The sequence below is a fragment of the Nelumbo nucifera genome, chromosome 4, assembly GCF_055504915.1.
Source record: "Nelumbo nucifera cultivar China Antique chromosome 4, China Antique-T2T, whole genome shotgun sequence".
Taxonomy (NCBI): domain Eukaryota; kingdom Viridiplantae; phylum Streptophyta; class Magnoliopsida; order Proteales; family Nelumbonaceae; genus Nelumbo; species Nelumbo nucifera.
This window is the reverse complement of record NC_142652.1, coordinates 28,458,385-28,529,603: the sequence shown is the minus strand read 5'-3', so window position 1 is coordinate 28,529,603 and position 71,219 is coordinate 28,458,385. Positions and strand designations below refer to the sequence as shown.

Sequence of the window (71,219 nt, the reverse complement as noted above, 5' to 3'; positions counted from 1 at the left end):
TGGATCCAAATGGTAGTAAATACGTGCTACACGGAAACTGGTCCTCAGGCTGTGTCATCAATATGTCTTCGACAAACATTTAAGGCTTCTTTGTCATAACATTAATGAGTAGCAAAAAAAACAAGCAGAAAAAAGCATCTACATTGGCATCGAAACTCGAAAGGAAAGAAGAAAACAAAGAAAAACATCTATGTTTAGCGGTGAAGTCTCTCACAAGGCATGCTAGCTTTTTCAGGATGACAAAATGAAAGATAATCAATCAAATGCATTGAATAGTTATCTTTTTTTTTTTTTCATCAATTGAGATTTCAGTATTAGATTAATTTAATCTAAAGGCCCATTTGGTCCGCGGTAATAGGGGTCTGGAATGGGCTATTCCAATTTTAAATATTTGATTGGGCAGAATCAGAATCTCGTTTTCATTTCTGCTGGAATGGCAATTTCCAATTTGAATGAATGGGTATTTCCTTTCCTCCTTCCTCCCTTGAATGAAATCCTATTTCAACTGATTTCAATTCTCATTTGATTCCTGTATAAATTAAATAGACTATAAACTAAACAGACCCTAAATGTTAGATTCCTAAACGAATAGCTTTCTTTTAATTGATAATCATTGTATATGTCTGTAGGGGGGTATCAGTTGGTTTTTCATAGAAGATGAAAACTATATTTGGCTCACAATGATAATCAATCTGGACTTTCATACTTTACCTTTTTCAATAAAGAAAAATGAAAAATGAAATGAAAAGAAAAGAAAAGAAAAATCTGGATGGAGACGGTGAAAGGATCATTAATATAATAAACATGTATGTATGTGTGATAGTCATTGGGTAAGGTCTTCGTGTAAACCTCTAACATGCATGTATGTGTGATAGAACAGATGAATAGATAGATGATTTTCAATTTCCCTAATTGAAACTTTGTCGTTTCTCTGTTTTCCATTTTAGATATTGTTTAGCTTTGATAGTATTATAACATAGACATGTCCATGGCATCTTCTCCTAGAACCGGATTGTTTCTCTCTCCTCTCTCTACCACTTCAACGTCTTCCTCTTGTCCTTCTATCACTCTTCTTATTGTTACTGATCATTTTCTACCACTCAGACAATTACCGGCTGGCTTGGAAGGCGCAATTCATCCCAATTTTTGGCACACATAAAATTGAAGAGTTGATGGATCGGTCAAATGCCCAGCCAAAGAAGTTGCAGATCCAAACGATTCATCAAAAAACATACCGAACCCTTAGGATATGTTTGGTTTGAAGAAAAAGGTAGGGAAAGGAAGGGAAAGAGGGAAAACAATACAAGATTTCTAAGGCTCTGTTTGGTTTATGGGAAGATTTGGGTGAGTTTGGAAAAGATGGGATGGGAAAGTGTAAAAATTTAACTTTCCATTGCTTTGTTTTATTGGAATGGGATGGGATGGGAAAATGTAAAAGGGACCGAAATGGCACTATTCACCTTAATATATATAAATATATTAAGTTGAAATGTGTACATAAAAAGGCTTGAGGATGAGGGAAATAGAATCTAAGAGTATCTTTTGCCTTTTTTCATTGAAATTACAAGAATGCCACTCTCTACCAACTCTCTCTGTTTTGTTTTTTTTCTTTCAAATTACAAGAATGCCACTCTCTCCTACCAATGCTTTCAAATTACAAGAATGTCACTCTCTTACAAATTACAAGAATGTCATCTCTCTCTCTCCTTATAAATTACAAGAATGCCACTCTCTCTCCAATTGAGGGAGACCTCAACTCGGCATCTCGGCTACTAGGGGACCGACAATCAAAGGTAGTCGAGTTCAAGCTGAGCCAAGCTCAAACTTCTAAACTCAAGCTCAAGTCTCTAATTCGAATCGAGCCAAAGCTAGACAACACCTTGACCACTGAGGGAGAGCTCGGCTCGGCACCTCAGTCACTGAGGGAGATCTCAGCTCAACACCTCGACAAGTGAGGGAGACCTCAGCTTAACACCTTGTCAACTAAGGGAGACCTTAGCTCAACACCTCGCCTGCTAGAGAAACCTCATCTCGACACTTCGGCAACTAAGGGAGACCTCAGTTTGGCACCTCGGCAATTGAGGGAGACCTCGACTCAACACCTTGGTTGCTTGAGAGACCTGCAATCAAACATAGCCGAGCTTGAACTATCAAGCTTTTGACTCGAGCTCGAGCTCAAATCTCTAATTCAAATCGAGCTCAAGCGAGCCCCTGCAACGCAGGGCCCCCTTCGCTAGTAAATATATTAAGATGAAATGTGTACATAAGAAAGCCTAAGGATGAGGGAAATGAAATCTAACAATGTTTTTTGCCTTTATTTCTTAGAAACTACAAGAATGCCACTCTCTACCAACTCTTTCTCTTTTGCTTTTTTTTTTCTTTCAAATTACAAAAATGCTACTCTCTCTTACCAACCCTCTCTCTCTCTCTTGCTTTTTTTCTTTCAAATTACAAGAATGTTACACTCTCTCCTACCAACTCTCTCTCTCTTTTTCTAATAAATTACAAGAATAACATCTCTCTCTCCTTACAAATTACAAGAATGCCACTCTCTCTCCAATTGAGGGAGACCTCAGCTCAACATCTCGACAGCTAGGGGACTTGTAATCAAAGGTAATCGAGTTCAAGTTGAGCAAGTCTCTAATTCAAATTGAACTCGAGCTAGACGACACCTCAACCAGTGAGGGAGACCTCGGCTTGGCACCTAGGTCACTGAGGGAGATCTCGGCTCAGCACCTCGATAACTGAGGAAGACCTCAGCTCGGAACCTTGTCAACTAAGGGAGACCTTAGCTCGACACCTCACCTCATAGGGAAACTTCAACTTGACACTTCAGCAGCTGAGGGAGACCTCGGTTTGGCACCTCAGCAATTGAGGGAGACCTCAGCTCAGCACTTTGACTGCTTGAAAGACTTGCAATCAAAGCCAGCCGAGCTTGAACTTTCAAACTTTTGACTCGAATTGAGCTCAAGCTCGAGCTCAAGTCTCTAATTCAAATCGGGCTCGAGCTTAAAAGCTTATGAGCAAACCCTGCAACGCAAGGCCCCCTTCGCTAGTATTAATATTAAAGTGATGTGTACCTCCAAAATCAAGCCTTGTGGTGGATACGTTCCTCAATACAAGTTTGGTTGTTTAGGCCTCCATTAACATCTCTGAATTGGGAAAAGACAAGCCTACCTCTCAATCATTTAAGCAAAGTGTCAAACATGTACGGAAACATTTTTCTACTAGACTCGACACATGAAAGAGAGGTATATTGTGCTCTATGCTGTACTTATGCGTGTCTACAAGTTTCCAATAAATCCGAGCCAAATGCACCACACCATCTCAGTTTTTGTTTGTGAAGCTAGCCTTTCTCTTGGTTATTTGCCTTTGTTTTAGCCTTTCTGTTTTTCTTTCTGTGAGTGAAGAGCTGAAGAAGAAGGTCTCATATACTGTTGTGTGTGTGGTGCTGCTTCTGAGTGAAGCCCAGCTCTCAGTGTCTATTACCTGCAACTTTTCTCAGTTGAGTCCATGCTCAAATGCACTTGTTGAAAAATAGTAAAGAGAGAGAAAATGGAACTTACCGATAATCGCTTTCCTTTACTAAAGTTGTAGTGATTTGAAGTTGTTGCAAGAACTCGAAACTGGAAATTACAAGAAGATGGAGGGCTGAATCGTGCCACTTGGTCACTCTCCTTAAAACCGTATTTGACCCCTACGGTGCAGTTGGGTGATCGCGAACCGGTCGCAAAGATAAAACAGCCCATAGGCCACTAGTAAGCATGCACTCACTTACTAGACCTCTGCGAACCACTGAAGATTGATACTCAGATTTCTCAGAGAAAAGAAAATCGAAAATGGTGTGTCTTCTTGACTGGGTCGGCCAGCACTCCTTTTATAGAGTGCTCTCAGACCCGAATGGACACAGATGTGTCCTTTCAGACAGGAGCCTCTTCAGAACAGTGCACCTGTTCGAAGAGGCACAAGAAGGAAGAAGAGACACGAAAAAAAAGGAAAACAATTTATTTAAAAATTAAATTCGAATTTGAAGAGACATGTCTTAAAATTGAAAAGGTGTAATTCGGATAAAACAAATGATTCAGTGCATTGCGTGTACACGTATACGTACATGTGCACCCACGCCCACGCCCCAACCCGACTCGACTTGTGCGTCTAAAAAGCACCCCCAACCCCCCTTACATGCATGGAATATCTATAGTCTTCTCTTCCCACTCCTTTCCCAAGCAATGTGGGACAAGGAGTCATTTAAGGGAGGAAATGACAAAAATAAAAGAGGGAGGAGAGAGATTCTTGTAAATTTGAATCTCCCTCCAACAATCATCCACAAGATTCAAAATTACAAGAAGATCGAACAATCAGAGCATCGTAGTGAGAAAAGTATTCATGGTGATGTTTTTTGGACTTCAATCAACACTTAGGTATGATAGGTTATGGTACAAAGTACGGGCGAAGTCAGACTCCTTTAACCTTTCCTCCTTATTGTAACTGACTAACAGACCAACCAAATCAACTCACCAGTTCTTTAGTGGTTCTTTTGTTTTGGAACATTTTGGCCTTGTTCCCCTCTTGGAATCATAAGTGTTTTCGAGAGTTCTTTAGTGGTTATTTTGTTTTGGAACATTTCGGCCTTGTTCCCCTCTTGGAATCATGAGTGTTTTCGAGAGTCATCCCAAGATCTCTCTTAGAAGTGGCCATACTTCACAGTCACTTAGGAGAGTTATTAGTGTGCACTGCTCACACTATTCCTAACTGATTAAGAGTCTCATGCTCAACCTCCTCAATCTGTAGTGAGCACTATCTTACCTCGGCTTCTGAAATGGGACACAAATGATAGTGCTTTCCCAAGTCATCTAGCCACTCGTTTTTACCCATTCAACCTAATTCTAGGGATCGCCTTTTCACATAGGTTGGGTGTCCATCACTAATGACTTCATAACAGGCTTCAGCCCCATTCCTACTGATGCCTCATAAACCACCTTAGAAATTTGTGGTTTGGTTAACGAATCTGCAAGGTTCCTTTCAGACCTTACGAAATCCAGAGCGATCGTACCTTCCTTGAGGTATTGTCTTACCAGGTTATGCCTTAAGCAGATGTGCCTTCTTTTATCGTTGTACATCTTGTTATTGGCTCTGGCTATTGCTGCTTGGCTATCACAATGGAGAGATATGGACGGAACCGATCGCGGCCAAAGTGGTATATCTGCTAGCAAGTTCCTTAGCCACTCTACCTCGGACCCTGCCAATTCTAGTGCAATGAACTCGGCCTCCATTGTTGAACTTGTATTGCACGACTGCTCTACCAATTTTCACGATACTACTCCTTCACGTAGAGTAAATACATAGTCACTAGTGGAAGTACTACTTTTGAAACTGAAATCCAATTTGCATTAGTAAAGCCTTCTAAAATAGGAGGAAAACCTGAGTAATGTAATCCAAAGTTTATGGTTCCTTTTAAATATTTTAATAATCTTACTAAAGCCTTCCAATGTTCATTTTTGGGATTATGAGTATGCTAACTTAATTTTCCCACAACTATAGCTATGTCTAGTCTTGTACAGTTCATTAAGTAGGATACAGATCCAATTATACTTGCATACTCCTTTTGTGAAACAGGTTCTCCTACATGTTTCTTTAAGTAAATACTACAACCAAGAGGTGTTTTCACCGGTTTACAGTCATAGTGTCCAAATTTCCTAAGAATACTTTCTACATAATGTGATTGGGAGATAACAAAGTTTCCTTGTTCTTTATGGATTTTAATCCCCAATATTACATCAGCCTCACCCAAATCATTGGTATCAAATTTGGACATTAGAAAGTGTTTTACTTCTTTTACTACCTTTAGACTAGTTTCCATTATTAGCATATCATCAACATATAGACAGATCATGACTCCTTTATTATTTTCAAATTTGCTATAGACACATCTATCAGAATCATTTCTGCTATATCCATTAGTTACTAACACATTATCAAATTTTTCATGCCATTGTTTGGGAGCTTGTTTTAAGCCATACAGAGACTTAATTAATTTACATACTTTATTTTCTTGTCCTGGCATTATGAAGCCTTTAGGTTGCCTAATGTAAATCTCTTCCTCTAATTCCCCATTTAAGAAAGTTGTTTTCACATCCATTTGACGAACTATCAGTTTGTAAATGGATGCTATAGCAAACAAAACCCTAATTGTTGTTAATCTTGCAACCGGGGAGTAGGTGTCAAAGAAGTCTATACCTTTATTTTGTCTGAACCCCTTAGCAACTAACCTGGCCTTGAATTTATCTATCGTATCATCTGGTTTTAGTTTTTTCTTAAAAATCCACTTACAATCTACTGCCTTAGTTCTCGATGCGAGATTTACAAGTTCCTAAGTGCGATTAGTGACTAAAGAGTCTATTTCACTTTTTATGGATTCTTTCCAAAATACTGCATCAGGTGACGTTATAGCTTCCTGATAGGTTACTGGGTCCTATCAGGTTCTTCTTTGTCTTTTACTTCTCCTTAAGTTTGGATCTTGCCTAAGTGAAATACTAGTTTCTTGAGCATTCACTAGTTCTTGGTTTCTAACTTGGTTTTGGGAAGGTTCCCTATTTAATGTTTCTTTCTTCCAAGGGAAGATATGCTCAAAGAACTCTACATCTCAGGACTCTATTATTGTGTTACTTTCGACAACATTTCCAATTGTTTTAATTACAAGGAATCGATAAATCGCACTGTTTTGTGCATAACCTATGAACACACAGTCACAGGTTTTTTGTCATAATTTCTTTCTTTTAGGTTCAGGTATTCCAACCTTTGCTAAGCAGCTCCAAACCCTTAGATAGTTCAAACTAGGTTTTCTGTTATGCCAAAGTTCAAAGGGAATTTGTCATTTCTTCTTAGGTGGTATTCTATTATATAAGTGACAAGACATTAGAATTGCTTCCCCCCACAAATTCAGAGGTGCACCTAAACTAATTAGCATTGCATTCATCATTTATGTTAGTGTTCTGTTAAGTCTTTCTGCAACTCCATTAGATTTAGGTTGATAGGGAGTTGTGGTTTCATGTATAATTCCATTTTCTTCAAAGAATTTTCTAATGGTTTGTCCATCATACTCAGTTCCTCTATCTGTTCTAAGTCTTTTTATTTTCTTTCCTAATTGATTTTCTACTTCAGTTTTGTAGTTTATAAAAACTTGATCAGCCTCATCTTTTGATCTAAGTAGAACTATTTTTGCATATCTAGAGAAGTCATTTGTAAATGTTATATATTATCTTTTTTCTCCTCTAGCTTCATGACATTTAAGGTCTCCTAGATCACTATGTATAAGTTGTACCAATTTAGTTTCTCTTTGTACACTTTTATGAGGTTTTTTAGTAAATTTTGCTTCTACACATACTTGGCATTTTTCATTTGTAAAATTAATAGGAACATTCAAAACTCCTAATTTACATAAGCGTTTTAAATAAGGAGCACTACGATGTCCTAGTCTAGTATGCCAAATATCAAAAGATTCAACAATATAAGCAAAAGAATAAGCAATTTTATTCATAATAATATCAAAGATGTTCAGTACAAATAATCAACTAGCATTGTACCATTTTCCAATAAATACATTATTTTTAGTCAACACGGCCTTGTCTACTTCAAATGTGAGTTTTAGTCCTACTTTGTTAAGGAGTGCTCCCGATACCAAGTTCCGTCGGATCTCCGGCACATGCAGTACATCATTCAGCATTAGGATTTTTCCTGAAGTTAGTTTCAGGGGCACCATTCCTTTGCCGATGGCCTTCAAAGTTTGTGAGTTTCCCATGAAGATTTGCTCTCCTTCAGATAGAATTGTATATTCACAGAAAGAATTATGGTCTCCATAGATGTGCTTGATAGCACCAGTGTCCAGTACCCACTCTTTCGGCTTATCAACTAAGTTTACCTCAGTTACCACTGCTGCGATAACATCCTCAGTCAAATTAGCTTTCAGTTTCCCAAAGTCCTTCCGGTACTGGCAGTCCTTCTTGTAATGTCCAGGTTTGCCACATACATAGTAGTTCCCTTTCTTTTGTTGTTTCTTGAATTTCTGATCATTTTTCACATTCAAGTTCTTTTTGAATTTTGTAATCTTTTCCGCCACCAGATTGGTTTTGGAAAACTGATCCTCGTCTTTCTTTCTGTTATTTTTTTCAATCTTAATTTGGACCACTACTTGGTCCAAAGTAGTGTCCTTCCTCTTACGTTTCATACTAGTCTTGAAATCATTCCATGTATGTGGCAGTTTCTCTATCAGAGAACCGGTAATGAATTCATCTGGCAGCACCATGCCTTTTTTTGCTAATTCCCCCACAAGAACCTGGAACTCATCTATTTGAGCGAACACATCCATGTCTTCTTTCATAGTGAAGTACAAGAAGTTGACAATTACATATTTCTTGTTTCCAGCATTTTCTATAGCATACTTAGTGTCCAAAGCAATCCAGATTTCATAGGCATAATTGTAGGAAGAATAAACAATATATAATTCATCGGACAAGCAGTTTAAGATATGGTTGGTGCAGAGGTGGTCGGCTGTAGTCCAATGTTCTGCAACAACAGAATAGGCTGGTTCCTCCATGTTTAATGGGTTTGGTTCAGTCAAAACGAAAGCTATCCCTAACTGTTCTAAGGCAAACAACAGGTGTTGTCTCCAACGCTTGTAGTTGGTTCCATTGAAGGGTTCAATTTTAGAGAAATCAGGAACTGTTGATAGTATCCGGTTCCTCATGAAGGGGTTAGCAGAGATAGGTTCTATAAATACGGTTCTAAGAATGTTGAAAAATAGTAAAGAGAGAAAATGGAACTTATCGGTAATCACTTTTCTTTGTCAAAGTCGCAGTGATTTGAAGTTGTTGCAGGAACTCAAAACTGGAAATTGCAAGAAGATGGAGGGCTGAGTTGTGCCACTTGGTCATTCTCCTTAAAACCGTATTTGCCCCCTACGGTGTAGTCGGGTGATCACAAACTGATCGCCAAGATAAAACAGCCCACAGGCCACTAGTAGGTGTGCACTCGCTTACCAGACCTCTGCGAACCATTGAAGATTGATGCTCAGATTTCTTAGAGAAAAGAAAGTCAAAAATGGTGTGTCTTCTTGATTGGGTCGGCCAACACTCCTTTTATAGAGTGCTCTTAGACCCGAATGGACACAAATGTGTCCTTTCAGACAGGAGCCTCTTCAGAATAGTACACCTGTTCGAAGAGGCACAAGGAGGAAGAAGAGACATGAAAAAAAGGAAAACAATTTATTTAAAAATTAAATTTGAATTTGAAGAGACGTTTTAAAATTGAAAATGTGTAATTCGGATAAAACTAACCGAATTAAGGATGACTTCAGCAAGTATATATATAGAAAAATATATTCATTGATAGAACAGAGAAAACAAGGAACAAAACAATACAACCAGCACGGGAAACAGAAGAAGAAGAAGAAAGAAGAAACACAAACTACCACACACAGCTTAAGCACCCTACAAGAACTAACAGAAAGCTTGACAAAGTCTTTTCTTAACACACTAGAAAGACAGAGAGGAACAGAAAAAGAACTGTGTAATTTTTTTTTAAACTCAGCTTCGTAGCTTCGTGACCCGCACCATTTGCTTCCCTAGAGCACCACTGATTCCAGACAAAAAGGGATTTCGGGATGGCATGAGTCTTCCTCACCATTAAGATAAGAAACCAATTGTTTGTTGTCAGATTTTACCATTGCAACAATAAAGCTTCAAGCAATGAGATTTCATTGTCATTGTTTATTTGGTTCAAACAGGAATGGAAATGGGAATTGGAATCAGCAGTAATGAGATTTCATTTCCAAGGGAGGAGCAGGGAATGGTCATTCCCTCAAATGGGGAATGCCAATTATAGCATGAATGGAAATGGGATTCCGATTCCACTCAACCAAACAGTTGGAACCGGAATAGCCTATTCTAATTCCAATTCTAGCCCCTTATTCCCTTGAACCAAACAGGGCCTATAAAATGTGAAAGTCAAGATGGTCGCCATTGTGTGGAGCCCAAATTTCCTACTCATTTTTGCTACTCACTCTCTACCTGCCGTGAATTGCTGCCACACATCTTTACACATCTCTCAATTCATAATAGAGATGTGTGGCTCCAATTCACTGTGGATAGAGAGGGTAGGAAAAGTGAGTAGGAAATCCCGGGTGCATTGTGCGGTCGAGGCATTCCTTGACAAGATTAGACAAACCCATTTGTTACACCAGGCATAGATTGGCCCTTTGAAGCCCTGGTCTATCAGGTTGTAGGTGGCCATCAAATCACGCAAGTGCTGAAAATAAGAAGTTATTGGTGGCGTTTGATAAATCTTAAATCTGAAATCTGAAAAGTTAGAAAAGATATTATTTGAATTTGAAATGTAAAAAGAAGCATAAATTCTTTTCTATTTTCTAGAGGCTCTGAATAGATAAATTCATTTGTGTTGAATCAAACCTTCAACATCTAAAATTCTATGATTTTACTATTTTACCCATAAAATAAAATATTTGGTAAAAATTATAAAAATAAATAAAAAAAATTATTAAAATAAAAATAATATTGAAAAACATGAACAAGTTGTAATGAAAAGGTAATAAAATAGTTAATACTTAATAAAAAACAAAATATGTAACCAGCCTTGGCAATCTTTTAGTCAATTCCTTCTTCTTCCTCCGGATTACAGTTCCGCCATTAACCGGGTATCAAGTTCTGACAAGGAGAAAAACAGAGCTCCATGTTTGCGTCGGCTAGAGATACGTCAGCCGTCCAATTAGAATGATTTGCAATCGGTTCAACGACTGGGTCTTTTCCAATCTCTTCGTTATCATCTTCTAGGGTTAAAGTGACACTAGGACTGATGGATTCAATGGCTAGCGAAGAAGCAACCTCCATTGTAGACTACAAATGCCAAGGTTGAAGATTTTGGTGGGCGGGACTAGGAGCATGTATGGATTTCAAAAGACTGCGACTTCGAGGCAAAATGTAGACTTCGAGGTTGATGACGTTCTCTGAGAATGCGATTTGTAAATGATCATAGTCTCAGAAGCTGCAAGATTTTTTGGCTTGCCTTGGAAGCAATGGCCCTTCGTAAAAAGCAAATCACATTTTCAATCCACTCGAGTCTTGACATTTAGAGAGAGAGAGAGCAAAGAGGAAGAAGAAGAAGAGGAAAGAATATATATAGAGAGAGAGAGAAAGAAAGAAGGCCATAGGAGTCACTTGTTGTTGGTTTGTCGCTATATCAAGTGGAGAAGATGAACAATGGGAGGGAAAAATGCATGTCTTTAATTAAAGGTATTTTGGACTTTTAGCTAAGTCTAAACACGTTCGTGCCTAGCCTGGATCATATTACTTCAGATCTAAAAATTCATTTCAGGCACAAATTAAGATGCACTTCTAAACACCTCTAGATTTGAAAAGCAATACTTTCAAACTTTAGAGGCCTGACACTATCAAATGCCACCTTAAGACTTTTTCTTTTTTTTTTTTAGTTTTACTCCAAGTGACTTTACAACAAGGGGTAGTCCATCCCATAAACCCATAAACCCCCAACCCAGGTGTAAGCGGGATACGATCCCAAGTATCTGCTACATTCAATAGGAGACCATGCCAATCAATTGGTTAGCACCTTGCAAAGAATTGCATTAAAGTCACCCATTACAAGGGTTGGAAAATGAGCATTAGGCTCTGTTTAGTTACGGTGCAATCTTATTTGCATTAGTAAAAATGCATGAGAGTGCAAATGAAAAGAATGCAAATTCTGGTCTAATTTTGTATTGGGTTTTACTTCATTCTATTTCATATCTTATTTTACTTCATTTGTACTGCAATCAAACCAAAATAAATCAGATTTTACTCCCAAATCTTTTGCACTACCACAATTTTAAATCAGTGCAATTTTATATGCACTACAACCAAATGCAACATTCGAGTTAAATTTGCAATTTCTTCAAAGACTTCTTGTCGTTTGTTAGCATCCGGGTGGCCATAGATACAATCAAATGAACATCAGAATTCTACATTAACCATAAACTGCCAGACATACCAATGCTTTCAACTAGAAAGTAAGTGAAATTAGAAAATTTATTGAGAATTGAATCTGAACGACTTCTACCACAATGAGTTTTTGTGAGGAAACAAATATCAGTGACTCACACTACGCAGTAGTTTCCTTCCTGTTCGTTTACAAATTTCTTACTTTGGTAAGTGCACTTATCCATGTAAATGTTTTTTGGGTAACATTTATCTGGGTAAGTTCACTAATCCATGTTCTTTTAATTCCAGGTAAGTGGTATAATGATTTTTTACTTGGGTTACCCAAGTAAATGTTTCTTGGGTAACATTAATTTGAATAAATTCACTTACCCATGTTCTTTTAATTCACATGTAAGTGATATAATGATTTTTTACCTATAAAATACAAATGTTAAAATGGACAAACTTGTCCAGTTATGTTTTATAAATTTTTCTCTTAGGTGGAAAAGTTACTTACCCATTTAGGAGATGGGTAAATTTTAACCGGGTAGATGAAGCTTCCTTTACCATGGGGCCCTACTACTAAATGCAAAAAGAACACTGTAAAGTTGGTCAATAGAAAAAAGATACCTGTTTATCAACTTTCCTCCTCTTATTTATAAGTAAACGAATGGGGACCAAGTGTCGAACTTTCATGGGACTGCCCCCTCCATAACAATTCCATGCTAGTAGCTTCATGGCAATTTTGGTGACTCTTTAGGCCTGCCACCTCGATCTCAATGGTGAGAGTAACGAGAACTGAATCTAGTAGGCACAACATGATAAATACGTACAATGATTGAAATCTCGATTGGGGAATCTTCAGGCAGCTCCCCCTCAGAAATTGAAATCTCGATTGGGGACTACAGAAATCAAAACCCATGCCACCCCCACCCAATCAATCCCCCCCCCCCCCTGTCAGTGTAACTTTAGTGTTATACCCGTTATACCCCTCTACGAAACATTAAACGTTATCGTTAATCGTCTTTTTCCCCATTTCGAACCTATAGCATTTCGAAGCTACAATGTCTTCTCCATTTTTTCAAAGCTGTTAAACACCGAAACAACAACTACAGTGTCTTCCAAGAAGTCATTAATGAATATTTGAATGTTGCTTAGTTCAGTGCTAATGAAAATGAAGTGTTTAATCTCCGAGTAGTTTGAAATATGATACTAAGTATTGCTATTGCAAACGGAAATGCATCATTCAAGTTTCAACAACTAGGAATAACCCACAGAAGTTGTTTTATAGCTGCCGATTAAAATCTAAAGTAATATTTTTAGTGGGACGATATTATTTGTTAGCATTGATATAAGGCATGTATATTGCTAGTGACATGTGTTGCACTTGTAGGAGTAGGTGTTGGATAGCCCGACTGAAAGCGGTTATGTTGGCGTTGCAAATTTTTTGAGTGGACGATTCCTCGAGATTGGTCAGATGAGGTTATAACGGGAAATAATCATGGCAATGTTCTAGAACGCTTTGAAAATGTGGAGAGAGTAGTTGATGCTTGCATAAGGCAGATTGAGTCTATGAAATCAATCCATGAGTTACCTATTGAAATGATGGCTATAGTTAGGCGACTTGTTTTTCTTCTTTTTTGTTATTATTCTCCTTATACCGGTCTTGTGGAAATAGTTTATCATTATTGGTGAATACGTAGGTTTAGTGTTCTTACAATTGTGTTAAAAGACTCCCCCCTTACGTTCTCATGTTGGTGAACTATTTTGGCGTCTTATTGTAGTTATGTAAGACTTTTAAATATAAGTATATAAACATAAATTGCTAAAAAGATATTTTTTTGTTGACTAAGAAATATTTGTAAATTCATTGAAGATACCTTCTGGCAAGAGGCAGAAAAGCCCAAGCCCAAGCCCACGGGGAAGGCCGACGGAGCGGCCTCTGGGTGATTCTGCCATTTCTGGATGGTGTTGGGATGCTCGGTGGGTGAGTGGCAAAAGGAGGGAGTGGTTTTGGTGGCCATTGAACCCCTATGCACCCACCAGAGCGGCCTTCGAGTGATTTTGCCTTTTTCGAAAAGCGGTCCCGGAGGGAAGTAAAGGGGTAGACAAGCAACAGAACCACCTCTGTGGGGTAGAGAGAGATCTCCTAGACGTCCCAAGAGGAGTAGGAGATGCCCCAGGCCAACGGGGAAGGCCGACGGTGGGAAATAGTGCTTTTGCAGAACCACCATTTCCCACCGTCAGGTTAATGGTTGACCGGAAGGTGTCAGGATGCTCAGTGGGTGAGTGGCAATTGGAGGGAGTGGGTATGGTGGCCATCAAACCCCTCTACACCCACCGGAGCGGCCTTCGAGTGATTTTACCATTTCTGAGAAACGGTCCCGAAGGGGGGATACGGGGATAGATGGGGGTTGAAACCACCTCCATGGAGTGGGGAGAGGTCTCCTAAACATTCTAGAGGAGGGAGAGGCACCCTAGGACAATGGGGAAGGCCGACGTAGAACCACCGTTTCCCACCGTCGACTCGGGCCATCAAAGCGATGGGCAACCGGAATGTGTCGGGGTGCTTGATGGGTGAGTAGTAGTTGAAGGGAGTGGGTTTGGCAGTCATCGAACCCCTTCACATCGGCCGGAGTAGCCTCCGGGTGATTCTGCCATTTTTGTGAAGAGGTCCTGGAGGGGGGCGTGGGGTTAGATGGGCGGTGGAACTACCCCCACGGAATGAGGAGAGGTCTCTTGGACCTCCCCAGAGGAGGTAGAGACACCCCAGGCCAATGGGGAAGGCCGACAGTGGGAAGCGATGCTTTTGCAGAACCATCATTTCACACTATCGGCTCAGGCCAATTGGCGATCGGAATGTGTCGAGATGCTCGGTGGGTGAGTGGCAGTTGGAGGGAGTGGGTTTGGTGGCCATCAAACCCCTCTTCACCCGTCGAGAGGGGGGATGCAAGGGTAGACAGGGGGCAGAACCACCTCCACAGAGTGGGAAGAGGGATCCTGGACGTCCACAGAGGAGGCGGAGATGCCCCGGGGCAAGGGGGATGGCTGACGGTGGGAAACGGTGGTTCTACAAAAGCACTATTTCCCACCGTCGATTGAATGGCCTAGGCCAATGGGTGACCAGAAGGTTTCGAGATGCTAGGTGGGTGAGTGGTACTTAGAGGGAGTGGGTTTGGTGGCCATCGAACCTCTCTACACAAGCCGAAGTAGCCTCCGGGTGATTCTGTAATTTCTGAGAAGCGGTCCCGGAAGGGGGGTACAAGAGTAGACGGGCGGCGGAACCACCTCCACGGGGGGGAGAGACGTCTCCTAGACGTCCCTTAGAGGAGGCAGAGACACTCCGTTTCCCACCGCCAGTCTAGGCCGATGGGAAACCGTAAGGTGTTGGGATGATCTGTGGGTCATTTAGTGTAGATTGTCCATTGACTCATGAACTAATAGATAAATACATTTAGTTTCATTTGACGCCCCTGTAAAACCATCAACCCAAGTGTACGTGTAGTTGGGCCATTAGGGCATGGTACTAGCTTAAAAGAGTTCCACAAAAAAACTAAAAAAAGCAATGATAAAGGGAAATTTCCAACACTCTAGGCTTTCAACTTTGTTGGACCTATCCCTACTCAATGGGTGCCTTGCACGTGCTTCTATAGCGTCCTGTGTTACCACATCGCTTGCGATGAATCTCCTCTCAATAGGCTGGGACTCAATCCATTTGGTCTGGGGCCGGCCCGATGGTAGTTTGGTCTTCGGTGGGTGAAGTGTAGATTGATGTCCGCACTCATAGACGATCACATGGCTGTTGAAGGCAATTCATCAGACAACACAGGGTGTATCGACTAAGAGTATATGACCTTATGTTTTTCAATCATGATGGGTCAACAAATTCATACACATTCCACTCCGTGTACAATATGACCATGCATGCATGTGCACATGGGAGGCCACTCATTTGCCACTCCTTACAATGGCACATCTATGGGTCCAATCGAATGGTATACTGCCTTCCCCCTTCATGACCTCGAACTCATGAACAGACGCACTGATAACTTGGAACTGGATGTGTTGCGAATTGTCACATGCAACTTCTCTTTGGTCCTTCTCCCGATCGGTGTTGTGCGGTCTCGGGATTCGCAATGTCACCTCCAAAGAAGTTTCATCAATTTCAACCGAAATGTTTTCAACATGGTCATCATAGGCTAATCACGAGTGTTTGACACCCATCCATTGAACGTCTCTACAATATTGGATGAAATTTGGTCATACCGCATTCTTGGAAACTTGGAGTTTGCCTATGTTAGACAGTTTTGTATGCCCTTAGCTTCAATCAGAATGATGTACTTTATGAGTTTATTGTAAATGAATAAAGATACATATTTGATTCAGGTTCCCTTAGTATGTTTCTGTGTAATACCCTTAAACTGGACACTTAATGAGACTCGTGTTAGTTTAGAATGTTCACAGCCGATGGGTCGGTCTAGGGAGACCTATCCTGACAAGGCTGACACTGTGGTGCCACCAAGTCGGTTGAGGTGGCCTGTCTCAGCTGCCAGGGTGAGACCCTAGGCACATACAGTGTATGATTAATTGAATCTTTGAACTGGACCAGATTTCCAGTATTGCCCTGGACCTTGGAGATTGATGGGCAAAACTGGAAAGTTACACCCGACCCCTAGACTCGATTATGATACTGCACTAGGTGTCGGATTGGGCTATCTTTGATGTACCAATCAGTGAGATCCTTAGCGGGGGTCAAAACCTGGGTATGTTGGGACAGTCCGAGAATTCATCTGAGTGGGTGATCATAGTGACAGGATCAGTCCCTTTGTCGGACAAAGGTAATGATCGGGGATGCACTCTCACTGATGGAAACCAAGACTGCCGGCAACCGATTTCAACCGTTGAGATTTGTTTTGCAAAATATATTTTATATAAGATATAAAAGAATATATATATGGTTTCTAAAATGTTTGCAATAAGGTTTTAATTCCCGGGATCCATATGAGTGGAGAGTGCAACACTGTTCCTTGCAGCCGAGGGAGAGGTCCTCTCTTGTCGGGCAATGTATGATCATTATGGGCTGAGAGGTTAAGTGTAAGACCATTGAGGATAATACCTGATGGGCTAATCTTGCATCTGCCCACAGTCCCTGGGTGTTACAAGGTGGCTTGGCCCAGGGACCTCTTAGGGTAAGTGTTGGGCCCGTAGAGCCCATTTGATGGGTTTCAGGGGGTGCACTGTCTTTAACAGTGTATTCGGCCAGGCCTTGTAACAAAGGCTGGGCCGAACCCATGTGGCTGATGTGTAGATCAATGCTTGGGTCCCACGCCATACAAGGAAGCCCAACTGGGCAGCAGTTAAGAGGGTTAAGTGAGCACATAAGGTTAATGGGCCTAAAGCCCATTTCGAACTGGGCTGTTTATTTAGTTAATAAAGGGGTGAAATCTGAAGTGGATCAGTTGATAGGATTGGGCTTAGACCCTATCCACTTAGAGAGTCCAAGATCTAAATAAGATTTAGATCTGGAAACCTCCTAATCAGATTAGGAGATGGCTGATCTGATCTCCAGATAAGATAAGGATTATCCCTTATCACTTAAAGGGACTTCTAACCCAAATATGATTTGGATTAGCAACTCCTAATCTGATTAGGAGCTGATCCCTTTAAGATTATAAAAGAAGAAGGGGGCGACAGCCTAAAAACACATAGAGATCATCAGGTTTTCTTTAGTGCTGAAATCAAGAAGAGAGAATTCTACTCCCTGCAAATACTCTCTTGCCGCCTCCCTGTTCTTGCCACCCTGTTTGCCAGTTCGATCTCCACTTGTGGGAGAAGTCAAGATTGGATCTTGACATCAGTCCTTTGAGAAATGATTGAAATGAAGCCGTGCTCCCGTACCATCTTGCTGATTCTTGCGAATGACAGAGTTCTTGGAGAAGAACATTGCTGATTCTGCTCCACCTGCACTGCGCCATCTTCAGTGGGAGCAGTCTTTGGATCCTTCCTTGGGTGTGAACACCTTCGTTGGGAGATATTACTTCTCCGTATCAGGTATAATCCTTCCCACTCCTTTTTGGTTCAGATCTGGTTCAGTTTATGGTTCAGAATTGATCCTTGAAAATATGATTTTCTAAATGGGGAATACGATTCCCAGTTGAAGGGAGAGAAAAATTTTTGAAATTCGCCCCTTATTCCGCAATCTTTTGGGCGTCCATAGGATGGATCTCTCATTCCTTCAGCCTAATGCTCAGGTTTAGTGGCCTTTACCCTAATGCCAACGCGTTCATTCAATGTGAAAAGCCTCCCCATTAGTGACTCCTTCGATAAACAAACCTGGATTTTAAACATTACAACATTTATTGCATCATGCAACTCCTTCGATAAGCGAAGCCGTGTCATGTCAATTTTAGATTTTCCATGAGGTGTCGACAACAAAAGGCATGCAAATCTGGTTGAAAAATCTGCTAGACCGCACCCACCAAGCTATTGCCCTTATCCGAAACAATCACAACATCTCTGTCATCACTAATTGTTGTTTTAAGATCCCCAATAAACCATGTGCAATCCTCAACGAACTAAGCGGGGACAACGGAAAATTCCATGGAAACATCCCATTGTTGGCATCTATCGCGGTGGTGGCTAGTAGCTTCCCTTAGTATTTCCCATTTAAGAACACCCCATCTACAAATAACAATGGCCGACACCCATAGCAAAATCCATGGAGATATGCATGGAATGCTAAGAAGAGTCGCTTGAAACAGCCATCTTCATCGATACTATAAGTGACATACGAACCTGGATTAGACTCGACAATCTTCTCACAAAACCATGGAATACATGAGTAAGAGTCATCATCGTTGTCATCAATTAGAACCTTTGAAACCTCTTTCCCCTTCCAAGCCTGTTGATACGTTAACTACAAGGCATGGAGGTGGTTCCGCTACCTGTCTACCCCCGCACCCCCCCCTTTGGGACCGCTTCTTGGAAATGGTAGAATCACCTGGAAGCCACTCCAACGGGTGCGGAGGGGTTCAATAGACACCAAACCCACTCCCTCCTACTGCCACTCACCCACCGAGCATCCCGACACCTTCTAGTCACCCAACAGCTCGATAGCTTGAACCGACGGTAGGAAACAGTGGTTTTGCAAAAGCATTGTTTCCCACTGTCGGCCTTCCCAATTGGTCTGGGGTGTCTCCGCCTCCTCTGGGTACGTCCAAGAGACCTCACCCCATCCCGTGGAGGTGGTTTCGCCCCCCATCTACCCCCACCCCCCCCCTCCGGGACCGCTTCTCAGAAATGGTAGAATCACCCGAAGGCCGCTCCAACGGGTGTGGAAGGGATCGATAGCCACCCAACCCACTCTCTCCTACTGCCACTCACCCACCTTGCATCTCGACACCTTCTGGTCACCCATCTGCCCGACAACTTAAGTCGATAGTAGAAAATAGTGATTCTACAAAAGCACTGTTTCCCACCGTCGGCCTTCCCCGTTAGCCCTAATGCATCTCCGCTTGTCTACCCTTGCACCCCCCCCCCCCTCTGGGACCACTTCTCAAAAATGGAGGAATAACTCGACCGGTGCGGAGTTCGATGGCCACCAAACCCACTCCCTCCTACTACCACTCACTCACCGAGCATCCCAACACCTTCTAGTTTCCCATCAGCTTGACGGTGGGAAATGATGGTTCTGCAAAAGCACTATTTCCCACCGTTGGCCTTCCCCGTTGGCCCAGAACGTCTCTGCCTCCTCTGGGGACGTCAAAGAGACCTCTCCCCACCCTATGGAGGTGGTTCCGCTGCCTGTGTACCCCCGCACCCCCCCTCCGGGACCACTTTTTGAAAATGGCAGAATAACCCGAAGGCCGCTCTAGCGGGTTCAATGGCCACCAAACCCACTCCCCCTACTACTACTCACCCCCCCGACTCCTTCCGATCGCCCATCGGCCCGATGGCCAGAGTCGATGGTGGGAAATGGTGGTTCTGCAAAAGCACTATTTTCCACCATTGGCCTTCTTTGTTTGGTCTCCACCTCCTCTGGGAACGTCTAGGAGACCTCTCCCCACCCCATGGAAGTGATTCCGCCACCTGTCTACCCCTGGCCCCCCTCTAGGACTACTTCTCGGGAATGGTAGAATCACGTGGAAACCAGTTGTAATTGTTACTTCACATTGCTTTGTGCCACTATATGTTGAGAGCAAAAATTTGATCATAAGTCACACCACACAATGGGACAACACTTCTATGGAAATAAGGTTTCACCGGGCAATATAAAAAAAAAAAAAAAAAAAAATCTTTTTGCATTACTTTAAGCTATTCATCTGTAAATTTATATAGTTAGAGATGCTCAACCGTTAGCTTCGGTTTTCAATCATCCTCATAACATGTGCAATTAGCTTCGGTGATGAGAAGGCTCTGAGAAATTAGCTCCGGTGATCAGATGATTAACGGCTCCGAGAAACGGCTTTGAAAAAAGGAGAAGAGATTGTAGTTTCGAAATGTTGTAGGTTCGAAATGAGGAAGAAGAAGATGAAAAGACGTTGTAGCTTTTTGTAGAGCTCCAGTGATCCAGTGATTAACAACTCTGTGAAACGGCTCTGATGGAAAAGAAGATATTGTAGGTTCGGAATGAGGAAGAAGACGATGAAAAGACGTTGTAGCTTTTCGTAGAGCTCCGGTGATGTGGTGGTTAACGGCTCTAAAAAACTGCTCTGAAAAATGAAAAAGAGGATGTTGTAGGTTCGAAATGACGAAGAAGACGATAAAAAGACGGTGCAACACTTTTCGTAGAGGGGTATAATCGATATAACACTAAAATTACGCTGACGTGGGGAGGAACCGAAACAAATTTTGAATTTATTAGATGAGAGTGGCATGTCCGTACGTATCCCAATCGGAATTTCCATTTCTAGGAGAAACTGCCTAAAGAAACCCAACAAATTTTTGAACGTGCTTTCAATGCTGTGCCTACTCATCCGGAATGAGGAGGTAACATCAATTTCAGAATAATTAATCTGGAGAGTCCCGATAATCTCGATCTCTCTCTTTTTCAAATTAGTACGGTTGCCAAATGAAATTTTTTTCTTTGTTAGGTGAAATGGTGAATCAAGATGTGGACAGTTTCATCCATTTTCTATCCGAAGTACTCAGCCTAGATTTCCACCTCGAGCCGGTTTTCATCTCAAAATAAATCTCCCAGAGAAAATCATGATTTGAAATTATGTCTTTATAGTCTTAAATGAAGATAGATTAGGTAGGCTTATGAATTTATCCTGCAGCCGGGCTCACTGTTGGCTGACAATCAAGCCGTTAATAGCCATACAAAAAGACAATTTGGGTTGTCCTGGTAGGCAGGATTTATTACCACGTACGTCTCTTGAATTGGAGAAAATATATGATGCGAGAAAGATATCATATTGAAAGAGTTTTGATCAATCAAAATCCACTAACACCTGATTGATTCCCATGTTTATGATTCTAATTGATTAATCAAAAATTTTTCAGATATATTATAGTTGAACCCCTTGAATTGGGCATCGGATAAATGTGTTAATCTCTCAATACAGTGATGGCGGCAGCATGCAAAATCAAGCCTCTGGAGGATATGTTCGTCGGTCCAAGTTTAGGCTTCCATTATCATCTGTGAATTGGGAAAAAAAAAATGAGCATACCTTTCTATCATTTAAGCATAACGTCAAACAGATATAGATTTTTTTTTTATCACTGTCAAGACTCGAGACTTAGGAGAGAGAGGTCAAGTTTGACCGTTTAGGCTTCCATGAGAAAAGATAAACCACCTTTCAATCATTTTGGCACAGTTTCGAAGGACTGTAGAGTGTAAAACCTTATATTTTATATTATTTTGTATGTATTTATTCTCTTCCATACTTATCCTCAAGTAAAACTTCAAACATGTATATGAAAATATTTCTGTACTAGATTCCGACTGTTTTTTTTGGTACTGAACTCGAGACTTGAAAGAGACGTTAACTGTGTTCTTTGGTTTGCTTACGTCTATAAATTGCCAATAAATCCGAGCCAAATGCACCATACCATCTTCTCAGTTTTTGTTTGCGAAGCTAGCCTTTCTCTTGGTTATTTGTCTTTATTTTAGCCTTTCTATTTTTCTTTCTGTGAGTGAAGAGCTGAAGATGAAGGTCTCATATACTGCTGTGTGTGTGGTGCTGGTGGTGCTGCTTCTGAGTGAAGCACAGCTCTCAGTGTCTGTTACCTGCAACTTTTCGCAGTTGAGTCCATGCTCAAATGCACTCGTCAACAACAGCCCTCCCTCCAAGTTGTGCTGTGATAAGTTAAGGGAGCAAAGGCCATGCTTTTGCCAATACCTGAGAGATCCAAGCCTCGGTCAGTATGTTAACTCCCCGAATGCCAAGAAGGTAGTCAGCTCTTGTGGTGTTTCCATCCCCAACTGCTAGGTTCGATTTAGAGCTTCCATACTAAGCTGGGTCAGAAAATAAAACGGTCCCTATGAAAGTATTTGCACTTAGTTTGCTTTTTACTCGTACTGTTTTAGTAGCTGCATGGAATAACTGTGGGTCTGTGGCAGGCTAGAACCATGAACACATGGTTTAAGGTCTGTGGCAGGTTAGAACCACTTAGTTTGCTTGTCCTCTCTCTTTCTCTAGAACTGTAAAATGGTTTGAATAAGATCACTATTTGGTGACTCCATGGTAGTAAATACTGCTTACACCTCCTCAAATTTGTCTCCAAAAGAATATTTCCCACTAAAAATTGAAAAGCAACAATGCCATGAACAAACAAACAAGTGAAGCTAGAGGGTAACGATTGCTAACCGAATTAAGGATGACTTCAGTATATTTGCACCAACAACCTTTTAATTAGGGAAGCTAATACTCTGATCAGTTTTGCTAGTGCATATATATGTTGAAAACTATATTCATTGATCGAACAGAAGAAGAAGAAACCCAAACTACCACACACAGATTAAGCACCCTACAAAAGCCAACAGAAAGCTTGACAAAGTCTTTTCTTAAACCACTAGAAAAACAGAGAGGAACAGAAAAAGAATTGTGTAAATCTTTTTCTAAACCGAGTTTCGCAGCTTCATGAGCCGCATCATTTGCTTCCCTCGAGCACCACTGATTCCAGACAAAAAGGGATTTCAGGATGACATGTGTCTTCCTCACCATTAAGATAAGAAACCAACTGTTTGTTGTCAGATCCTACCGTTGCAACAAGGCTAGTTTCAAGAGTAGCCTTCGCTTCAAGCAACGAAGGGCGATGTTGCCAAAAAATAAAAAAGCACATCCGCCCCCCCCCCCCCCCAAGAAATAACCGGAAGAATCTCTGATTACAAAGTCATAAGCTGTCTTATTTGAATTCAAAAAGCTCCTATCTGTTGATCTTCCAAGCACCAGAATCCGGAGGATGCCCAAAAGAATTCGTGTATTCATTCACCTTAACTTTTGAACATTCGACCAATTTCTGCTGCCAAATTTGAGACCTTCTCTGCTATTAAGCCACTAACAGTAAAGGGGTAAATACATAATTATCAAACTGAAAGGTATTTCCAAATTTCTCCAAGTGTTTTAAGAATATTTACAAAGATCTCCATATTCCACTTAACAAGAGATTCAAAAAGGATTTGCAACCACCTGCCAACAGAGGGACACCCTCTTCCTTGTTCTGACTGTAGGGGTGTAGGCCCACACTTGAAACTAACCAAATACATCTCACATTATCACACAACAAAGAGCATGAAAAGCATCTTCATCTTCTCTTCTACACCTTTCACAGATTGGAGAAGATACAAACCCTCTCTTAGGCTATGTTTGGTTTGCAGAAAAATGCAGGGAAAGATAGGAAAACCCTTGCAAACGTTTACAAACATAGCCTTAAGAGATTATCTCTAGGTACTACAACCCCATTCACACATCACCACCAATCCAAATAAAGTGTTTAACTTTAAGCTCCACCTAAATCTCTCACAAAAAAAGAGGCTCCACCATTTTGTTTCCAAATTAGATGTATTCAGCCTATCATTATCAATCACCTATAGATTGTAAGCTAGTGCATGTATATACCATTTGTCAAATGGATCTAATATTCTTCAATGGGATATCCAAATTTGAAACTGATCTAATATTTGAGCCTGTTTTTCATTTAGGTGGCATTTGACAAAATTGTGGAGGGGACCATTTTGGCATTCAGTACTGTGTAAATATCGTGGAGGGGACCATTTTAGTCCTGTCCACAGTAAGATATGGTGTTATGTTATGTGTGGACAATCTCTATCCTCAAAATAGCATGGACAGGGATGGACCACACCCCAATTTATCATCCATAGTATTTTCTCGTAGATAGTGTGGACTTCAAAGTATCGCACCTCCATTACATTGATTCAATTACTCTCATTTTGCTCAATCTTTTAATACTTTTTAAATTTTAAATTTCTAATATTTTATCAATAAAATAATAAATTTTAATATTAATTCTAGCACAAGTTTGCAGTTCTCCTTCTCAACTCTTTTTTTCATGATTTAAATATAAATTTTTTTAATATTTTTATCAATAAAATAATATTTAAAATATTAATTTTTTATTTTTTTAATATTTAAAATAATATTTTTTAATTATTTAAAAATACAATTATTATCCACATATTGATGCCTTTTCAATTCATTTACCATATAAAATAGAAAAATTAGACATTTATGATCGAATGTGTAGATCTCCCATAAAATGTATGAGATACATGGAATCAAAAAGTGTGGTGTGGACGACTCCACACCACACCTACAACGCCACCGTGGGTGTGGATTAGTCCGGTCCACACAATTTATCCACACTCACCACAGGACCAATTTCTCATCCACACTAAAGAAGGATGTCAATGGACTAGTTTGCTTTAAGAGTCATTGTAATATTAAAATAGCATATCTAGCTCTTTTGCTTTAAGAGTCATTGTAATATTAAAAAAAACGAAGGCATTTTACCCACCACGAACCATCTAAAACTAAATCAGAGGTATGGTTTAGACGTTAAGACAAATGAACCCGCTCGGTAACTACATCAAAATTAATACTACAGCTGAGGTAGCGAGGGATGTCAATGGACTAGTTTTGGGTTAGACCCCATCCAAATCAAAATCAATTTGGATGGATTGGATGAACCAATAAGACATTGAATTGGACCAATCCAGACTGAATGGTCCAATGTATTTATTGGGTTTGAATGGACATGGCCCATCCTTGATGAATTTATATTGGACTGGATTGAGCCAATATCTGGTCCATTGATAAAATTCAGGTAGCAATTGGCAATGATGGGGATAATTTCATTTGGGCCATGCTTTGGTGCTATATATATATATATATATATGAGGCTTGCTAGGAACCTATCGCTAAATCTTATCTGCCTCTCAAGAGTGATGCCCAATCAGTTTAAGGTATTACGATTTAAATTTAAATTATAAATTTTGAACCATATAATGATAATCTACATACTAAGTTATTCAATTTAATCGATAAAGATAATATAAATTTTAAAATATATATTATATTTATTAAAAAATATGTTTTTAAAGAACATACTTCTTTCTTTAAGGAGGGAGTAAAAAAAAAAAACAGATTCCACATGTAGACCCTGAAACTAACCCCGTAACGACCAAAACCAGAACCGACCCCTACATTTCAGGTTCTGTCATGAAACCGAATCAAACCACTAGTAATAGGGAGCGTATCCTTTATAACACCTTATGAACAAGACACATCAATACCAAGAGATATCCTTTGCAACCATTGCATATCAGTAATGCTTATCTCTGCGTGTGTGTTTTTGGACAAATACCCAAACCTCTACGTTTTCACTTTCTTCTCTACAAAAACCTCCCTGTTAAGTTTCAAATAAATATGCAAACTCTGTTAATTCCTGATGATAAATGTTAACCCAATTGTGAAGAATTTCTTTATATTCCACAATACCCCCCCCCCCGAAAGTCCTGAGGTGCCCCACAATGGAGATTTATTAGATCAACACCTGGCTGAAATAACGACTGCAACTGTAATTTTGCTGCTGCTAATTAAGAATTTAAGATGGTGAAAAATCATAAGATCTTGCCGGTTGCCTTTCATCAAGATAAGAACTCCATTTAGTGTATTTCTGTTTAGGCCTGGGTAACGAATGCTGAAACAAACCCAACCCAAGTTGCATTACCAAGTCAAGAGTGAAGACTGCTTTGTCATATTATACTAGGATCTCCAGTATAACAAACAACAATTAGAACTGAATTCCTCTTGATTGATGGAACAAACCAACGTATAAGCAGCCAAAAGTCAAAACAGCTCATGAGAATCTATATATGTTCCGTTTCTCCCCATTCCCATATCCAAGGGCAAGCATTAAGAAACTTGTCGACTGAATAGAGAGGTAAATTACGGCGACCATGGGGTTAGTGGCAACTAGCCCACCTGAACTTTCATTTGCTAATAGAATCTACATCTCTATCTCTTCCCTTCTCCCCATAATATCCAAGGCAAACGGCTTACAGCCTTTTGTCAACAGCAAATTAGGGGGACCATGGAGTCGGTGACAATTGCCCCGAGTTTTTATCAAGTGCATGAATGCTCGTCTCGTGATGCCAAAGTAACCCGACCAACCAATAATATGGATCAAGGAAGCCAACCCATGCCATAAAATAGTAACTTTATAAGAAAAAGACGAATATAAATAAAATTTCTTTAAGATACATAATATTTGTATATCTTCCTTACATAGGTCGTCAATAAGGACCGCTTGATTGATCGAATCATAATCTCGCACACAAAACTTGGAGCCTTACTTGATCAGACGATGATCATTGCTGGCACAAACAAAATGGAAAGGAATAAAGAACCCCCAGAACTCTCTGCTTTGGCTTTATAGTTTCAAATCAGATCTTTTGGAACTCGCTGCTCATTTGCTGTTCGTGGGGGTGCAAACCACCTTCATTCTGGTGCTTCTGCCATCCACCGGTGTCAGCCCTGGCGTGGGCCCAGTAATACATGATGGATCCCAGTAAAGACAACAACGTAAGAGCGGCCGCGGCGCCAAACACGCCCTTCCGGAGAGTGGCGCACGATAAGTCTTGTGCGCCGAAGTATCCTCTGTACTTGGTGTGATACGCATTTCTGGCCGACCCCGCCACTAAACACGCCTCTGCCCCCAAAAAGCTAGCCCTATAAAAATGTTTTTGGTTTAAGTTTAATTAAATCAAATTGTCAGTTTTAAACTTTTAATTAATTGTCACAAGTTACATTCAAATGGTCACCATCACGAATAATGTACTCCACAGAGCACCGAAAGCATCAAATAAATCTGACATCGCGTGCAAATCAAAATCTTCTGATCACCCTGATTCAGGCATTAATATTGTATTGCTGGATGGGGCCATCCGATGGTTAGAGACTTATTAGAGGTTTGTCAATCTCGGCAATTAGTGGCGTGGACCCTACGCCCTTGCAACAAAAGAAAGGAGCCCAGGCCCAAAACCCAAGATACTACTCAAATCAAATCAAAGCGTTCACGCTCCACTCGTGGGCGTGACTCGAGTCGAGTAGCGCAAAAAGCCATAGCCACAAAGCCAGTCCCCGGCAGAAGGCAGACGCCGCACCCACCGCACCTCTCCTTTGGGAGTGGTGTTTCAGACTTTCAGTTCAGAATGGAGCGAGAACGGTGTCTTCTTGCCGATTTGGGGTGCAGCGGCTCGAGCTACAAGCACGACTATATGCCGCGAAAAAAAAAAAAAAAAACTCACTATGAAAACGACGAGTCTGCCGGGGAATGGATCGATTCAACTCAAGCAGTGAAGTGGCAGAAAAGGAAGATTTGGTGGGATGGGAGACTCACCAGGAAAATACAAAGAAGAATATGGCACAGGCGGTGGAGCTCCTCCCGCTCATGAGCCCTCTCCCGAAGCAGAGGCATTTCGTAATGCAGTTAACCAAAAATTGACTAATCAACAAAAGACCAAACGCCGTCAATCCGTACACCGTCGACACATCCGAATCGTATACGCAGAACGTGCGTTCGTCGTACTCATCCGGTTGCACCTTACCCTTCAGACAGAGAGAAAAGGGGGAAAGGGGGGGTCAATTAGCTCACTGTACGTTCTGTAAAAAATCAGGAAATAAGAGAAGAGAGTAGGTTGTTACTGTGCTCCGACGACGTTCGGCGCCTACAGCGAGGACGAAGGCGACGAGATGGAGGGACGTGACGACGGCCAAAACTGAGACGGAGACCGCCATCGCTGGCTCTCCTCTTCTCTCTCGATCGATCGATGGATCGGCTTAGTGAGATGAACGGCGGGATCTGCTTTTGTTGATGATGACCTTCGTTTTCACTCGCTTCCTGCTTTTCGCCTTTTTCTGCAGTTTTGCTTTTTCTTTTGGGAGCATTGCGCTGCGCGGGTTTTATTTTGATTTTTGTTAGTAAGGCGGGGGGGGGGCATGGTGATTGGTGATGATGATGAGAGAGAGATCAGAGAAGTGGGGCCCAGCACTAGTGACCCTGAATCGACAAGATGATGGAGTGGACTAGGACTAGTCTAGTCTAGTCTGAGGTCTGAACATATAGCTGGACTGCGGTTGTGTTGTCGGATTGCCAATTGCCAATTCCCCCGGTGTGGTTACCGGCTTTAGCAGGTTGCTCGTCTGCTACTCATCAACCACGCCCGTCTATTTGTCGCCTTGTCGGTATGTTACTATGTTCTATGAGAGTGTGAGAGAAAGTGGAGCTTGAATCACCTGCCAACGAGATACCATTCCAACACCCTACTTCTATTAAGATCATTTGATACAACGACACATTTCATACATGTCCCACTTTTTATAATAGACTCCAGTAGATATGCGGTATCAGATCAAATTGGTAGGGTGCTAGAATTTATTTTGTCGGCAGGAAATCCCAATTCGAGAAAATGGGCCTGTGACCTACTAATTACTGGCCTCTCTGTCTTCTAGTACAGTCCCTCCTGCCCGTGATTGAATTTGTATCCGCTGAAAGAATTTAGATTAAGTGGGATGGGGGCCCATTTTCTGAAGTATCCAAATTGGGCCAGCCACGGCCTGGGATTAAAATACTAGCCTAGTGCAGTCCCCTATGGGCTGTGGAGGCCAGGCCAGGCCGAGGCGGAACCACCAAGGCTAAAGATATAACACAGTAGACCTGGCAATCGGGTTGTGTGGTTCGGATTCGGGTTGGGTCAAGGTATTTCGGGTTGAGTTGTCAAATGCTAGACCCTAATCCTAAATGTCTGGGTTAGGGTTGACCCATGGGTCAATTCAGGTCATCTCAAAAAATAATTTAAATTTTAAAAAATAAAGAAAAATGTCAAAATTAAAAGAATTAACTTTAAAATTTCAAATATAAAATAAAAACTTATTTAACAATTTAAAGAGTAAACAATAAAAAGTAAAGACTAAATAGAAAAAATTAAAGAGTGAAAACTTCTAACAATGCATAAATAATCCCAATTAGACTTGACAATCGGGTCAGCGGGTTGACCCATGACCCAACCCAATCCAACCCAGTTCTTTCGGGTTGGATCGGGTCGGATTCGCGGATTGGTCAACTTTTTGCCAAGTATAATGTATAGGAAACATCTCTCGTGCTTGTACTTGTTCCTAATACACATCTGGGATATGCTGTGGTGCGCGCTCAGTGGGCCGTTGATGTGAATTCATAAGGTATGTAAAAAAAGTGTACCAGAAATCATAGTTTTTCGCAATACATGTGAAGTACAGGTTTCTATGTCATACTTCATTCCCATTTATATCTATATCTATACAACTATTAAAAGTGTGAATGGATTTATTAAAATACTTTTATTTTTTAAATTTGGTCTCCCTATATTATGAAAGAAAAAAATATATTTGAAACTACTACTTTTTATTAAATTCATTATATCATTGTCATTAGGTCTTATATTTAAGGTATTAACTTCTATTTTCTTTCATTAAATCTTATATTTAAAGCACATCAAATAAATGAGCTTTGTGGGATTTTCTTGACTAAAACACCCCTATTTATGAATTTAGTCCCTCTTTGATTATATGGACAAAAAAGATAATTTCAAGTAGTATTACTTTTCACTTCATTAAATTCCCTATCATTAAGGTATTACCTCTCATTCTCTCTCATTAAAAATTTCATTTGTAGTATTTTTGTTTCTCACCAATAAACTCTACAAATTAAATCTATGTCCAATATTTTTAATAATGCAAAACACATGTTCTAAACTAACATGAAAATTAATTAAATAAACCACACTTTTGTCTAAGTGGCAAGCAAATAGTTCAACCATTTGTGTCCAATGGATCAACCAATGTTCTCATAGTTAAATAATAAAATTTTAAAAATAAATATAAATATTACAAAAATTATAAAATATTTGTAGAAAGTTTTAGGTACATCTCAAATATTATCTATTTATCATATTAAATAACAACAAACATGCTAAACAAAAGTATTTTTATTTGATTGAAATAAAATACAAGATTTAAAATTGACCAAAAAACAAAACCATTTTCCTATTCAAGTGGTGGGTCAATGGTTCAACCTTTTTATGTCAGACGGGTAAACCCATGATATCAAAAGATAAATAATAAAATTTTTAAAATAGATAGAGACACAAAATTATTAAAAACATACAAATTGTCCAATAAAAAACAATTGGGCGCATCTTTAATATTTTGTATTCATCATATTAAACAAAAACAAGTGTGATAGATAAGTGTTATTTTTATTAATGAACTATATGATTAAAAAGTAAACTAATTTAAAAAGAAATTTATTTTTACATCTAATTGAAGGTCAATGGTTCATAAGGAGGCAAATTAGGTGGGCTTAACTCAAACTCAAATTGACCTAGCTTGTAATTTTATATAGACTAGCTTCAATTTTTAGTCCTCAACCCAGGCCTAAGCCTAGGTTCAAAAGTTTGGGCTTTTTTTTTTTAGGTTGGGCCCAAGCCTAGCCCTTAGGTAGCCAAAGTTAGGCCTAGTTATATACAAACAATCATAAAAACTCAAAAAACAGATAGAAATAAAAAAAAAAGAAAAAAATAGGTGTAGTTTGGCAAGTCTTTTTGTGAAAGATCTTCTGGAAGCTTTGATAGCCAAAAGACAGTGAAATTTTTACAAAAGATTTTGACAGCCACAGACCATTTGGTTGGAGGTGTGCCTTTCTATGCAAAGATAAGATGAAAAAAGCCGAAAAGCTTTAATTAGAACTTCCCAAATTTAGCCCAAAATGGGCTTCTCGCATCTTTTTGGGAAACAATCTTTCACCAACTAAATCTACTCCCAACCAAAAAGGAAAAGACAAAAACACGGGTTGCTAGGCTTCTAAACAATTGATACCCCACATGGAAATACGTGCCAAACAAGGCCATAGAAAAACAAAAAAAAATGTCTATAAAATCTGTGCACATCTCTAATATTATATATTTATCATATTAAACAAAAGCAAATGTGATAAATAAAAAGTATTTTTACTAACAATGAAAATGAAATATAAATATAAATCCACTAGCACACCATGCTTTAATTACTTATCCTTTTTAAATGGTTCTAATAAGAATATTGAACTTATTAATGTTATCTAAAATTGCCACGTACAATATGCGTGCATATTTACTAGTATGATAAAGTTCCACACATTAATTAGCATTTTACTATAAAAATGTCCATGTGAAGCTGATGTGGCATATCATGATTGGCCCAATATCCCCTTTTCTTGTAGGTTTGAGCTATTCAACAACATTTCCACCTTTAGCCCAAGATGTCAAAACATATCCCTGATTTTCCCCCTTCAGTAATTAATTGGAAACTTCAACATATGCAATTACTAGGGGCCAAGGTGTGTGGTGTTCTTTTGGTAAACAACAAATTAAAATTCACTAGAACCGATAAGGTTACCAAGATTAATATAATTTGATTTTCATCCTTGGGGCAGTTGTTATAGTAAGGTTGTAGATCTGATTGATCATGCTTCTCATTCATGGAATTCTAGGTTCCTGAGAACTATATATGTAATGGTCCTCGGCTTGGCCAATTACTGATTCTTCATTTGTCCACATGTCAGCCCAACTTGAGACCAATGTACAATCTCATCACCAACTAGTTCAACCATGCCTTGTGTTATATGCACGGATATAGTGGAGACCCTTCCCTTGGGGACGGGTGTAGTAGATCTCCTGGGGTGTTTTTTTTTTGACAAATTTCTTAAATTATCCTTAAGGTTTAAAAAATTAACTAACTATACCCTTACTGTTTTAATATTGTCTTAAAGTACCCTACCATTTCTGACAATTGTCACACAATTCCCTTCCCGTTAAGTCTCCATTCTAGACCGTTTACATGTGAATTCATGTGTCTGATTTAATTGTATAGTATACCCAAAATATCCCTTTTTGCAAAGATCATTGCTTTCTCTACTCAAACAACAGCTGCGACTAACCTTCCATCATCCTCCTCTCTCTCTCTCTCTCCTTCCCTATTTTTCCCTTTTTCCTTTCTATCTTTCTTTTCTTCCATTTTCTTCCACGAGAACAACGAATCCTCAACCGTTATCTTCTCTTAGTCTTCCCTGTCATCACCACCGGCAAGCATTGATAAGGTTTGGTTAGATCAATAGAGGATTCCCTGGGATCCGTTGTATCCGCAATAACTATTATCGTATCCCCATCGGCAACAACTTTCGCATCCACCTAGGGTTCAATTGTATTGATTCTAGCATTAAATTGGAGACAAAAAATACTCACTTGAAAAATGAGTGAAATAATTATAGGAAGAGTTATGTGATTGTAAATACCCAAGACTCCAATCCTTGATTGAGGCCAGGACATTGCCTTTCCGTCTAAAGGATCGAGCCTGCCTTTGACCGGTTATAGGAGGAACCCTCTCTATCGTCGATCGTCATTGACATGACAAGAGCGCTTGTCTTTCACAAAGAGAACAATGAACCTAGCAGCAAAGGTGATTCTCATCGGTTCACTCTTGGACCTCATTTATCTCCCTCAGTTGAAGGAAACACTACAACGTCTAGCATCTTTTCTATACCGGTGTCCGAATTTTGACCATTAGACATCTTGAATTGGCATGGATTTGCATCAATCAACATGAGGTTCTCAAGCTCAGCAACAGATAGTTCACCAGTTCTTTCGTTCATATAGATGCCAGCTTTCTTGTATACAATATTGGCGAAACAACAACCAACACCCTTGATCTAAGTCAAGGCGAACATGACCTTCGATTAACGAATATTGACAATATGGAAGATTTAGGGCCCATTTGGTGAGCCTTTTTGAGAAGATCTTGTATCTCTGACAGTTAAAAGACGCATTGAGCTTTTGACATAAGATTTGGGCAGCCCGAAGACTGCTTGGCAGACGTGAGTCTTTCCGTGTGTCGTTCTGTGTCTTTCCGCGCAAGATTAAAACGCAAAAGACACGAGAAGCTTCATTTGGAGCTTCCCAAAATCAGCCCAAAATGGGTCTCTCGTGTCTTTTCGGCGTCCTGTCTTTTGGCGGTTAGATCTTCTGCATGCCAAACAGAAACAAACCGATTTTCGGTCTTCCCAACTTGTAAACAGCCAAAAGACCGTTCGGAAAGACGTGTCAAATGGGCCCTTAGTCAATTGTCAAAAACAATAAGAGTACTTTAAGACAATACTAAACCAGTAGGGGTATAATTAATCGATTTCCTAAACCTTAGGAATATTTTAAGAAAGGGTAAATTTCTTAAACTACCCTTATGATTTAGCTAATTGACTAACTCTACCCTTACTCTTTGAAAATTGACTAAATGTATCCTTACCCTTATTGTCAATTGACTAAGTGTACCCTTAACCGTTAAATGAACGGAAAAGATCTGACCTTTCCTTTTCTAGCTGTCAAATTTATTTTATTATTAGGCCACTTCAGAGAAAATATTTCAGAGTCAAGGTGATTTTTAAGTTTGGTGATCTATATTTATTTCCTGACATTACATGTAACAGGCACTGCACGAACTTCATTGGTTGTGACAATTGCCCCAATAACCAGTATGCCTGACCAGCACCCTGGAACATAGTTCAAGGACAAAGAGAGTGCAAACTAATCTATACCTATATTATATAGAGGAAAGAGGAAGGCAAAGAATTCTTTTACCTCAATGTTTGCAAGCACCTCATACATGTGGTTTATTTATTTATAAATTAAAAATATAAAAATCAATTAACTATTTTTATCAGTAACAGCATAAGTTTTATTAAAATTATGAAAAAGAGGAATTACAAACATGGATAGCCTCAGCTAGCCACAGTGTCAATGCAATACATGAAGAGTAGGCAGTAGGTTGTACAATTACATCACCCCGAAACATATTTTCTCTTGTTGCTCCTTGCTTTGCCAATCCATCAACTATGCTGTTTGCCACTCTAGGAACAACTTAAGCTAATTTCCAACTGCCCCAGGATACATCTTATTTCACTTATTGCATGTCTGTAGTGCCATGATCCCTCCTAACTATTCTTCAGCCAATCCTGGAATCACCTTCAATGATGACATTTGAGCAGTTCAGAGTTTTAACCTTTCTTAAACCCATTAGCATAGCCAAAAGTTCTGCTCGTGTGAGAGTCCCCTACCAATTGGTCCTGAAAAGAGAGCAGGTATATCTCCTGCACTGTTCCTAATCACTCCCCCAACACCTGAAAGCCATGGGTTGCCTAGACTAAAGCCATTGAAACTCAAGTCTTAACTATCTATAATATTATCTTTCTTAACACTCTTGCTTTCTCCAACTATCAATGTTTGTAACCTCTCCCCTCTCCCATTAAATCACTCTTTCTCTCATCTTAAATCTCTTTGAATGAATGAATTCCCCTACTCCTTCTAATAAAGTAAGGGTATACATTGGATGGATTGGTAGAGTTAAGGACAGACCCAAGCGGCCAAGCCCATCCAGTCATCCCTAGACATCGACCTTGGGCCTGGCCATAGATTGAGGTCAAAGCCCATTTGCCAACTCAAGCCCCACCTAAGCTAAACCCACAACTTAGGATGCCTCAGAGTGATTTAGTAGGCCTTAAGCAGGTTGTTCAAATTTGAATGTCTTTTCTTTTCAATAACTTCAAATTTTATTAGGAAAAGTCAATATATACATAAATACAAGCACCCCAAGGAGAGGTGTGAGATGCACTTCTCACATTACTCATAAGAGAACAGATTACAACTGAGCCCAATAAAAATGATCCCTGTTGACTCCTTTCTAAGCTAAGTTATCAGCCATCCAATTAGCCAATCTTCTCACCCATTGAATATTCAAGATCATACTGCTATTTAGCCATTTAAGCTACTTAATCTCATCCAATAAAAATACACCCATTGAATCTTCGACAATCAGCTTGTTCAAATTCCCCCTCAACGATCTCACTCATAGTCTTCTCACTAGGGATGAGCATTTCTAGACAAATAGATAGTGTCAAGCAGAAATCTTTAACCTGAGTACTTCTAATCTTGAAAAAATCTTTAAAGTAAGAACCATTGTCTAAAGAAAGCAGAAATTACTAAAAATAGTAAATTGAAAATTTGCCACAAATAGTTAGTAACTAGGTGAATTGCATTAAATAGTTAATTTAATATTAATTTCAATTTTTTTACAAAGAATAGTAAATTTCTATACGGATGAAACTTAACCCTACAACCACCTCCATGGTTTCTCTTAATCTTAGCCCATGCAATGCTTCATTTGTGGCAACTCCTGATCAACATACTGCTGGTCGGAGGAAGGCTAAGACAAATTCCTCCACTATTCCTGAATTTTATGTGTTGTTTCTGTTCTCTATACAATCACCTAAGGTCCTAAACATGCCATCACAAATGCTTGAAGCAACAAATGTGGATATATTACTATAAAGGCATGTATTATAGTATTTCTAATATTTTGAAGTGAGAACAAACAAATCAATAAAACATATTTACTTTTTTTATCAATATCAATAAAACATCTTTATGGTTGATATCTTGTAGTTAATCTGATAGAAGAGTCTGGGCAGGTGAGAAGTCAGGTTCCTTCTCTCAAGCTACAGGGTTATGTTACCACACCCAAGGGAGGATGTTCATTAGGGCTGGTTTAGGAAGGCCCAAGTCCTTGCCAAGGTGGCTTTCATCCTGTGGACTGTGGCGAGGGATAAAGTGCTGACAATGGATCATCTCCTGAGTAGAGGTTTGCTGGTGGAGAACTGTTGCAGTCACTGTAGGTCCAGCCCAGAACCATCTTGCTGCCAAAAGAAACCACATCTTGTATGGGTTACAATAAACATCTCATAGATAGAAGTATGGACCAACAGGTACTCAATCTCTAGGTAGGTTCACAGAGTTGCATGACATGTTTATTTATTTATTTCTCTGGGTCACAATAACCACTGATTCAGTGAGGCATTTGACACCTAAGAACCAAGCCAACTTTTTGCCTGCTTTCCAATCAATGTTAGACCAAATGACTTTGTACTGTATACAACCAACCATCTATCATTCCTTAGGCTGACTCTCTTTCTCCCTCTCAGAAAACTCTATAATGATACAATCTACATCAATGGAGAATTCAGTACTACTGCTAACACTCCTCAACTAAAAATTTCCTTTCTAACCAACGCACAACCATCACTAGGAACAACAACTTGTTGATGGATACATTAAGAGTTCTATTAATATTTGGAGAAACAGTAACTATTTGTATTCAAGTTCCTGCACCAGTAAGTGGGTACTTTTAACCCAACTGAGCTTTTACTATCTAGCCAGGTTAGCATGCATATATGGTTAGTGGGTTCTGCAGATGTTAAGGATATTCTTATGCAGCTACCCCACAAAATAAAGGATAGTTATTACATAAGTTGTATGTGGCATTCCTTTTTTTCTGAGAAAATGTAAGGTAAATTTTATGAAAAAAGAGCAAAGTCACAGCAAACCTGACCAGGACATCAACTATATATTTATTTAAGAATAATCTCGTGTTTCTTTCAGCCAAAATTGTTCCTAGATCAGCCTTCCAAAAACATTTGTCTTCACTGCCTAACCTCGGCAGTACCCAAGATGACAACAACCATGCACTGAGGCAGGTATAACCAAGCAAAGACTTGCAATTTCCTGTTGCATTCCTTTTTCCTTCATTACATAGTCCAAAGGTTAAAGCACCCGGTTACAGTTTTGCATGGACTCAGACACAAGAACCAGAATCTGAAACATGTCTAGGTCCAAGCACCTGATTTAAATTTCACGTGGTTTCAAGCTTATTTGCATAATTATAACAACAAAGCAATAAGGAAAATAATTCGATAATTTATACTTAAAAAAACAGCAAAGCAATAAGAAAAATAACAGCAACAATTTATACATAAAAAATGTATAAATTCCATAATAATTCGAACACACAAATACCAAAAATACCAATAAGGAAAATAATGAAGAGACAAAAATTGTTCAAAACTTCAAATACCTTAATCGATGCTGCTTTGTTTTGATGCTTACAGGGATGATATTGGTGGTCAACCGAAAAGGTGAAAAACAGAGTAGGAAGAAGAAGAAGAAGAAGAAGAAGAAGAAGAAGAAAGAGGAGGAGGAGGATATATACATCTTCTGTGCGCAGCTTGAAAAGGAGATGAAGAAGAAGAAGAAGAGAGAGAGAGAGAGATTACCTTGGTTCGAGATCTTTGGATCGAACTTAGCTTTAGGACTTCAACAGATCGAGCCCACCATTACCTTGTACAGAGAGATAAAGAGTCGATTAGTTTTACCTTGTACAGACTTCAACAGATCGAGATATCTCAGCAGAGAGAGAGGGACGAGGATTTACCTTGTACACAGAGAGAGAGAGAGAGTGACGAGGGTTTACCTTGTACAGAAGAGAGAGAGAGAGAGAGAAAGAGAGGGACGAGGGTTCAGTGAGTTCAAGTCGAGAGGACTCGAGCTCGAACAAAAAAACAGAATTAGTAGGATGGGAAGAATGAATTATGCGACAAGAAATGAATATCCAAACACCTATATCTCAATCATTCTTGCTTATTCTTTTCTAGAATCGGCAAGAATTAGAAGAATGAGGTCACTGGAAGTGAATCAAATATGGCCTTATTTTCTCAATTCCGTCAATTGTGTTTGGTTACTAAGATCAATTATCCTACTAAATTTGCTTTCATAGTGTTTAGTTGCTGAGAAAATTTTGTAAGATGGTTGGATTTATTCTACATTATGGAATGATCCATATAATCCCCAATTCGACAACACAAGACTTGTTTTTTGGATGACATGGCATAATAGTATTTAAACATTACCATGTGTCATGTTAATATGGCATAATTAAAAACTCGTATGTATTAAGATATAGCCTACTTATAATAGTTAACATAACAATTCCATAAAACACAAATGTCATAAGTTGGTTCATTGGCTTCATAACAATCAAATATTTGCAACCATTATTTAAACAAGTATAAGATCAACATAACCATCAAACTGACTACTAACACAAGAATTACTAGTGATTGTGAATGGGGTTCTTTTGACGCTTTCACCCCTGTGTTGATATTCTCTACATGGATTCTAGAGGTGTTCCCAACTATTGGGTGTTGGGGTATTGAATACATATTGTGTTGGTACTATTGCAACTGAAATACCGCCTCTAGGTGCTATATATATGAGCAAAAAATAGCTCTACTAAATTTATGCACTTGGGCATTAGAATCCTAATCGACGGCCGTTGAACACAATGTAGCATTTTGTCATATTAGTACCTATAAAGATGTAAATACATATTTCGTCAAACCTGTAACCAAGTCAAGTGATGAATAACAACCATGGGTTGCAGTGGATTAAATCCACTGTGTGGGTTGCCTGAGATGACCTGAAACACATTAAAAAATGCAAATTTGAGATCGAGTATTATTGACATAATAAAATGCTAAAAATGAAAATAAAAAATAAAACAACAAACCTTTAACAGAACAAATCTACAAAAACAAATCTATAACTGGCCTAAAATTTATACCATGAGACAAAGCCCATCTATCCTTTAATGGTAGAAATTGAAAATGACAAACACCATATCAAAACAAGTCGGTAGAAACTGTAACGTTTTGGTATAAGGAAAACACGATATCTGGATGAGGCAAACGCTCAAAGCCATATCTGGAGCTTCGACGTTCAAATGAACACCTTGAACTGCAGTTCAAATGTTTTTTGGCAATGGAGATTGATTTGGGCAAACAAGGATAGAGGTAGAGGACAGTGAGATTTGAATGGGAACTCATTCAACAAAGGAGATAAAAATGGTATAAAAGTGGACAAAAATCATGAGAGGATTGAAAATCGGAGCTTACCTTCGAAAGAAGTCATCGGAGATGGCACCAGTGAGAAGACTATTCGACGATGTGTAAGAGGAAGACGACGCTCGAGGTTGGCACTTTCGACAAAATTTTCTCACTGATTGCTCATTGTTTCCTTTCTTAATGGGGACGCATAAAGAGTTTAGGGAACCCACGTCTCATACCTTTCTCGTCCCTTCCTAATTTTTTCTTCAAAACAAACACATGAAAATAAGAATATTCTTTAAAGATTCTTCTCATCCCATCTCATCTACTTCTCAGCAACCAAACGGACTATTATTGTTTTGTTGGCTCTAATTATGTGTTTCTCTATGTAGGGATGCAAATGGGTCAAATCGGATTTGAATTAGGGTATATTTGAATCATGATTCAAATCCGATCCGACATTGTTCATGTCAGATCCAGTCAGATCTGATAGGACTCGATTTGAATTTGGATCATATCGGTAAATCAGATCTTTAATCCAACTTGTTTTCTTTAAAAATTAATAAATTATTAAAACAAAAATAAAATATACTAATTTAAATAAAGAAAAAACAAAAGATACAAATATTTCTTAAATTATTTTCATCGTGTATATACATATTTTATAAAAAAATAAATAATATAACAAATTTACAAAAATATAATATAAAAAGTATATTTATAAATAAATAAAATGACATATATATGTATTATATATATTTATACTTATAATTATATAATATATCCGATCCGAACAGGGGTGATCCGAATTCGACCAAATAGGATCGGATCGAGTCATGATCCAATCCATTTGCACCCCTATCTCTAGGAACATTTTACATTGTTTTGGACTCATGCTTCATGTTAGGCCCATTCAAAATTTAGCAAAAGCTAAGCCTATCTTGGCCCATGATAGGTCCATTAGAGACTGTTTAACCAATGGTAATGCCCCACGTCATCCATAAATTCAAAAAGAGGGACTTGAATGGTTATGGGGAATACACACTTAAATGGTGTGGATGCACCACAAGATATTGCATTTCAAACACGCCACCCCAAAACCAGTGGTTCGGTTGCACCGCGGTGTAGACCAAACCACATTATATCGTGGATCGGTCTACACCACAAGGCAAAATATCGTCCACAGTTATTTATCGTGGATAGTCCATTGCTATCGTGGATATTTATCTCCAATCTATTTCCATGCTTCCCACTACTTTATAGTGTGTCTTTCCATGCTTTGCACTACTCTCAACATATTACCATTGTAGTTAGAGCTCACCATTGTGAAGCTCATGTTTGCTACCTCTCTATCTCATGTCAGGCATTGTTGCTACTCTGAACATCATTGCATCATTGGGCTATCAGATGTAAGTGATTCATCTCCTCTGTTTTCTACAATCGTTTTGCTTTTTTTTTGTGCAATATTTCCCTCTTATTGTTTGGTTTCATTGGTCATTACCAAGCTTGTCACTGCTAATCCGTTGTTGGGTAGAAGCTCGCCATTATTCACCATTTCCCGCCTTTAGGGAAGCAAACGAATCATATCGGATTCGAATCAAGGTATATCTAAATTTGATCCAACACTGGTCACTATATATTTGATCCAATCAGATCTAATAGGCAAGGATCTGAATTCGAATTCGATCGAGAAGTCGAATATTCGAATCTAATCTGATCCGTTTTGTTTTCTTTAAAAAATAATAAATTATTAAAAGAAAATTAAAACATACCAATTTAAATAAAGGAAAACAAAAATACAACTATTTTTTAATTGTTTTCATCATATATATACATGTTTTTATTAAAAAAATAAATAATATAACAAATTTACAAAAAAGACAATATAAATAATATATTTATAAATAAATAAATAAATAAATAGCATATATATGTATTATATATATTTATATAAAATATCATACCAGATCTTCTCGGATCAGAGGAGTGATCCGAATTTGATCCAATTTCTAATTAGATACTATTGTCCGACTCGAAGATCCAAACAAGGGTGATCCGAATTCGACCAAATAGGATCAGATCTCAAATCAGATCGGGTCATGATCTGATCCATTTGCACCCCTACCCTTGTTATCTGTCACTACAACAACTATCGTCACCACTAGTAAGAATTTATGCACCTGCTACTGTAAAATTAGTTGGATTTGGGGAGAAGCATTCTCAATTTCCCATTACTGTCATATCATGTGTTAACCTATGTTGTAACTGAGATGCATGGAATCATAACACAAGGTGTGGACTAAAATGCAATAAACCTTGTAAAACACCTATGGAGGTGTGGTGTGGTTCAATCCACACATCTTTGTCCATGGTGCAGAACAACTACTTTGTTGGGGGTGGTGCATTTTCATCCACACCACACATACCACCAAATTTCTCATCTACGCTATAGAACACCCCCTTAGGCTTAGTTTGAAAAGTGTACAAATACAAATATGTACAGTGCAAATACATATAAAATAATACAAAATATAAGGTTTTAGACTCTACATATTTTCATTTATACTCATCCAAACTGAGCCTTAATGGCTAATTTGGGGTGTTATATTATTGGTAAAAACAGCCCCTAACACAGCCATCAAGTGCTACCAATCAGGACTTCTTAGTATAGGTGGCAATTTTTAACCTGGTATTTTGAAAACGCCCCATTATTTTTCATTCTTGTAACATCAAAGGGAATTCAAGATTTGCTATCCTACTAAGAGAGAGAGAGAGAGAAAGAGATTGCAGAAGTCGTGGTGGCAGAGCAATCCATGCAAGTATGGTAATTTATTTATAAGGGAGGCCATAATTCCCTTAAGGCTATGTTTGATTTGAAGGAAAAAGTAGAGAAAGGAAGGGAAAGGTAGAGAAACCTTTACAAATCGTGTATAGGTTTCCTTACCTTTTTCCTTCCTTTCCCTATATTTTCCAATTGGTTTTTATTTTCTTTTCATTTTTTTTTTGCATTTAAACACATATTTTCTCATTTTTAATATTTTTAATTATGATGTCACGGCCTCAACCATTCAACCCAGATGGTCGAATCGGTCACCCATGACCCAGATGCAAAAACGGTTCAGATTCTGGACCGGTTTTTAAAACATTAATATAAACTATAAACCCACTTGTTCAAATGGTTCGATTCGACAGTCCGTTATATATTAATTAGCGGTAATAGTGCAAAACCCACCATCACTTTTTCTAAATTCTCATAGAAGTTTTTTTGACCAAAATGCATATAAATTAACACACTTGTTGCACTTTCTTCATACTTAATTATCAACAAGCAATGAAAATGGATTCCCATGGAAGTTTTTCTTCCTATACTTCTTCTTTCATCCTACTCTTCCTCCTCGTTTCATCTTCTCTCCCATCTCCAGCTCTCTCTGATTCCACTCCTCGCTGCAACCCAGCGAACAATGGAGCCCTCTTGAGAATCAAAGAATCTTTGAACATCCACGACTACTTTGCAGACTGGAATTCCAGCAAGGAATGTTGTGACTGGAGCCACGTCGGGTGCGAGGCCTATTCCGGTGAAGTCTTTGAATCTATCAAATCTCCCTTCAAAATTCCGGCAGCCATTGGCGACCTCTCCCACCTCTTGGCCCTTGCATTCTATGACATCCCCAACCTCACTGGCTCCATCCCTTCATCATTCACAAAGCTTCAGAATCCGGTATCCCTCACCATACGTAACACCACTCTCTCCGGCCCCATCCCAGAGTTCCTCAGCCAACTCAAAAATCTCCGGGAGATGGAGTTGCCCTACAACTAGCTTTCCGGCTCGATCCTGCCTTCCCTCGTCAACCTCAATGAACTTAAGCTTCTTAGCCTGGGATGGAACAGACTCACTGGAAACATACCCAACCCGTTTGGGGGATTCAATGAAGACGTGCTGGGTGGTTTTTCCATGTTTCTGTCTCACAACCAGCTCTCCGGTGAGATACCCAGATCTCTGGGACAATTGAACGTGTCGAGAATCGATCTGTCATATAACAATCTCGTCAGGGACGCGTCGATTTTGTTCAGGGAGAATGCATCAGCAACGTCGGTCAATCTATCTAATAACCAACTGGACTTTGATCTGTCGAGAGTGAGGTTTCAAAGGAGCATGAAATCTTTGGATTTGTCGCACAAGAAAGGTCATGGAAATCCTGGAGATGTTTAGTTTAGATGCAATAGCTCCAGTTGAGCAAGTTCAGAAGGTTAGGCAGTCAAAAGGTTTGTAAGATGAAGGAAAAATCCTGTAAAGGAACCTTAATGGTGTATGTGTCTGTGCATAAATATGAACAGCAATATTCCGAACGTTCTTCTTCTCAGACAATGAGAGAGGCAATAATCGACTGTTCTTCTCAGACAATGAGAAAAGCAGCGGCCGGTGAGAAGTTGCGGACTGTACTCCGACTGCTCTTCTTCTCAGACGATGGGAACAGTCTTCATGAGCATTCGACCGTTCTTCTTCTCAGACGAAGGTACGAGAGAAGCAGCGATCGATGAGAAATTGCGGATTGTTCTTCTTCTCAGACTGTTCTTCTCAGACGCATCTTATTCTTCTTCAAGTTCTCGAACGAAGGGGAAGCAGCGGCCAATAAAGGGTAAAATGATAAATTAAATTACCGTTATCTCACTGACATGGTGAATTTTGAACGTTTTGAAAAAATCGTTGTGATTTTAAGAGAATTCAGAAAAAGTAATAATGGATTTTGGACAATTTTCCATTAATTAATTATCTTTGTGGTCGATAGTCAGCCACCCGTACAGTTTCCGCACGTTTCTCTGAGTCAGATCCTGTATCAAGATTGTTTCAACCTCAACTAATGAGACTTCCAGTTCCAGAAAGCTCTTTCCCAACTCTCTCATTCATCCCTCCTCCATCGTAACGTCGTCGGTCGTCCTTCCTTCCTGCTGGTTTGTAGCCAAGTTTGACTCGTTTATTAGTTATATATTAAAAAAAAAAAAATGCACATGTGATAACACCAACATCACATAAGTGCATGCGTGTCAACCTCCATCTTAGAATAGAAAAACCCTATCCCGTGGAAATTCGTTAATCCGCGGCGCATAAACTTAGTGCATCTGGACTCTCTCTTCCTTCTGGTTCCAAAGAATCAGTCAGCCCCGTTCAGAAAAATAGTAAACAAAATCATCTTCTAACTTAACAAACCTAAACCTTATCTTGCTAGCTAGATTTCTCTTTCTTATTTTTTTTTAGTTGGACAGGCTGCCAGACGCAGAGACCAGAGAATATGCTTATAAGATTTTCGATCGTGTTATAAATCTGTGTAGCAAAGAAAATCTGAAAAGCATTATCTGTAGCAAAGAAAACTTGCAGTATCCCATCACAGCCATGGTTACCGATCTATCCAAGATCCTCCCTAGGGTTCTCATTGTCTCCAGACGAAGCGTTCGTAAGAATAAGTTCGTCGATTTCGTGGGTACGTTCTGTCTGTACATGAATTCTCACTCGTTTTTTTTTTATTCTTATTTTTTGTTTGCTTTTGTTAATCGAAAGCCCAACTTTCTCAGAAAAACATGACAACCCAAGTTTTTAATCTGGGTAATAAGTTGAAAGAAATAAAAAAGCAGGACAAAATGGGTTTCATTCTCTAATAAATGAAAAGGATGTCTGCCTTTTTTGCACAGGTGAATACCATCTCGATCTCATAGTAGGCTATGGGGCGGTGCCAGTCATTGTTCCAAGAGTCACCGGAGTCCATATGTTATTGGACAGCTTCGAACCAATTCATGGTGTTCTCCTTTGCGAAGGCGAAGACATTGACCCATCTCTCTACGAACCTGAAACGTCGGGGCTTTCACCAGAGGAGCTTGAAGAAATAAAGCGATTGCATGCAAGTGATACGGCCATTGATCGAGAGAAGGATTCTATCGAACTACGGCTCGCAAAACTTTGTCTTGAGAGGAATATACCCTACATGGGGATCTGTAGGGGATCACAAGTCCTTAACGTCGCATGTGGGGGTACCCTTTATCAAGACATAGGGAAAGAGCTCTCAAAGAAATGCCAAGAGGGTCAGAGTGTGGCTCACATCGATTACGATAACTACGACGGGCATCGGCATGCCGCGAAGGTGGTGGAGAACACCCCCTTGCATGACTGGTTCAAGGATTCCCTGGACGAGGGGAAGATGGAGATTTATGTCAATAGCTATCATCATCAAGGTGTCAAGAGATTGGCACAACGATTTGTTCCAATGGCTTTCGCTCCTGATGGTCTGGTTGAAGGATTCTATGATCCTGATGCGTATAATCCTGAAGAGGGTAAGTTCATAATGGGCCTCCAATTTCATCCAGAACGAATGAGAAGATCAGACTCGGATGATTTCGATTATCCAGGTTGCCCATCTGCCTATCAGGTAATCAGAATCTCAAAATGGAATGATCTTTTAAGGATCTCTGTGACATTGGATTTTAAAATTTTGATATGGTGTGCTTGGGTTTGCCAACGTTCAGGAATTTGTGAAGGCGGTCATCGCATATCAGAAGAAGCTGAATAACGCAGCCAGTGTGCCTAATGCTCTAAAGCTCGATCTAGAAATGGAGAAGAAGAGAAAGATTATTGTCCGAAGCTTTTCCATTGCGAGAGACATGTATGATGCTAGACGGGAGACATCCCCATCAGGAGAATCTGATCTTGAAGCTGGAGCCGAGTTCCTGGAGGTATGATTGGTATAGACAATGTGGTGTTTGGTTTTGTCATTCAATTACTTTTGACAACTTTGTTAAAATCTCTGTTCTGTTAATGCAGTCGAACAAAGCTTTGAGTTTACAACAGGAGAAGAGACTGAAACAAATGGGAGCAACAGTTAGGAATGCCTCTTCGTATATGGAGAGGTTGAAGATGAATGAAGAGAGGGAGAGGGTAGCAAGGAATGTAATGGCGAAGATGTCAGTGGACCAGTTGTCTGATCTGATGTCCTTCTACCGCATGATGGGTCAGATTTGCTCGGAGGTGTTAGAGAGGAAGCTTCATGACCTTGTCAATGAAGTTGGCCACTGAGTTTCTCGTCTGCGGCAGGATTCCTTAAGAAGGATGCACTTGGATCTCAGGCCTCTCACATGGAACTGGCGTTGCCTCCCCTTCTAATTTGTGTATATTTTATTTTTTTTGTCTCTTCTTTTTCACGTCTTCTGTCTTGATTGATTCCTCATTAAGGTTGTATTATCAAAACAAAATATGAATTTCCTGCATTTTTAACCTTTATGGCAAGCGTTCAGAAGAAAATCAACCTATCATTTCATGGCTTCCAACTAAGAGAGGACCTGCATTATTTTCATAACTTTCAAAGAGTTCAACCAGAATTTTTGGCCACTATACAAATTATTTACTTCAAAGAGAACATCTTATTGCAAATTATGGGACCCCAAACTGGTTATGGGTTCTATGTCCTCAAGCCCATGTTTTTTTGCCATTGCAAACTATTTATATTTATATTGGACAATTTTGGACCTGGTACAGGTTTTCCAGAGATGTGTAAAAGAGCTCCTAAATTTGGTTAATCTCCCTTTTATCCTTCTAACTAGAAAAAAAAAAAAAAATTGTTTTGAAGCCAACATTTTGAGACTAACTATGGTGCATTTACCAATAGTTGCTGCACCTTAAATTAAGATTTTAACCAATCACTTAAAAATGTTATATGGTCTATTTGATTTTCATTGGTTTACGTTTTATAGGTGTATTTACCATCAAGACTAACGATGTTAAAAATGTCAGTTGTGATTATTCCTCGTTTTATCACTGGTTTAGTTTTTTTTATTCTTCACGGTGCAATCCTTGCACCATAAATCTTGCCCACTTTTAACTTCAAATTAAATAAAGTAGAAAACAATAAAAGGAAAGAATTTTGTCTTATTTTAGTGTTGATCCAAAAAAAATAAAAATACTATAAAAAGGACAAAACATTAAAACACGAGGTTTAACATGGTTCAGAAATTTGTGCTATATGTATATAATATATAGATAGATAAAATTTTATAAAACAGATCCTAAATATAATCTGTTTAAACATAGTCAAAAGCACTAATTGCTTCTAATCCTTGGGGGGAAATACTTTTTAATTAGAAGATTTACAAAAGAAAAGGCATATTATATGCATGTTTTTGCTGACCGCTTGTTTTTACATCAAAACTATATTATAAGAATATTAATATATATATATAGGCATTATCTCTAAGACAAAACTATTTATAATTCATTGACAGTTTCTGAATGGTTATAACTTATAAGTGGGTAGTTACTGAACAGTTGTGAATAGGCAGTTTCTGAAGTGACAATAAATAACACATATGCCCTCTTTATGCCCATATGTGCTTAAACAAAAGGGGTATAAAACGTCCAAAAAATTCCAGAAAAAAGGGGAATTTGCTTATTTTAAATCAAAATCTCTTCAAAACCCTTTTGGACTAAATAATGAGGACGTCCACTCTTAAAGCTTCCATCTTTAGGCGTTGGTAGTTGAGTTTGATGTTATCAGTATCATCTTTTGCCTTCAGCCCTTCATGAATTGTGTGTGTTCAAAGTATGACAATGGCTTGTGGTCCACACAATGATTCACGGGGATAATGGAAATACGTAAGTAGTCAGTCAACAACCCACAGAATGACTGAACCACACAACATTCTATCGTGGACTAAAATGTGTGATATTCCAATGATCGGAAAACATGTTGCATCCCTGTCTCTGATGTACACCTTGCAACCGATCAGTGAAGCTTCTAGTTTATCCAAAAGAAAAAGAAAAAAAAAAGAGGCAGTTCCAAAACCAACTAATCCACAGAGTATCCACAATATATGATCTCAAAGTGATGAATTTGCAAGAAACTACTTAAAGAATTTAGTGAAGTAGACGTCATCCCAGAAAAAGAAGTTTGAGCTTAGAGCTCTAATGGGAGCAGAGACCTTTTATTCGGTGCCTAAGAGCCTCTGAAAGAGTTAGGGTTCAGAACTAGAATACGAGTTACATTTGCACAAAAAAAAAAAAAAAACAAAAAGAAAACTTACACTTGCAAACCTTCCATTTAGACGCCATTTTTTATCCAAGGTAACAGTTTTGTTATCATATATACTACTCTGCATCAGAAAGAGGCTAATAGAAAGTTTTTTTGTTCAGTTTCTCTTAACAAATAATTCAATTAGAATTGTTTGTTACTACAAGTGAAAGTGAGCATCTTTCTGAATCTTCTGGTACCATCGTGGTGGTAACAATACACTGGATCCCACACAATGAAAAGGTTTGGGTTAATTCAGTCCAGCCCCCTCCCCCAAATTGGGTGATGGCTTTTTATTTCCCTCTTTTGCATTTGATTAACTCTCTGCTGAGGCAGCAAGGTTGCCGAACTGGCATGTACCAACAGGCACTTAGGTTGTCATGCTAGTTTCAGTCCATCATCAGATTGTGTTATATTGTAAAGCTAACCCGTGTAACTCTTACCATTGTATTTTTCATATTAGGGTTCAACCCACTAATAGCATTGTGTGGCTGGACAAACCATGCATGTACCTAAATGTTGTAGTAATAACTAGTAACAAAACTAGTAATAAATAATATATTTATTTATTTTCTAGTAATGTAAATTTGGTTACGGAAGAAAATTTCAGAAGGCATATAAAATGATGATTACTCGATGACTGCACAACGGACGTATCTTCTCAAGGAAAGAATAAATGAATCAAATAATTTTATGTAAAGAATGAGAATTACAAATTAGCTGGTGCACCATGCAGTTGAACCAGTTATATCGCATCATATTGCAGGAGAACAAATTCAATGTCTAGAAGAAAACCTCGAGATGTCATATATATACAAAAGATCTGCATTTGAAATTTGGAACCGTGCTACTTGTGGTTCTGAAAGGAACTGCAATAAATGCTAAGCTGCTTTCTTACAAATGTAGAAGGTTGGAAATTGGGTTCCAGCCCAATATCCATGGTCTTTTATCTGCTGGAAGTGCAAAATTGAGCTCAAACATCTCCTTGGAGACATTGCCACCTTCACAGAACCCTACCAACTTTGCCACTATCTCAGCACTCTCCTGTATATGTTTAACATCATGAGGATTAGTCCATAGTTTGTTTACAAATTGATGCTTCCTCTGCTTCCCATCAAGTGCAACATCCCATTTTATGTACAATACATCCCGTTCTTCTGCAGTCAATCTCGTCATTAACCTTTTTGCAAGGAATTCCCGTTCACGCTTCAATGCTCTGATACTGCACATATCAAAAATATGCCTCATATATCTAATAACCATTAAAACAAAATGAATTATGCTAGTCGAGTTGGTGTGCGTGTGTGTGTGTGTGAGAGAGAGAGAGAGAGAGAGAGAAAGTGACCTTGACGATAGAGAGATAGTAGGCTCATCTCCCAGGTGGGCTGGGCTTGCGTTTCCAAGTTCTGCCAAGTGTTGCTGCAACCATGTTAATCGACGAAGCTCCACTTCCATGTAAATCTGATCAGCTGGATCACCCTTAAATAACAAGTAGAATTGTGTCCTATGTATAATTGACACATGACATAAATCCCATAACTCAATGATCTGCTGCCTCCATTCACAAAATGTGACATTCCACGGTATAGTTGGTTCTTGTTCAGTTGCACCCTCATCATTTTCCAAGTCATATCCAGCAGCTTCATTTGCTTCTAGCTCCAACACCTGATGAATTAAAAATAAGGAAAGTTATGCACAACAGATTAAGAATTGAAATACCTAACCAGAACTTAAATGCAGAAAAGCCAAGGCTATACCTGGCAAACAAGTAGCTGCTTTTGGTACTGCAGTTTTGCTACACGTTCTTTCAGTTCTGTAACATATGCCCTTATGCTTCTCACATTCTCCTCAGCTGCTTTTTGAAACATCTTTTGCATTTTTTTCATGTTAACGGAACTCGAACGGTGATAACAAGGTGTACCTTCCCTTGATGAGATATCTCCACCATCTTCACTCTTTGTTGGAGTCACTTTCTCAGATCCTGGCAAAGTCTCATTGGGTTTGTTGTCATCACCCTCTGGAGCCTTGTTCTCAAGCTCAGACTCTAGTACATCTCGAGTTGAAGACAGAGGTGAACAGGGAGATCTTATAAGGTTCTGTCGGTTAGCACTATTGCTTGAGGACAAAGGAAGCATCTTTTTCTTCTTCACTTGACTCCTAGATTTTGTAGGAACATCATCAGACTGCTCATTATTACTTGGAAGAGAGAGCACCAACTTGTCTATAGACTTTTGAACATTTTCTAGCTGCTCCTCAAGATTGGCTATGGTGCTTCCTTGTGAATGAAGCCTAGAAATCTCTTCTTTGAGATTAGCACTGACACTTTTGTTGACAGCAACCACATCTCCAACTTCAATCTGTTTCACTACAGATTTCACTGCACGCATTTCCCTTATTTCTACTTGAAGTTTGGCAATGGTCTCAGCTGCATCTTGGTTTCCTAGCCTATGACAAGCAACCTCCTTCTGTAGAACTTCCAGAGCTCTCTGTGCTTCATCACCAAGCTGCTCCTGGAGCTGTTCAAGTTTGCGAATTTCATGCATGAGTGTGAATGGAGCAGTTGAAGATTGCCTCAAGGTCTGCCTTCCCATCGTATTTCTTGTTCTATCAACTTGGGGAGGTTCTTTTCCATCAAGCTTATCAAGCTTTGATGACAAGGGACCAGAAAAAGTTAGGCATTTTGCCACAGGACGAGGTGACTCAAATGGGTTCAAAACCTGAATTTAAAATGCAAATATAGAGAAATGAGTAACCCAACCAAATGGAGAGAGAGAGAGGGAGGAGAGGGGGAAGGAAAGAGGTCCATACTGGTCGCTCCTGCATTTGCCTACGTAATTCATCTACTTGTGATTGTGCAAGATCTCTTTGGCGCTTCAGTTCTTCAATTTCCATTTTCATCTGCATATATCATTAGACAACAAGAAAATAAATATTAAGAATATTGACAAAACCCAAAGACAGACATCAGATGTACATTTTGTACCTGTCGAATTTTCATATCTTTTTCCCTTGACAAAGCATCTGGATCTGGGGTGCGCAACTCTGCTTCAAGTCGGGCCACTTCCTTCTGCAAATGTTTCACCAGTTGCTTGTCTGAAATAACCTGATTAAGAAACAATTATCCCCAATATTTTGTTTAAATACCAGTTATTCACCAGAAAACCATTTTGATGATGCAAACAAATAAATCCTGCTTCCAAAGAAAAAAATTCCAAGCAAGGGGGAAACAAAGATCAATACCATGTTTACTTGGGCAGTATTTGTGACCTCCTTCGCACGGGTAGCAAAGGAGAGAGTGTTTCGAGATTGTTCCACATGGCTCAATGCTGGACTCAGTGTGCATATGATAGCAGTACGGGCATTCCCACCAAGAGAGTGCTGCAATATGCGGGTGAGCTTTGAATCTCTGTAAGGTATATGACCACTTCTTTTCCCAACACTGCTTACAGAAACAATCATTAACAAAATACTTCTATTCAATCTCAAGATATATGCAATACTTAAAAAAATGGAAATTCCTAACCCAAATAAAAAAGAAAAAATAAATAACTAATTTGGGCCTCTCCTCTTCTCTATCCTCATATACTCCTCATTCCCTTTCCGTTTTTCCATCCCAAACTCATAATTCCTGAATTCCCTTTCAAATTCCACCCAAAAACAAGGAGGAAACTTTGCAAAAAATAAAGAAAGAAAATAAAAGACCCAAGCTTTTTCCACCTCATTGCGGAAATTAAATTTCTTGCCAGAAATCCATCCAGCCCCAACATACAACAATACCATCCTTAAGCTAAAATATGACAGTCACTTAAAATCTTGCCACTGGCATCCTTGAATCTCACTAAAACCAAGGCAACAACAACCATTGTATTCATCTGTCTTCCTTGTATGAGCATAAATTAATTCAACTGTCTTCTGATATCTCTATATTCAGACTTTGAAATTAGTTTGCTTGATCTGCTGGTTGCATCTCATAAAATTAGGACATATCCATATTTACTAGTATTTCATTTTATAACTATCTAAGGCACCATTTTAAATTTGCCTTGATGCTTAGTACAAGATACACTTCCAACCAGTTCTATTTAGCCATTTATCATCTAATTCTGAACTCAGTCACTCACTTTTACATAACCTATCTTCTGGCACCTCTATATTCAGACTTTGAAATTAGTTTGCACTGTGCAGTATATGTTGAGTGCTTTTCATATTAGGGATGATCTGTGTAGAGGATTTATTGCTTATATATTTCATTCTATAACTATACTGATTCATCACCTTAAACTCGACCCTTAGAACTCAGTCACTCACTTTTACATAACCTATCTTCTGGCACCTCTATATTCAGACTTTGAAATTAGTTTGCACTTTGCAGTATATGTTGAGTGCTTTTCATATTAGGGATAATCTGTATAGAGGATTTATTGCTTATATATTTCATTCTATAACTATACTGATTCATTACCTTAAACTCGACCCTTAGTACATATACACCAGCAAGGCCTGTTTGGCCATTTATCATCTTAGTTCTGACTTCATTCATTTGCACATTTACACATTTAACTTACTTCCACTTCAGGAACATATTTTTTATACTCAAATGTCAATTTTTTTTGCATTTTCTTTCATATCCTTACCACGAACTTTGATAGTTCACCATATTTCAGATTCATTTTTCTTTTACTATTTGATTTCCTTCTTCTGCTTATTTATGTATTTTACATATTGGTGTAAAAGGTCATTATGAAATTGTCAATGTTGGTCCAAGCTATCTGTGGAGGTCGGAGGGTGTCTTGGAAGAGATGGAATGGATAAGGACACTGACCTTTGGAAAATCTTAAACATGGTTATATGAAATTGCCAAAACCACAAACCACTATTCATAAGAAAATGAATTTTCTTCTCACCTGAGCTTCCTGATTACAGTTGTGAGAGTCATCAAGCTAAGATTAATATGGCATCCTTCCCTGAGCCTAGCACCATCTGCATTTGTTTGTGAAGCTCTTTCACTGCCAGCAAGGTCCACAAAGTTCTGCAGAATTACCAACAACCAATATTAATATGAACAAAGAATATATACTCCATAAAATCCCAAATGAGAAATTGTGGATGAATTTACCAAGCTCGCCACAAAGGACTTCACACAACCTGAATTTTCACGAAGAGTGCTCTCTATAGTCTGCATTGGCAACATTAAATAACAACAGTGTCCTCAAATGTTAAATAAATATAAAAGCACATGGTTCTAAAGAAAATCAAAAGCCGTCAGACTTACCAGCCTTATTATCTGGTGTGATCGTGAGCTGGTATCATTTAGGGCAGTTTCACCCACCTGCCTTTGAGCTGCAAAGATACAGAATACCAATTCATAAAGGTGGCATTAAACTTTAATCAACACATACTTGGAGTAGAATTTAGGAAAAGAATTCGTTTACCTTCACAAATACTAATCAGATGTCTCAAATGCTGGTCATTGCTCACTGTTTCTTCTACCAGTTTCTCAACCACAACTCCTTTCTGCATGCATAAATTAAAGCAAGTCCAACTGAAAAATAAGCTACATAAAGAAAAACAGAGCAATTCTTTTTGATAAGGTTTGTTCATAAGAGTACCTCTGGATCATCCAAAAGCTTAAGATTGCGACCAGAGTCTACATTTAACAGGTCCCTGACATTCTCATTATAAATTTCCAGTCCAGAAATCTTAATGGTAAAATCTCTCTCTGGAGTCTGTCAGATGAGGTGGAAATAACAACATAATATCAGTTTGGCAACTACAGAAGTTCCATGGAACTCTTTTTCAACTAATACCCTAATTTACTGACACAATATGAACCATGAGATAACAAATACAAAAAAACTTACATTCATTATATGATTATATATATCTTTTACAGCCTTCTCTGTTATTCCTCTCATTGTATATGTCTTTCCACTGCTGGTTTGCCCATAAGCAAATATAGTCGCTACAAAGGAAAGGATTAAGAATCTGTTAAACTTGATGTAACTCTTTACATTAGAATTACCAAGAAAATAACTATTTAGACATCATATTCCTTACCATTTATGCCCATCAATGCAGACAAAGCAACATTCTTCACTCCTTCATATACTGCCTCAGTTAAAGAAACAGGTCCAAAGACTTTATCTAGAAGAAGTTTCAAGAGTCAAACAAAATGGCAGACAAGTCTCTGACTCTTCTGAGAAATGAAAATGTAGGAAAAAGAAACAAAAAGTCATGTTTCATACCAAAGGTATAAGAGGCTGATGTGATTGAACGCTCCTGAGATGGTGGCTTGTACACAATAGTATGATCATCTATACATTCCCATGCTACTTGGTCTTTCAATGATTGCTCCCTTTTGCTAAGAGGTCGTAACCTTACAGTCACTACAATTTTCTCTTCTTTAACTTTTGGGCCGCCTGGGGTAGACACTGGTGTCCTGTCTATCTTTGAAGCTGGTGTAGCTGGGCTTTTAACCGTCATCTTATTTAGATAAGCTTCTATAACTCTAAACAGATAAATTTAGAGTAAGACCAGGAGCAGGGCCTCTCTAGAGAGAGGCTGAAATAATGTCCTTTAGGCTCTGCTAGACCCAGTAATGTATCTGCTTAAACCATTTACTAGTCAGTTTTGGTCGGTGAAAAACTGCCACTAGAAAAGTCAAATTGGGATTTAAAATTTTCAATAAAAGTAATTTCTGAAGGAATTCACTGGTCAACTAATGAAAATAATCACACACTAAAATACAAAAGATCCTAGGTTAATCACTTTCCATAAGAATTACCACCAGAAAAAAAGTGACAGCAGAAAATTCTTGAATTCGTGAAGAAGAAACATTCAGGAGCAGGACAACAGTGGGCATATTTCATTCTTTTCTCTCTTTTCTACCATTCAGGAGGTATTCCAAAACATTTCAAGATACCGATTTTAAATCATCGTGATAAATCAAATTCAAAAAAAGTCCAGTTAAATTAAGTTGAAACTTTCTACAATTGAAATAGGTAACACTAGCAAAGTAGCAAGAAATTAAAAAAAAAAAAAAAAAAAACAAAGAAGAAAAAGGGCGGAGGACCTTTTGCATCTTTTGTTCTATGAGAAACATTTAAGTGGGCATACATGTTTCTTCGTCCAATCAAGTTTCCATCGTTTCTTTTGTTTTATAAACATTTAGACATAAATTACACTGAATATATTCTTAAAATACCCAGCATTAAGACACTTCAATTCTATTTCGGAGAGAGAGAGAGAGAGAGTTCGGCAGAACCATTTGGGAGTTTTCTTCTTAAGTTGCATTTCTTTCTTTCTACTTAAAGAACTCCTTATTTTCATGCATAAACCTCTAAATGTCGAACAAAATAAGACGGCACGAAAGAAACAATCTATTTTAAGCTTTTCTACACAAACAAATCTAATTTAACTAAATCTTTCTATCAAAACCTTCCTGAAAGGAACCTGAAAAATTTGTACCTCAAAATAAGAAAAGAAAGAAATACTCACATAAATGGAAGAGCTGCTTGAAGTGCTAGATTTCACAACAGAGAGATAAATCAATGTTTTACAAACCAAACAAACGAACAACGGTTTAACATTCAACCAAGATTTGGGCAATCCAACCAGTTGGAGAAGAAGATTCCGAAGAAACCAGGGATTCTTGAGTTCTTCCTTCAAATCGAAAGCAGAGAAAAAAATGAGTGACAGTAAACGACAGAAAAACAGAGGAACGTTACAAGAGATAGCGCTTCGATTTCTAGGGTTTTATTTAAGAGTTGTTACAACCGATAAAATAAAAATTAAAAAAAAAGCCACCGTACCCAAATTGTTTGAATTCGTCGAGGTCCCAACGGCTAGTTCCTTTTCCCAATTTCCGCTTCAATATTTCGCCAATTTCACGGGTAAATGGTGTTCATTTTATGCATATAATCCCAAATAAGCGGCACATGGACACTTGCCACGTGGACCCACATTTCTGAAAAAGTATCAGATGGGACACATGGAGAACATGCAGCATGACATTCACAGACAATACAAGTTGTTGTCCCACCTGAGGCCTGAGGGTATGTCCAGATGCTGTGATCGTCAACTGTGATGGCTTCGACTTCTCGACCTCACTCACATACCGTGTGCCATCATCGCACTGGATAAAAATAAAAACGAAGATTGACGTCATGTGGCCTAGCAATAATGCATTATTGACAAATGACAAAAAAACATGACTCATCTTTACGAAACGGATACTCAAGGTCACGGTCACGGACAAGGACTGGATTTCACAAATGCTTTACTTTCTGTGTGTGAGATGAATTTCGAAGTTCGATTTGATTTGCCACCTGGCAACTGCAATTTTGCCCCTTTCATGTTCATTAGTAATTTTGCCCCTTTCAATATAATTTGCCAATTAAGATTTTTTTTTAATTTTAGAAAGTTTGAGTAAAAATAATTCGTTAATAAAATAATTATTGATTATTTGCCTCAGAGAGAGTGGTGAAGCATGTGGATTCGAATGGTAGTTAAAGGAGTTTAACTACAGTGCATTCATTAATATTGGCTATGTATGTTAAATTTTGGTCTCAATCAATCGGGTTAAAGTCTTTATATTTCTTTTTTTCATTTAGAAAAAGGGAAATTTCATTAATTTAAAAACAACAGATACAGTCCGATGGGTTTTCTTTCCATATATAATAATACAAGTCTGGTTACGCTTCATTGCTTCTTACACAAAATATATTTTCACTTTTAATAAGATATATTTACCATCACATTCAACCAATCATGTTTTTTGTTGCTAGAGATTCTTGCCATATTAAAGATGTATAATTATGTATTTTCTAACACTAGTAAATAACAATAATAATTTCAATATCCTTGTGAGAACCTAATAAAAAAAAATATGTAGGTATTTTGGTGAATTTAAATTTTGTAATTTATTTTCAATTTTAATAAAAATACTTTTTATTTGTCATATTTATTATTGTTAATATGATAAACATATAATATTAGAGATGTGCAAATTTTTTGACAAATTTGTATATTCTTTTTATATTTTTTTCCTTCTTTCTCTTTTTGAGTTTTTATTATATAATTATGACATCATATGTTGATCTATTTGACTAAAGAGAAAACAATCTCATTTTTGAGAAATTTTAATTTTTTATTCCATTTCCATAAATCATTCTTGTTCATCACATGTATCTTTGTTTAATATGACAATTTTATATTATTTTAGATAGGCCAAATTTTCTATATTTTGTTTTTGTAGTTCTGTCTATTTTTTATTTTTTATTATTTGATTATGATATCATTAGTTGACTCATTTTACCTAAATGATTGGACCATTAATAGTGGTGGAGCTAGGATTTTTTTTTTTTTTTGGGGGGGGGGGGGGGGGGAGTTAATTAAAGATGTATAATTATGTATTTTTTAACACTAGTAAATAACAATAATAATTTCAATATCCTCGTGAGAACCTAATAAAAAAAATATGTAGGTATGTTGGTGAATTTAAATTATGTAATTTATTTTCAATTTTAATAAAATTACTTTTTATTTGTCATATTTATTATTGTTAATATGATAAACATATAATATTAGAGATGTGCAAATTTTTTGACAAATTTGTATATTCTTTTTATAATTTTTTCTTTCTTTCTCTTTTTAAGTTTTTATTATATAATTATGACATCATATGTTGATCTATTTGACTAAAGAGAAAACAATCTCATTTTTGAGAAATTTTAATTTTTTATTCCATTTCCATAAATCATTCTTGTTCATCACACGTATCTTTGTTTAATATGACAAATTTATATTATTTTAGATATGCCAAATTTTCTATATTTTGTTTTTGTAGTTCTGTCTATTTTTTATTTTTATTATTTGATTATGATATCATTAGTTGACTCATTTTACCTAAATGATTGGACCATTAATAGTGGTGGAGAGATTAAATGGGGCAAAAAGGTTTGGGTCTATTACAGATTATTTTTTACAAAAAAATAAAATAAACATGTTTTTTTTTTATTTTAGGAGTTGGAGTGTTACAGACAGATCCTTAACCTTTTAGTGGGACATTTTAAGTATGGGGTGGGGGGGCAAGGATACATTTAATTATGTTTCTTACCCTACCCCAAGGGTGGATTCGAGCTGAACCGAGCCGAGCCGAATAGTACGAGGCTTGAGCTCGGCTTGCGAAGGTAGTCCAAGGCTCGAGCTCGGTTCGAGCTAAAACCTTGATCTCAAGCTCGGCTCGGCTCGGCTCAAGCTCGATTTGAGAAAAAATATTTTTTTAAATAAAATTATTATATATATATATATATATAATTATATAGATAGATAGATAGATAGATATTATTAAAACTATTGGGTATAGATTTACTTAATAGAATTTATCGGTGAGAAATAAAAGGACTTCAAATAAGAGATCTCTTTGGGAACTAACACATTAATGAGAGGAAATTCAAAGAAGTGAAAAGTAATAGTCTAAATTACATTTTCTGCCCTCATAATTAAAGTATGACCAAATTAAAAAAAATAGGGGTGTTTTTGTTAAGAAAATATCCACAAAGTTCATTTATTTAATATACAGTAAATATAGGATCTAATGAGAGGGATGGATATTAATACCTTAAATATAAGACTTTATAATAAGGTATAAAATAGATTTAATATAAGTAGTAATTCAAATTATGCTTTGCCCTTATAATAAAGAGGAATCAAATTTAACAATAGGGATATTTTTGTCAAAAAAAATCAAAATAAAGACCTCATTCCAACTTTTAATAGTAGTGTATATAGATAGATAGATAGATAAATAGATAGATATAAATATATATATATATATATATTATATAGAGAGAGAGATGTCCAATTATTTTTAAATTGTTTATTGGTTCTTATTAAATAGTTGGATTTTGACACCATACTACCTACAAATCCCATAAATGTATTAATCTTGTTATGTCATTATCATCTTTTACTGAATCCTTTTCCACCATTGTTAAATTATGAATCATTAAATCATTTATTAGTACTTCATTCCGTATCCTTTTTAGGTCCTCTTAGATCTTGTGGCCCCATTTTTTTAAGCATCTTGTAGCCCCTTTAAGAGATAATTTTAGGTGGAGTGTGACCTACCAAATTCCTTGTGAAAATTTGGGAATTGGAAGAAGAATTTTATAAAGATGATTTAAAATTTAAAGTTGCATGTTGTCTTATTGTTAAACTCTAACGTAGATCCGTAACATCCTATACGTTCCACTATGCTTTCTTTCTTTTACTTTTTTCTTATTCTTTTATTTTGAAGTGCAAGATGAGCACAAAAATCATTCAATCTTCTAAGTTCTGATACATCAATCTCAATGGTAGTTTTGACGAAATCAGAGCACACTGCCCAGGGGCAAGGTTGAGATGAATTCAGATTAGCTTGAACGCTGTGGAATCAATAATAAGGTTTCACGCTAGTAATAAATTTATGAGCCTCACTGTAAAAGATACAGGCCCGATATATTTAAATACTGGCATAAAATCTTACCATTGATTCCACAGCCCGCTGAACAGCTAAAGCGTTCAGCTAAACCTTAACTTTAAGGTTTGGCTAAATTTAAAGCTTTTCTAGCCTTTTTATTTTTTTTACTGCATTTCTAGCAAATAGGTGTGCGGCACTTTGGCTGTTCAACTAACCAAAGAAACTTAGACAAAAGGCGTATAAGGATATGCTTATGCAGTTAGCAATAACGGTTCTAATTAGGCAGAAGCACCACGGTGGTTCGAACTTCGAAGAAGCCCACCAGCAGAAATTGGACAAGAATGAATGTATTGCCTTCAAAACTAACTGATTGTAGTGAGTAGTTACAGCTCCAAAGCAAACCTCAACCTACGAAGGAAGCGCCTCAGCTTCAACCGGAGTACAAGATAGAAAGCGGAATCGCCCTTGAGAATATGCTTTCCAAGTTCATCCCAATATACTTCATACAGTTAACTTTCTGATATCAACTACTATATATATACAGAGAGAGAGAGATTAAGTTTGACCAAATTAACAATTTTACCTGCAAGTTCCTAGTTCTCATGGCCTAACCATCCTGTGGTCCAAGTACAATACTGTTGAATGTATGGACGATATCACGGTAATACATTTCTGAACCATTCTGCAACGTCTAAATTTCTAATAAACCACGGAGACAAAACTCCATTTGTTTAAAAATTCAAAATACCAGGTGGCATGAATTTCGGTTGGAGGCAAAGTTCAAAATATCAATATGTCCAATACGCCGGTAGGGGCATATTGGGCGATAATAGTGTTTTCGACCCTTTTTTTAATTTCTTTTCAAAAACGATTCAGGGGGGCTACACCCCCTCTGTAGGGGCATATGGGAAAGCCACCAGCACGATATCAATACTTTTAACCTTGGTTTGAGGCCTTAGCGTGTCCATATGTTTATTTATTGCATTTGGATGGTTCGGGCCTTTAAGGACAGTCCAAAAATGGAGGTGGCTGCAGGGAGATTCAAGTCCATGACCATCAAACTGTCAATTACAGCTGCCGAGCTGCGGTACTACGTTGGTGAGGGAGCTTGGAGCCTCTGTTTTCATATCCAACATTACAGAATTTGCAGCAAGGCACCTGTACATATGGAATGTATAGATGCAACTAACGTGGTTTATATAACCCAACAGAGATGCAATGGCAAAGGATTCAATCAAGTGCAAGTGACTGCACGCCATGAGTATGAAACCAGAAGTCCCGAAGCACCTCCTCTCTACTCTCCGGTGGGGACAGCTTTTCTGAGAGGACCTTCCCTCAGCCTCAGGACTAAAACCCATGATGGAATCTGCTAAAGAGAACAAGTTCAAACCATCCACTTGCCTCCGTCCGTCCGTTTGGACAAAGACAAAGCAGTGGGGTGGGGGCGGGACAGCGACGCTAGGAACGAATAAGTGCCCAACAGCTTGAACACGATAGAAATAGAATCCATAGATGATAGATCAAGCCCCAGAAGGGAAAATGCTAGTAAATGTGACGTTACCCACATAGCAAAAGCAATATTCAGAGTTCAAAGGCCAAATGATCGTGCGTTATACAACAAGGAGGCAGGAAGGCAGCCAAAGAAAGAAAATATAAAAAGAGAATAAACACCACAAAGCAGATATGTTTCTAAACATCAGTTCTTCATTAATATAAGCACGTTCTTAACATCACAAGTTCTACAAAATTTTCTTTCCTGTCTTTCTTTTTCTCGGGGGCCGCCAAACGTCCAAAAACAAGTTAGTCTAGAAGACATAGCAATAAATACCAGAAGGGCAACTCAAATTAAGCCCTTTTATCGCCAACATCAAAATCCCCTTAAAAACTAGATCTCGACAAAACATGAAACACTCGCTGGTTTTCAGGACAAACTAAAAAGGCCTGTTCTCATAATTTAATAATATAGATATAATTTATATATAATAATATAAAGCTATAAGCCATTAAACGAGAAGAAACGTACCCACTGTCCCAACATAACATGCACATACTCTTCTCTTCGCCCAATAGGCTATAGCTCAGCTCATATAGCTTCATCTATGTCTACTTGTTCTTTTCTCCTTTTTTCCCTTTTCCCTTTTTTCTCCCTACTTCTGGAGGGCCTTATTATGCTTCTTTCCTTCCATTGCATGCCATTTTTGGTCTTTTGAATTTTTTTCTTGATTTTTTCACCTTGCTCCTTTTCTTAACAGCTGGAAGATGAAGTGATATGATCCCCCCCCCCAAAAAAAAAGAAAAAAAAAATTAATTGTATCTCTACCTCCACAAGGCTCTACCTCTATGTCCGCTTATGATTCGACCAGTAGGCATAACTTGGCCCTTGTTGCGGAATGATAAACTGAATGAGTTGGGCAAGTTTCCCCATATTGGTTATCTGCGGCATGTCCCATGTGAAACGAAGAACTGGAAATCAGGGTGATTGACCTGAAGAAGTCTTAACCAGTTATCTGCAGCTTGCAAGAGAGAGTTTGTCAATTGACGCTCAGAACCCCCATTTGGAATCCACATGGATCCTTTTAACTTATATGAAGCCAGACCAAAAACTGGTAGAGATATCTTGGGAATACCATCCATTCCATTCGGATAGGCCACTAATGGAGTCGGTGCATTTCTACCACCTTTAAGAAAGAATAAAAGAATATTGGGTTAAGAACTAAAAAAGATACGCCAATACATGTGTATCTCTATGGGTGGGTTGGAGGGGTGGAGAAGGAGTAGAGGCACATAGGAGTTTTCCTATTTCAAGTAATTGAAACTATAGAAGAAAAAAGAAATTTTCTGTTACCTTGCATGGGTGTAGAAAGAGAATGGAATGTCAAAAAACAAGCATCCAAATCTCTTAGTGTTGGTCCTGTGGGTATTCTGTATATGGGGTACCTACAACAATTCCATGTGAACCAATAAGTAACTGAACTTGCATGTGAAGAAACAGATATACCATTATGAACTTACCATGCCACAGAAACCCAACTGGTTGGTAGCAAATCACAACTTCTTAGTGTCTTCAGCTCAGGAAAGCGGCTAGCAAGATCAGATATCTGTGACAGGAAAAAAAATCATCAGAAGTATTAAGGACAGATTACAGCATACAATATTAAACATCAGAAGAAAAAGAAAAAGACTTGCCTTATCAGCTAGAGGTTCACGACTGTACGGGGGATCTCGCTCAAGAAACTCAAAGAGCAGGCAGCCACATGAATTGCCAGACTCACCATCATCACTAGAAAAGCCCTCTTGAAGTGCAATCTCCTCTCTCAAAGACAATCTTTCCATTCTAAGAGAGGTCTCGCTTGGTAGATGGTAGTGATTCCACTGTTCCCTTGGGAATTTCCCACCTCTTTCCAGTTCACAATCACTGCTTCCATCACTACTTGAATCTCTGTAATAGTCACCATCACTGTCCTCCCCAAGTTGCCTATCAAATAGGAAAACAGTCAAGCTCAGATAGAGGAAATAAACCTGCAACTCTCATTAAAATATAATTGTATTCACAACTTCAAAATACAAAACATGATATAGGACAGGATAGGGTCTTACATTTCAAATCTGGTGGTGGGCTTTGCAGGGTGGGAAGGTGATTTTTGTGACAAGGATGAAGAATACAGAAAGAAAGGCAAATAGAGAGATTGTTACCCACCAAAGAATGAGCAAAAGATTATAGGAATGGCCTTATGGATTCTTTCCTTGCTTCCTTATATGCATCACAGTAAATATCCAAGCTTGGAATGCATGCATACCGGTGCATGTTTCAAAACAGATTAGAGGAATGGCCTTCTTGCCAAATTCACCTTGGACAAATCAGTTAAATTAACACAAGCAATAGAGCAGACCTCAATCAAGTCAAATCATTTTCTTCTATTGATAATTTGATATCATAATGTTCCGGCAAAAAACACAAAACAAGAGGTGAATTAATGGCATGCCACAGGCCTAATAAGATACATGCACTATTGATTCCAATCAAACACCTCAGTTCCAGGGAATTTGCAAAGGCATCAAAGCATCAGGACAACCACCTGAAGCAGCTAGATACTCCATTTTCTGGCCCCATAAGAGAAGGAAATTCCCCAAGGGCTAAGCTTTAATTCAAGGCCAGAAACAATTGAGCATAAATGGCATTAAGGATGTGGAAATAGATGGAAACTGCCAAACCGTGATGGCTTGGATGCAGAAACATGGAGAGACTGCCAAACTGAAGCTATTTGCATTGCAAGTTGACATCTCAGACCATCCATATGTTGTTTTATGTTTCAAATTATTAGTTATACCCAATCTACAAGTTCTATAAGAAAACAAATGACACAAATTAAATATGAATATTTTTAGTACCACAAGAGAACATATATCCCCATGCAAAGTTTTAATTATCAAGGAAATTTTTTATGCTTCAAAATTGAGAAGTTCAATGAAAATCCTTCAGGAAGTTTTTGAATATTATAAATATTTTCAAATTAATAGAAGCATTACAAAGAAGAATATATATTGGATTAGGGCTAGAGAAAATTTTAACCTTCATATTAATAAATTCTCTGTTATTCATAAAAAAATAACCTTCACATTGTTAAAGCTGTACGACTAAAATACTACAAAAATCAATAATAACATATAATGAGCACAACAAGATTTATGAGCAATAGTACCTCTTCCAGTCATGCAGGGTATATTGGCATGCAAGAAGTACTCTAGTTAATGTGATTCACTGAAGACTTTCTCTATTTTCCAGCAGCATTCAACAAGCTTATAAAGCAACTTATCAATTGATATGGACTATTTTAGCAGAGAAATTAGTCATCTTTTTTTAAGTTATGTAATTAAGGAAACCAAAATGATATATTTGCAGTCTTGGAAGGGGTAGAGTCAACTGGATACAGTACTAACTTTTTTTTTCACAAAGTGACTGCTCTCAGACTTAAACCATCATTTTCACATTTTCCAGTCCGAGATTCACACCAAGTGATGGCTGACCTCTCATGAACCTCTCAAAAACTCCAAAATATCCAACTGTAGGATTGCCCAAATGAGGAATGCAAATAGCATTTTGTGGCTCGGAATCAGGTATTACATATAAGAGCCAATGGCAGAATTGGTATTCACTCACTTAAGACTTATGAACAAGGCTCACATTGGAAAGTGGTTGTGGAGGTTTAAGGTAGAGAAGAACCTTTGAGAAGGGTTGTGTGCAGCAAATATGACCAAACTTCAATGGACAGAAAATCTTTATGGACTTCACCCATTCATAATTTGTATGTGTCTGCAGTTCAAGGTGTAGGGGGAAAGCATTGGGTCCCTTGAGGGGGTTTTGGGTATTGACAGTGAGGTTGTTTTAATCTCTTAAGGACTAAGAAAAGGAAAAAGATTGTATTTTAAGGGGCATGGGGGGTTTTGGGTTTGAGTTTCTTCTCCTTTATTTTGTGTGTAACCTTGTCACCTTTTTTATCTTTTGTATTTTCCCTTCTTTCAATAAGATTTTTTCTTTTTTATTTTTACCAAAAAACAAATAATTCATACAGGTCTAGTTTGTAAAAGGGAGTTATGAAGCTGAGAGGATTCTTCCAATACATCACTTTCAAACCAGGTACAGGAGAGCAATTTATTTCTGGAAGGATGCTTGGCAGAGATAGCTTCTTGTGTTTGGCTTACCCAGACCTGTTTTGCCTTGCACAAATTCAGAAGGCTACAGCATGGGACATGGAACAAAATCAAACGATGTATGGAAACATAGTTTGTGTGCTGGTTGCAGAACAATGTGCGATCATTAAAATCTCTTCAGGGAAATCTTAGTAGAATTATTGATAAAAAAAATCTTAGTAGAATTCAGATCCAGGCAGGTATTAGTGATGCCATTTTTTGCCAAACTGTCAGCTACTGAATTGTGTTCTCTTGATACCCTTCTCAAAGAAGCATTCACAGAAAGAGTTAGGTTTCTAGCTTCAACAAAGAAGTGGTTTAGTCTCCAAAGGCCTCCATGACTCCTTCCTAACAAGTTAAAGAGTTAACAGAATAACCAGCCACTACTAAAGGAGAAAAATGTGATCCTTTGCTATTCTCAGAGAAACCACCACCTCTGCCTTAGTCAAAATAGCCTCCCCTAAAGGACTACTGTAAGCCCATATCACATTGCCCTACCAAGTGATAAACACTCCTGCCAGCCCAGGATTTCCCATTGAAGTTCCACCAAAATGTCTTGGAATGGTTAAGTTACCTGAGACCAAGCGATAACCAGGATTCCACATATTCAAAAGGTCTTTGTTTTTCGTTTCTTTTAAAAGTTAAATAGATCATTACTAGTGTACAAACACCACTAAAAGGTAGTTTAAAAGTTAATAGACTTATTGATCAAAAATAAAAATCAATAGACTATAATAAAGGCGTAAAACATACAAAAAAACATATAGCAAAAGTAACCAAAAAAGCTAACTTAAAAAATCCACATGCATTAAAAAAGCACCCGAGTTGAAGTGAGGCACATGCTTTAAATGAGCCTCAGTTGTGCACCTATGTGTACTTAAGGCACACCTTCTAAAACACTAAGCTAATTAAATTTTAGAATGACCTTAGTTTCCTCCTTATCTCTAAAAGACCTGCTTTATTATAACATTTATTGCCCAATCTTATCCAGCTGTTGAACTGAGGCACATGCTTTAAATGAGCCTCAGTTGTGCACCTATGTGTACTTAAGGCACACCTTCTAAAACACTAAGCTATTAAATTTTAGAATGACCTTAGTTTCCTCCTTATCTCTAAAAGACCTGCTTTCTTGTAACATTTATTGCCCAATCTTATCCATCTGCTTTATGGTGCTTATCCACAAGCTAATCCACATGCATTAAAAAAGCACCCAGGTTGAAGTAAGGAACATGCTTTAAATGAGCCTCAGTTGTGCACCTAGGTGTACTTAAGGCACGCCTTCTAAAACACTAAGCTAATTAAATATAGAATGACCTTAGTTTCCTCCTTATCTCTAAAAGACCTGCTTTCTTGTAACGTTTATTGCCCAATCTTATCCAGCAGTTTTATTGTGCTTATCCACAAGCTAGAAGCTCTGGGCTAAGCTACACCAAATGCTGCCAAAAACAGGAAATGAGTACTACAATTTAGCAGCATGGACAGCTAAAAAACAATGATTTAACCAGCTAGCTGTTCTGTTAATGGCTTAACGCATATGCCTCATTCACAAGTTTCTCAAACATTCAGAATACGAAATGTCAACAAGGACACAGTATGACACAATGTTTTGAAAATCGTAATCGTATTGTAAATCATAGAGAAAGTTGAATTGAATTGAATCGTGAATCATATCGTAAATCGTAAGATTATTTCTATTTTTTATAAACTTGTCAAAAAATTAATTATAGATATATTAAAAGGTCAAATATATATAGGAAAGTGACTTTCCCTTATTTTTAATCTATATATACCATATATGTACCTAAAATAATAGAATTTACCACTATAAACAATAGAAACCTGAGATCATATAATCAAGTTTGACTTGAAAACCAAACAAATCCACATATAATGGCTCTTTAACCTACATATGATGGAAAATAAACCCAATTTCTAGTGTTAAATAACGTGAATAAATCATTTTCTAGCAAGGGCTTTAAAAAAAACCCTTGACAAAACTAGATATAAACAAAAACATAACAAAGTAGAGAACTATTTCTTAAATTCAATTTATTTGAATCGTAGAAATCGCATAAATCGTAAGATTTATGAATCAAACCGTAGGATTCAAACAAAAATTGTAAGATTTTTGCAAAAAAGGATTCAGACATAAGATTTGAATCAAAACCCTTGGGATTCATGATTCAAATCGTGAATCATATCGTGAATCGTAAGATTTTGACAATATTGGTTGACAAGATATCAATTATTGAATTCACACTAGAAATTTAAGTATCCCAGACAATATATCACCCTTGCCTTACAACACTGACCAGCTTATCACTCTACATATGCATGCCTTATTCACAACTTTCCTAAACATTTAACATAAAAAAACTTCAATTCTGTGTTACCCAGGCATAGAGAGGACATGGTTTGACATGGTGTAAGATACGGATTTTAAACTAAAAATTGAGGCAAATACATGCCTCATTCACAAGTTACTGACTTCAAGATTCAACATATTAATACTCCAACTCTATGCAACCTAGGAGACATCTTAACAAGGTGCTAGACATGGATTTTACACTAAAAATTGAAGTATCCAAGACATCACCCTTGCACAGGTATACAGTTATCATAGTTCCAATTTAGTAGTTAAAAGAGAAAAATAAAAATAAAAAAGACAAAACCATGGCATGGGGGTCACATAGGGAATCATAAAAGTCTTACAGTGATCTTTCAGAACACAGCATTTTAGAAATATTACAATTTACTATTTACATCATTGCATTAACATTTCTCTCAAGCAAGGGGCTAAATTTCAGAAAATGAGTAGCTCTCTCTCAACTGAAACTGAATTTTTTTTTCTCAATTTTCATAAGAATTTTTGTAATCCAACAAAATACAATATAACTTTCTTACTTTTATAGGTCTATTTCAAGCTTTTCTTTCTATCTCATCCCTATGCCTACCTATCTATTTCCTAGTTCATCTCCTTGTATATGTATATCTCTATCAGATTCCCTATTTCACCTAGATCTCTTTAGACATCTGTTTCCATCCATACATTCTTGTAATCCTAGAAATGTGAAGTAGGGAACAAACAGTCATATTTTAGAAAATTTTGATAAAGATGAAAGCCCTTCCAAGATAGAATCATGCTACATCCTACATCTGTCAAAAGAGACACAAATTTAAAGTGGCACTACAGATTAAAACTGTTGAGGATTTTGGACATGATCAAAGAAAACAAAACCAAATGCAACACAAAAATAGTCTTGTACACAAAAAGATGATGTTACAATGAGTAGCAGGAGTTTTCAAGCAATTTGAACCAATTAATGTCTTTAAACACCATATGAACAAAAAAATATTGCAAGAGCAAGGAACCATATTTATTACTTGTTCACGAACAAGAGTAGGCAATAATACAAATCAACAAAGCATTAAAACTTAAACCCCCCAAGTTCCAATAAAACAGTTAAAATTGTATTAATACTCCCATTAACCCAATCCAATGCATAAAACTACACACTAATTCTGAGAAGAAAACGACTAATAATAAATATGCGATCAAGTCAATAGTTGTGACACATTAAATCAATAGTAATACATTGCACGGACAAATACAGACACCAAAAGAATATTTTAAGAACAAAATTCAATGACATTAAGAAATCATTACCTTGTCTTACAGGACGACCTTGTGGATTCACCATATATTTGAATAGCCGACAAATATGGAACATAATACTGAACAACACAATCACTGCCATTTAGTATCAAAGGCACTCCTGCACCATATGCACTCCATTCCTTAAAAGATTCCCAAAGATCACCGAGATTGAAGTAAGGCTGGAACTCTACATCACAAGTCCTCCAACCCCTCATCCTCGTCTGCAACATTATCCAAAAAAAAAACGATGATAACATAAGAAAACAAACAAACAAATACAAAATTTAAAATTTTTAAAGAAATTAACCAAATTCATAGCAAAATTAAATGAAATAAACCTTAGAGAGATACTGCGCAGGAACAGAAGGTGTTGTTGATTCCAGAAACTGATCAAGGTTGCTTGAAGGAACTACCGCTGGTTCGGAAGCCGGCATAGCTATAGGCTTTGATGGCTCTTCAGATTCCACCCGGTTCTCCAGCTCTCTATTCTCTGTAAGTAAGGCCTTACCATTCGTCCATGGAGCGGGGTTTGCAGCTCCATTATTCCTAGCTCTGTGAAGTTGTTGTTGTTGTTGTTGCTGCTGATGATGATTCCTCCTAGCTTTCACCGGATTGTAAAATCGATCCTCTCCATGGCCACGCCCAAACTGCAATCCCGTCCCCAACATCTCCACAGCCAAAAGGAAGAAGATGAGGAAACGAAGCTAATTTCCCCTTAAAACAACCAAACGGAATCGTCTTAAAAATCCCAATCAAAATAGCAGATACCAGAAACCAGAGATATTACAGAATTCGGCCTAAACCGAACAGAAACGAACCAATACCAGACCAAAAGGACTGGGAAATCAGAATCTATGAATTGCCCCAACGATTTCTGAAATCCGAATATCCAGAAACCCTAACGCGGATGAATCAGATCAAACCCTTTAATAAGGGCTGGAAAAAGAAAAGCAGATGAACAGTTGAAAGCAGTTGATAAGATAGCGAACAAAATGATTCCGTTAGATCTGACAGAAACAGAGAATCAACGGGAGCGGAAGAGACCTGCTCGCCCTGAAACAAGAGAGAGAGAGAGGAGTTTGAACAAATACGAAGCAGAGGAGAAAGGAACGTCTATAACCAGGGTCGAATAAATGCGAGGAGCATCCGGTGAAGAAGATAATTATATTTCTTAATAACAATTATTTAAGTTAATAACGTAATTAAGGGAATTTATCACTAATTAGTTCGTTTTGATAAGTATCTTCCAAAATAAGATTAACTAAGGGCCTAAGCCTTGCTGTGATTGGTAGAATTTGGAGCATTCGGATTGTCAATGGATTGAGGGGAGGTAATCATACAGCGGAATGGAGTATGGGTGATACACGTGTATGGATGAGATCGAAAGATAGAGCAAGAATAAGAAGAGGATGTCTGGATGTTCCCAATGCAGGGTGGATGTCAAGTGAATTGAGGACTCCGGATCTCTTGCCCACACTATATACAATACGGTATCCTAAATTGGGAACATCTCCCCCTACATAATACTATGCAAATGATGAGATATTCTCCATGTGCGACTATAATAAATGTAGGTAGAGTTCTCGTAAGACCAGACTCATTGAGAAGGTTAGGTTGGTTCCCTTTGTTTGTCAACCCAAAATATACTTGAACCGATTGCATGGCCTTGGAATTTGAACCGGGATGTGTAGTGAACCTAAACGAACCAAATTACCAAAAATGAGGTGATTGTAGAAGCTTAACCCGAAAATGGATTGAACTAGGTCAAAGTTGGGAAATAAAGGGTAAATTACATATAGGTACTTTTACTTTGGGGGTAGTGATAGATAGGTATCCTGAACTTTTAATTGCAACACTTGAGTACTTTGAACTCTGAAAAATAAACACTTGGATCTATCATTACATTCTATCAATTAAACATTGTATAATGTCAAAAATATCATTTTCGTGTATTTTTTAGATCATTCTATAGAGTAAAATCATCACTACAAAATACCATGTCGAAAAAATTGATTATGTTATTTGTCGTCCATGTGAAAACGTCACCATGGAGAGACGTTCGATTACGTGAGAATGATCTCAGA

General features: G+C 38.1%; 6 protein-coding genes across 11 annotated transcripts; 3 read left to right on the top strand and 3 right to left on the bottom strand.

Annotated features, from left to right (window-relative positions):
* The first annotated feature begins 22,026 nt into the window (after positions 1–22,026).
* Positions 22,027–22,701, top strand: LOC104613291 (non-specific lipid-transfer protein 2-like). The gene has a single exon (XM_010281048.3). The coding sequence runs from the start codon at positions 22,136–22,138 to the stop codon at positions 22,415–22,417; it is 282 nt and encodes a 93-aa protein (XP_010279350.1). The 5' UTR covers positions 22,027–22,135; the 3' UTR covers positions 22,418–22,701.
* Positions 22,702–26,649: 3,948 nt separating this feature from the next.
* LOC104613290 (aerobic coproporphyrinogen-III oxidase (DUF1218)) lies at positions 26,650–39,481 on the bottom strand. 4 transcript variants are annotated; one of them, XM_088904335.1, is made up of 6 exons: positions 39,351–39,481; positions 37,832–38,875; positions 37,674–37,737; positions 28,154–28,744; positions 27,849–28,057; positions 26,650–27,178 (listed from the first exon to the last, which is right to left on the bottom strand). In XM_088904335.1, the coding sequence occupies exons 4-6, from the start codon at positions 28,244–28,246 to the stop codon at positions 26,893–26,895; spliced, it is 588 nt and encodes a 195-aa protein (XP_088760461.1). In that variant the 5' UTR covers positions 28,247–28,744; positions 37,674–37,737; positions 37,832–38,875; positions 39,351–39,481; the 3' UTR covers positions 26,650–26,892. The 4 variants fall into 4 exon arrangements, with proteins under 4 accessions (XP_088760461.1, XP_010279348.1, XP_010279349.1 ...); XM_010281046.3 differs by having other exon boundaries at positions 28,154–28,400; XM_010281047.3 differs by having other exon boundaries at positions 28,154–28,400; positions 37,871–38,875.
* A 3,137-nt stretch (positions 39,482–42,618) lies between these two features.
* On the top strand, positions 42,619–43,098 carry LOC104613348 (polygalacturonase inhibitor-like). Its single transcript, XM_010281127.1, has one exon. The coding sequence runs from the start codon at positions 42,619–42,621 to the stop codon at positions 43,096–43,098; it is 480 nt and encodes a 159-aa protein (XP_010279429.1).
* Positions 43,099–44,295: 1,197 nt separating this feature from the next.
* LOC104613289 (putative glutamine amidotransferase GAT1_2.1) lies at positions 44,296–46,566 on the top strand. Its single transcript, XM_010281045.3, has 4 exons — positions 44,296–44,758; positions 44,967–45,697; positions 45,795–46,001; positions 46,090–46,566. Exons 1-4 carry the CDS (start codon positions 44,671–44,673, stop codon positions 46,339–46,341), a joined length of 1,278 nt encoding a protein of 425 aa, XP_010279347.1. The 5' UTR covers positions 44,296–44,670; the 3' UTR covers positions 46,342–46,566.
* Positions 46,567–49,112: 2,546 nt separating this feature from the next.
* LOC104613288 (kinesin-like protein NACK1) lies at positions 49,113–56,058 on the bottom strand. The gene is made up of 15 exons (XM_010281044.3): positions 55,826–56,058; positions 54,574–54,932; positions 54,386–54,472; positions 54,190–54,290; positions 53,938–54,054; positions 53,761–53,842; positions 53,601–53,668; positions 53,445–53,504; positions 53,233–53,357; positions 51,569–51,767; positions 51,312–51,431; positions 51,137–51,226; positions 50,086–51,045; positions 49,674–49,993; positions 49,113–49,550 (listed from the first exon to the last, which is right to left on the bottom strand). Exons 2-15 carry the CDS (start codon positions 54,809–54,811, stop codon positions 49,223–49,225), a joined length of 2,895 nt encoding a protein of 964 aa, XP_010279346.1. The 5' UTR covers positions 54,812–54,932; positions 55,826–56,058; the 3' UTR covers positions 49,113–49,222.
* A 5,415-nt stretch (positions 56,059–61,473) lies between these two features.
* Positions 61,474–70,283, bottom strand: LOC104613287 (uncharacterized). 3 transcript variants are annotated; one of them, XM_010281043.2, is made up of 7 exons: positions 69,474–70,283; positions 69,145–69,356; positions 62,976–63,264; positions 62,802–62,887; positions 62,635–62,726; positions 62,417–62,467; positions 61,474–62,296 (listed from the first exon to the last, which is right to left on the bottom strand). In XM_010281043.2, exons 1-7 carry the CDS (start codon positions 69,801–69,803, stop codon positions 62,220–62,222), a joined length of 1,137 nt encoding a protein of 378 aa, XP_010279345.1. In that variant the 5' UTR covers positions 69,804–70,283; the 3' UTR covers positions 61,474–62,219. The 3 variants fall into 3 exon arrangements, with proteins under 3 accessions (XP_010279345.1, XP_010279343.1, XP_010279342.1); XM_010281041.2 differs by having other exon boundaries at positions 61,474–62,467; positions 69,474–69,849; positions 69,960–70,272; XM_010281040.2 differs by having other exon boundaries at positions 61,474–62,467.
* Between the last annotated feature and the right edge of the window lie 936 nt (positions 70,284–71,219).

Coding starts and splice junctions, on each gene's coding strand:
- LOC104613288 (XM_010281044.3), bottom strand. CDS start 54,811: ATGACGGTTAAAAGCCCAGCTACACCAGCTTCAAAGATAGACAGGACA. Junction 53,843..53,937: donor AGCTTTTGGATGATCCAGAG/GTACTCTTATGA, acceptor TTATGCATGCAG/AAAGGAGTTGTGGTTGAGAA. Junction 53,669..53,760: donor TCTGATTAGTATTTGTGAAG/GTAAACGAATTC, acceptor GTATCTTTGCAG/CTCAAAGGCAGGTGGGTGAA.
- LOC104613287 (XM_010281040.2), bottom strand. CDS start 69,803: ATGTTGGGGACGGGATTGCAGTTTGGGCGTGGCCATGGAGAGGATCGA. Junction 63,265..69,144: donor AGGTCGTCCTGTAAGACAAG/GTAATGATTTCT, acceptor CCTATTTGATAG/GCAACTTGGGGAGGACAGTG. Junction 62,888..62,975: donor GTGAACCTCTAGCTGATAAG/GCAAGTCTTTTT, acceptor TTCCTGTCACAG/ATATCTGATCTTGCTAGCCG.
- LOC104613291 (XM_010281048.3), top strand. CDS start 22,136: ATGAAGGTCTCATATACTGCTGTGTGTGTGGTGCTGGTGGTGCTGCTT.
- LOC104613289 (XM_010281045.3), top strand. CDS start 44,671: ATGGTTACCGATCTATCCAAGATCCTCCCTAGGGTTCTCATTGTCTCC. Junction 45,698..45,794: donor GTTGCCCATCTGCCTATCAG/GTAATCAGAATC, acceptor GCCAACGTTCAG/GAATTTGTGAAGGCGGTCAT. Junction 46,002..46,089: donor CTGGAGCCGAGTTCCTGGAG/GTATGATTGGTA, acceptor CTGTTAATGCAG/TCGAACAAAGCTTTGAGTTT.
- LOC104613348 (XM_010281127.1), top strand. CDS start 42,619: ATGGATTCCCATGGAAGTTTTTCTTCCTATACTTCTTCTTTCATCCTA.
- LOC104613290 (XM_088904335.1), bottom strand. CDS start 28,246: ATGGCGGTCTCCGTCTCAGTTTTGGCCGTCGTCACGTCCCTCCATCTC. Junction 28,058..28,153: donor CCGAACGTCGTCGGAGCACA/GTAACAACCTAC, acceptor CTCTGTCTGAAG/GGTAAGGTGCAACCGGATGA. Junction 27,179..27,848: donor TTCTTCTTTGTATTTTCCTG/GTGAGTCTCCCA, acceptor ACATTTTTATAG/GGCTAGCTTTTTGGGGGCAG.